Genomic DNA, 72089 nt, shown 5'->3' on the forward strand with positions numbered 1-72089 from the left:
AACAAGGCTACTCAATTAAAATAAAATACAAAAAAAGAGGAGATAGTGGGACTTCTTCTGAAAAGCAGGTGAGGAAAAGAGTATGTACTCTTCAAACACTGGAAGGGTGTTCCTTCTGTGCCTTCATTTATATTTAGTATGTAATAAGCACAGATAAATGTTTCTTGCAATACAAAACTGCCACACATAATTCATGTTGGAAGAAGAGCCTGGGTACTCAGGAGACTGGCTGCCTTATATGAAAAATTGTATTTCTTCCTTGCTTTTGGAGATCAGTGTAATACATGTGCTTTTCAGTTATCTCCCCAAAACAGCAGTGATAGAAGGGTGATTCTTCCCCAGCAAGGAAAGAAATATGGGGCCAAGAGAACTTGTGGACACACAGGATTTCTGTCAGTCCCACCAGCTGGTTTAGTACCACTTTTATCTTTACAATCTTATTGGGATGTTTACAGCCTTACTACTACCACAAAGACAGCAAAAGCCATCCTGTTCTTACACTTCCATTGCCTCAGTAGCTGAATCTGAACCAAAATTACTTTCCTGTGCTAACAATGTGACAGTTACATATCTGTTAAATACACTTTTTAAAATGCTTAGTACAGTATTTTCCACATTAGATTCAAACCTTGTGTTTCACAGGATAGGATTCATAAAAATAATTAGGAAAAAGGGATGGACATATCGAGGTTCTAAACATTTTAGAAGAAACCTACATATGTTATGTCAGAGGAAAAAAAGAGGAAAGGCTAGGAAAAGCAAATAGAGTTTTATGGAAAACTCAAACATAGAAAACTTGGGAGCAGAAACATAAAATGAAGGGTGCAGAAGGATAAAGAAAAGCCCGAAGACAGCGATGAGGAGCACCTGGAAGGCAAGGAATAGGTCAAGAAAGATAAAACTAAGAAGTCAGGTAGGAAGGAGTGAAATTGATGTGTTTGGAGAGGTTGCAGTTACAGAAGAGGTTATGCTCTGCTATATTTAATCAGCATAATCAAAAAGTGGTAATTAAATTAATATATTAATACATCCCTATCAGATGAGCAGCTGCCTGAGCACTGTTCTGTGCTGAATAGAAGAGCACAAAAAAGAGGAGGAACAACGGCTTTGCAGTAACTGGGTCTTGTTCCACAGTTGCTGTATATTCACTGCTCTTCAAAGAGGAGTGATTAGAGTAGGAGCTTTAGTGATTGCTACTGAGAGCTCCTGGAGATAATTGCTCTGGCAAAGTCATGTAGTATCTCCCGTCTCAAGGGTCCACGTTACATAGTTTATGTGCAATGGGACCTTTTAACATCTGAACCCAAAGCAAGGGTTTGGCTGGATCTGCAGAGTGCTCATGAGCTAAGATGCCGCATTACAAAGGCAAACCCACAATAAAACTCCAGACCAAGGAGCAGGAGGAGGTGTGTTTTCTGTGGTGCGGAAGCTCTGTAGGACATAGCAACAACACAGACAAGTTACCCTGTGAGAGTCAAAATTTCGGGAATTTGGGCGGGGGGAAGGATGACGGCATTTCTGGGGTGGACTCAGTTTAAGCAGATGACGTTACAAAGCTGAACGGCTCGGGAACGAGAAAGGCAACCGAGCGAAACACCAGGAGGTGTCGGAGGACGAGGCCGCAGCAGCGCGGGGGTCACGGCAGACCCGCCCGCATGGGGACGGGCAGGCTAACCGCGGCCGTCTCTCAGAACGGATTAAAAAGGACTGAGCGCACGACCGCAGCCACCTCCTCCTCCTCCTCCCCCTCCCCGCGGGGCTCCGGGGCGGTGCGTCCATGAGCGGCGGGGCGGAGCGAGGGGCGCGGATCCGCTCCCCACTCGCCGGCAGCACCGCCCCCGCCCCCACGTGTCCGGCCGGGCGGAGCGGGCAGCGGCGCCGGCGGCGGCGGAGCGAGTTTCGGCCGCCCCCTCGCCCCGTTACTACGAGCCCGCCGGCTGCGGCTCCGCCCCGTGGCCTCCGGGCCCTGCCAGGGGGTGGGGGAAGCTCTTCGCTGAGCACCGCCCCCCTCGGCTCGGCTCGGCTCAGGTCCCCTCCCCTCCAGCGCGGCGCCCCGGCCCTGGCGGGGACTATGCGGAGATGGCAGTCCCGAGCCGAGGAAGGAACAAAGAGTCGCCGCCACTCAAGCCCGGGCAGCAGCAGCACCAGCAGCAATCACCGGGCGCCAGCCCCAGCCGCGGCCGCCGGCCGCACTCGCCCGGCCGGCAGGGCTCTGGCGGGGCCCGCGCCATGCGGAAGGGAGGCGGCGGCCGGCGGGGAGCCAGAGGCGACCCCCGGGGACCCTACCGGGAGGGGCCCACGGCGGACGGGGAGCGGGACGTGCTGGGCCGCGGCCCCCTGAGTCTCTTGCGTGTATACGGAGACCGGCTCCGAGGTGAGGTTCCACCCCCGAACCCTGTCCCCTCCCCGCTCCCTCTGCCCCCGCTGGGATAGGAGCCAGCCCTTCCGCCCGGGGGAAGTGCGGTGGGGCTGAGCGCCGCTTCCCGTCCCTCTTTCCGGCAAGTGGCCATGTCCTTGCCCCGTGGCACGGGGTGGCTGTTGCCGGGAATGGGAGTGCCAGGACGTCTTTCCCCAGCGGCGATCGGGGTCCGGCAGGCGGGCAGGAGGAAGGGAGGCGGCAGGCGGGCAGGAGGAAGGGAGGCGGCGGGCGGTGTCTGACACTGCCTAGGGCAGCGGCGGCGGGGTCGCGCTCCCGCTCTGCTCGGGCCCGTGCTCCAGCCTGGCACAGCGCGGGGACGGTGAAAAGAGGGAAGAGCTGACAAAACCCACACAAGAGTTCGGCGAGAAACGGGGGCGAGGGAAAAGGAGAGGGCTTTTTACCACTTCATCATCCTTTGGGGGAGAAGTGGGGAAACGAGCTGTTTGTGTAGCTAACTCTAGTTAAAACTGTCTGGTGGTGTTGACTGTCGTAGCTTGCAGTGCTGGCATGACCAGCTTATTTCTGCTGGAAAGCACGGAAGGTGGTGTGTTCTTTAGAAGTCTGATTTTCTGCTTGAGCAAATTTGCCAGTAACATAGCTATGTAGAAATTCCTTTTTGACAAGTTATTCTGTAAAAGTTATTTCAGAAATTAAAATTCTATCTTAGTAGTGTATCTGTGATATTTAAAGCTTTTATGTGTAGTCATGAACTTGCTGTATGAAGTTTCTTTCATAATTTTTGAGGTCTAGTCAAGATTTTTATGTAAAACTAATGTTGCATAGTTCACATATCCATTTATAGACGCTGTGCTTAAGTGATGCTTAAGGTGCTTCTGTTCCTTTGGCAGTATTTGTTGTCGATAGAAAGTCCTTCATCACAAAAGCTGATAGCAAGATATGGCTCACATTCGTTCTGGGTAAGTAGAAAGACTAAAACCGGGGGGAAGGGAAATACTGATCTTTTTACCTTTCTTTCTCTGGAATTGTAAATTGTGTTAAAATATATTTGGAAACACAACTTAGAAAAAAAACAAACATAGCTGATGTTGAAAAAGGACAGGAAATAACTTCCTACCTGGTAACTTTTGTAAAGCTGTTACTGTAGCGGTTAATGTGGTATCACAACGTTTATAGAAAAAATATATCCTAGATATTTATGGATTTGTCCTATCCAAGCATTAATTTCTAGGAAAATAAATAAAAAGGCAGCAACTCTTATTAAGTAATGTAATCGCAACAGCTTGTTTGGGAAGAATTATGAGTGGATGTTCGTACAGTTGGAGAGGGATGTAAATTTGGATGTTATTATGTTTCGGAATATTTTTAAGTAGATAAATGGCTAATGACCAAAGTCTTGAAAAAAAACCACGTTAAGTATTTGCAAAGAGATGGATTCCTAAAGTTAACAAATGTTAAGTAATAGCATATTTTTCAGATCCACCATTAGATATACCCTGAAAGGTAGTGAAGACTGTCAGGAGATTCCAAAGATGTTGGTACTGTTAATCACATCAGCAATAGTCCTGGTTGCCGAAGGGAGTTTCTTCAGTTTGATAAATTACATTGCAAAGTAGTAGCAGGAAAACGGCCCTTAGCTTATAAACTAATTAATGAATAAAGTGTTCCTGAATTGCTTTACTTACATCTGTTTATTCAGCATTTCCTAGACTTACAGTTACTTAAATGATATAGAAGCACTAAAATGATGGCCAGAATTGAAATTTGACAGCAGATTAGGGAGAGAGTTTTATAATTTCTGGAATTTGAATTCATCTGTGAATCCCAGATAACCTATTCAATATTTCAGGGAGGTCTTTTTTCAATTGGAGTAAAACCTTAATAGCAAAGTATGTACCTAGTGTAGAGTATTTGCAGTAGCAAAGAATGTACTTATACTAAATATAATAATGTGTTTTGATTAGGTTTAGTGGAATTTGAATTTTTGTTGTTTCTTTGCTTAAGATTTAAGGCCCATATTTTAAAAACAGAGGCTCCCACAGCTGGAGCTAGTTTAATTATAGGGTGTGAATATTTTTTTCTTACGAATTATCTCCAATTTATGTGAAGCAGTAAAGTTGTCAGACTTTCAAGGATATTCTTATACAACACTTCTCCCTATTATGTTGTTCAGTTTTTTTTCATAATGACCATTGACTTGATGCCTTATTCCTGAAGACATCCGTATTACATTACACAGAATCTCAAAATGCAACAACTTGACTAAGCTGCCAAAGTTGTCAATGCTTGCAGATTCCTCATTTTTTCCAGTTCTGCCAGAAACAGAATCTCTTACCTGGTCACTTTGTGGATATTTGCAAAATATGAACCAGTTTATTATACCCTTCACATCCTGCTGGATTATAGTGTCTCAGCATTTGTTGTTCTCTTGGTAAATAAAGCCAAAGAATGGCTGTATTCTTCAGCATTTAATTTCCAGAATTAGAATCCTTTTTATATGCCATTCATATTGCTTTCCTTAGAATAACACACAGGCAAAAATAGGAAATCTGTCAGATTTTACATAATAGCCCTAGTGTGCAAAAATCTTATCGTATGCTTTGCTTTTAGGGCTTCTTAGGCTGGTTGAGAAAATGGGATCTGCAAGTTCAAGTACATAGTAGCTGTGTAAGTGTCTATAGCATTAGGACTATAGTATTCCCTTCCTGTCCCCTCCTTCAATCCCTCTCCACTAAGGACATTAATGAGATCAAAGGGTGGTAATTTAACAGAGCTGATCTGCGTGTTTTCCATTGGAAACTGGCTTAATGCAATCTGTTGGAAAATGCTAATTGGGACTTAGAGTGAAAGTCTAAGAATTAAGCCTATTGTCTCTTGAAATATGAGTAATTAACATTAATTGCGGTGTGATTATGAAAGGTCTTCACTTTGTAATTATGGTAGAACGATACTGCAAAAATGTAGTATAACTGTGAATGTATTTACCCTTACTGCATTGACTTTTAATAAAACATTTACTGATGAGAAGAATCAGATTTAAAGACATTGTTTCCTTTATGAAATAAGTGGTATGTCTGGATGTGAAGTGTAATTTCCATAATAATAGATAATTTATTTGCATCAATAAAACACTGCATATGTGCCTTATTTGGAACCACATGAATTTGAGTTAATGAGCAGTACTGGTAACTAAAATGCATTGGACTTTACTGTATATTCTTACCTCACGTGTGATCTGTTGTAAAATTGTTATTTTATAATAGCTGGTGTATATGTATAAGTGAGTGTATTTCAGCATCTGATCTTACTGGGAATCTTGGGAAAGTTGCTGAGAAATGAAATAATGCCTTGTGAACATGTGTAACTATTACCCAATAAGTAATAACTAAGAAAGGTATGGGCTGCTCTGTTTCTTTCCATACAGTTGCTGAAAAACTTGGTTTTTATATGGAATGTGATTTGCTGCATTGCTGTTAGAGCTAATGCGCTTACCTGGAGTTCCATATCATACGTACCTGCTCTTCTGAAAAATATATTTGCAGCTTTCCATGACAACTAATGTAAATGCCCCTAGTATAAAAATAACTCCTCCATCTTCTGAGTCTTTCCTAAAACATTAAGTTCTGCTCACACCAAGCAATTTTGGTGATTTTTTTTTTCTAAAGTATATAAAAAGGTGAAGTTTTAGGTGAAAGATTGAGATCTTCATTTTCTAACTGGTACCCAGGCTTGTCTTTGAAAAACCTACTTCAGTGATGGAAGTGGAGCTGTACAAGTCTGAGGGAAGTTTCATTGTCGTATAGTACCACCTCACCTGCTGTGCAAAGCATTTAGCATGAGGTAAATGTTGTTAATTGTACCAGCAGCTAGTTCAGAAATTTTTTGTAGGTAATTTTTTTTGTGTGTTTTTCTTTTTTTGTGGTGGTAATTTGAATTGTTTTGCTTTTGGATTTTTTAAATTTTATTTTTTGTCTTACCCAGCTTCACCTTGGATCTCCTTGCATACAAAACTTAAATTTTAAAATTAGGTCATAATGCAGCACACTACATTTAGGAGCCTTGTTTGTGACCATGATAACAAGTACTGTCAGCAGCAGCACTTCCAGGCTCTGTGTTGGAGGAATATGTGGAATATATATGTGAAATATATATATATATATATTGGGTATATATTCTATGGCATGAAGTGTACATTAAGTCCACTCCCATTCCACATAAATTTAGTGGGTTTGCAAAGGTGTTATTCTTTCTCTTATCCCTGCTGCTTTCCAGAAACAGACAACCCTAGTCTTGTAGTATGCAGCCTGGACAAATGTACATTCACTAACTCTCAGACTATATTCTGCATCAGCATGCAGGCATTGCTGTGTGTTTTACCAATGTCCAAGCAACTTGACTCTTTCCATGTCTTCAGAGAGGCAGCAGCAGTGTCCAGGTGCCAAAATGAGGGAAGGTGCGTGCCAGTCAGCACCCTGGAGAGGGACACGGTACTCGGCACCTTTCTGGCCACAGCTGGGTATAAGCAAGGAGGGTGGTTGTTCTCTCCACTTTCTCTCTGCTCCCCACAGCTTATGTGAATAAGAGGGCTCTTCATTAACCATAAGGATTTTCATGGATTAAAGACAGCTAGTCTGCCAGATCTTTCTAGAAAGCTTAGAGGACAACTGAGACACCTCTAGTCTAGGAAGAGCATTGTGGTCCCTTTAAATGTCTTCCTATTATCTTCACCTGTACAGGCTTTGCTTCCATGGTAAGGTGCATTTGTTGTTAGCACTGCCCAAGTGAAATGGAGTGGCTCCTGCTCTCTCTGGATCTTATCATGCTCAAGAGGTCAGAGACCTAGACTGTTAACTCACTGTTTTACCAGCATTTGTCTCTTCCCTTTGTCCCTCATATTACCTCCCGTGCTCTGTACCTACATGGCAGCATTGCAGATAGTCTTCAAATGGGCAAATGGAACCTGTCTGAGTGCAGAGTCTATCATTTTTTTAGCAATTAAAGTCTCAATTGGATTTGTGTTGGTTGTCATGGTCCATTTGGATTTCTCATATTTACAGAACAGTGTAAATTAAAATTTATTTTATGAGTCCATTAGGAAAGGAAAAAAACCAAACACGACAAACAAGGGCCAGTCCACTTTGTACAGGCTACTCTAACATAGCAATTCACTAAATTATCATTTAAGGCATGAGGTTCTGAACTCACAAGTTCTCTAGTTCATAGCTCAACTTGAAACTTCTGACTTGTGCACCTCTCAGCAAAATAATCACCTAGATGATGTTGGTAGTGTTCATCCTTCCTTTTTCATCATGGTGCTGTATTACCTGTATCACACCGAGAAGCATTGAAAGTCTCAGGGGTCCAGCTGCTGCTGGATCTGCTTCAGAAGCTTTTTGGCTTAGCTGCTGTGCCTTAAAGCCTGAAATTTTGGTCTGTCGTGTTTCCATGAGTTAGCAGTTTCTGAAGAAGCTGCCAGACAGTCAATGCACCAAGAGGTGCAGGAGATGGCTGCAGGAGACACAGCAGGCTGCAGAGTGACCTTAAGCCCTTTCAGGCTGCCAGGTCCTGCCTGTTGATTGTCCTTGTTTTGACCTAGCAGTGCTGCTTGTAGTGTGCTTCAGGCCTTTTACCATGAGTTAGTGAAAATCTGAGCAGGAGTTGAGTAACCAGTCACAGTAGGTGTCATAAAAATTCTAAAAATATTTATGCTTATTTAAAAAAACCCACTTGTAATTCAGTTTAGTTGTTGATAACTGAAATGTGTGTATTAGATGCTGTTGGGTCAGATTGAGTGAAGCAGGATGTAGGTGGAAATGTTGCCTAGTGCTGAATACCACAGAAAATTTTCAGAGACTTGGCTATGGAGGTTAATCCAGATGTTCCTATTCTTCTGTTTGCTGAGGTCTTGAGTACCTTCTCTGCATCTCTGAAGTAGTACTGCAATTACTGCAGTGAACACGATTTCATGTTCATTTATATAAATATTTGAGTAACTTTGCACCTTTTGTTTGCTTTACAGCTGTTTTTGCAGGAGTCCTACATTGGTAAGGTTAAATTTATTGCTTCAGAGTAATATGTTATTTTAAAACAATAAAAATATAATTTTTGGTTATTTTTAGAGAAGGTGTTGGGGTAATTTATGTTTAGAACTTTCCTCTCAAGACTAAATTTTCTTTGAGCTGAATAATTCTGTTGTTGTGAAGCTGACATGGAAGGTTGCTTAAGCCTGTTCAGAGAAGAGTGAAGCCTGCTTTTCAGGTGAAAAATTGCTGCTTAATCCTTAAGTGTCTGCACTTAAATTAAAATACATTACAATTTTATATATAATATATAGCATTATAGTATTATTACTAGTCTCATAATAGAATTTAATAAATTCTCTGTGTTCATATATTTTCAATTTAAAATTATCTGAATAGATGAGGATATTGGTATACTATGTGAGTAAACTACAATAGCAGTTTGTAAGTAAACTTTGGGTATTAATTGAATGTTCTTCAGCATCTGTGACTTAATACATATTCTAAACCTCTTTATTCCATTTTAATTGTTATTATTTTTTGGCAGGTGTCACATAACAACTCTTTTTGAAAATGACCGTCATTTTTCTCACCTGTCAACACTAGAAAGAGAAATGGCTTTTCGCACAGAAATGGTTAGATTATGTTTCAGTGTTTGGAAAACTTCTGTCTGTAATCTGACCATGGGCTTTCCAAAATTTCTTAATATATTCTGCATAAATATACATATTGATCTCTTATAACTACTGTGCATTACACTTTTACATGCAGGGTAATTGTGTGACTTGCAGCTGATTCCTATGAATTTATCACTTCACAGTTCACTTAAAATATAATCTAAAAGTGTGGTTCTGGAGGGCCCAAAATACAAAACTGCAAGTACCTTATACCTTGTTTTTGGTTATAGTCTTCTTATGCAGCCTTTTTTTCTAAATATTTTGTCAATTAATATATATTGGCGCACACACACACACATCCCCTTTTGTCTGCTTTTATTTTGAGAATTGTGAAACACTATGTAATGCTTAGTTACCAGCCCAAATGAGAGATTGGCAGGTATGCTATGAAACAAGGTGGAAGGAAACCCACATTGCTTATTTCAGTGGCAGTAATAGAAGAGATTTGAAAAACTGGGTAGTCATCTTCAGTAAGTCTGTCCTGTTTGTTATGTTCCAAAATTTGTTTTAAAATGAAGCTTGTATGTAGTGGTTCCTGAAACAGAAGTGACATCTCTAATTGTAAATAATAAATCTGTTCTCCTGTAGGGTCTTTATTATTCCTACTTCAAGATCATTATTGAAGCACCATCATTTTGGAGTGGAGTATGCGCAATTATGAGTGACAAACTAACTGAATATCCTTTAGTGATTAACACCTTACAGAGGTTCAATCTTTACCCAGAGGTGAGCTGTGTTTTAAATACAATACCTTCTGCAAATCTTTGGTTGTTTGTTTGACAACAAATTTTTAAGAAAAGTTACTCTGGAAAATGTGGTTGAAAAGATACAGTGACTAATGAAGTGTTGCTTAAATACTATATTTCAGTTTCAGATTTCAAATGTGTAAGTTAATTCATACATTGTGATCAATTTCGAAACTTCAAGTATTTTCAATCAAGAGTGAAAACTTTCTGTATATTAGTATTTTCTGCCCAAAAATTCCAGACCAGTTCTATCCTACTTGCCTTTTTTTGTTTTTTTCCCTGAAAGCAAGTAGGTTACTGACATTATGTACTTCAGGAAATAAGATGTATGAAGTATCAGTAGTATGTGGAAATAATGACTGCAGTGATACAGGTTGCAAGAGATTATTCTGTTTTCCGTTTTGTGTAGGACACAGAAAATTGACAGAACTAAGCACAGATCACAGTGGCTGTGAAGTCCATGAGTGGTAATAGTTTCCTTAGATGTTGCAGAGGAAATTCCTCTCTGGTGGACTGACTGCTGTTGTTTTGTACATACTTAGTGTTGGACTTGTTACCTGGTTAGATCACATTCCTACTCTACTTTTTGTCAGTAAAAAGAACTTGTATTTAAAGTAAAGAAATGTTGAGGTATCTGTCTCTTAAGGTTTTGCCAGTGTGTCTCAAACATTTTGCAAAGGGAAGATTCCTTTGGTTAATGTACATTTCTGTAATTTCACGTGTCAGCAGCAGTTTATTTTTATGAGAGCCAACTAATAATGGCTGTGATTGTTCGATACTAGCTTTTATACTCATTCTCCTGCTCTGTTGGAGCAGAGCTGCATTCAGAAACTGTGTGTGTAAGAGTTCTTGGTGTGCATGTATTTATACAAGTTACATGTAGTGGTTTCATTTACTTCTGAAGTCCTTGCTCTTTAAGAAGTAAATGCTATATAGATTAGCACATTTTGTTGCCCTCTCACTTGTTTAGAGTTTGCTTGAAATTTTTTTTCTAACTCCAGAGGGATTGTAGTTCAGTTCTAGAAATTCTCCATTGTGAACACCATTTGAATACCAAAGAGTTACTTCTTATTGCTGACAAATATTTATTGACTTCAGCTCAAAGATTCCAGGTCAAAGAACTTGTTCTTAGAGACTTACCAGTATCATCCTGAAAGATGACTAAGTAAATTAGAGGATGAAATCAAAACAAGAGCAATCAGATGTAGTGGCTGATATTCTGTAAGAACACTAGGTTGATTGCAGTGCAAAATGTGTAGGTTTGACTGTTCATTCAGTTTTCTAGGATTATACTGGCTCTCAAAAATTTGTGATAAGGTATGAATTCATTTATCTTTTCTGTGCCTGTGTGGGCATGCAAAGCAGACAAATAGTCTCCTGCTTCCAGTCATTTACTGCCTAATGTCTAACCTTCCTATAAATAGTACTTTGGGACTTTTTTATTATATTTCTTGAGTACTCCTGTTTCCACATAACTGTATTTATAAAACTGTCAGTAGGTGCAACTTGACATTTGAAATACATTTTCTGAATTTATAAAATTTTCTTATAATTATAATGGGGCTGGTGAGAAGATGCTTATGGATTTATTTGTTGGCAGTAAAATTTTTCTTTCAGATGCTTAGTATCCAGTCAGGCTTTCTGAGTGTTTCATTTCCTGTTTGATATTTTGGGATCTTTCCAGGTCTTTCAGCCCATTAGTAGCACTAAGACTGAATTAAAAAAAAAGGTTTGTTTGTTTAGTGGATATTAAAATTAAATTTATGAAAACCAGTCTGTTAATCCCTTTGCTAAATAGGCTGTTAAATAAATTAAGATAAACAATTCACTTGCATGTACAGCCAGTATTAGAATTAAAAAATTTTTAAGAAGGAAAAAAAAGTAAAATTAGTCTGTAGCAATCAATACATCATTTATGCAAATTATACATATAAGCAGTAAAAAAACTATTGAAAACAACAAGGAGTCCTTGTAGCTGTACAATGTTATAATCCAAATGAAGTTATTTTACAAGTATTTGCTCCATAGTCAGGTTGTTCTAGTAATTGTGGTGTTTTCATTTCTGATGAAAAATGGCAGAGAGATAATGTGTTTGTTTCTGTGGTGGAGAGATAATGTGTTAAGTTTGCTCTCTCGATGCTCATTGTTATGGAATAGTTGATATTTCTGTGTGTGGTGGTGATAATGAAAATGTGAGTTGAAATGAGTTATGTTCCAGGTATCCACGTAGTTGGCTTCAAAATGCACACTCAAAGGCAGCTAGTGAGAGGGCTTGAGTTTTATACATGTTCTTTTACAGCAGGGGACTAGCCTTGTCCACAGAGCTCTCCCTGGTCTGAAAGCTAGTCTTTTGTTTTCTGGGTTCTATGCCTTATTTGATAGAGAGCAGTAGAAATTCCAGAGACAACACTGTGCTCCACTACCCTAGCAATATTGTACTGCTTACTGATTTGCTTCCATTTTTATACCCATGTTAACTGTTTCATGTAAAGTAGGTTTTGGCAAAAAATGGGGTTTTTTACATGAAGTACCTGGCCTAATACATTTTTAGGGAGTTTTCACTTGTAAAGTCTGCAGCAGACACAGGCACTTGTGGCATTAACAAGTTAAATGGGTAACTTGATGAATTAATAATTGGATTTTTTTTTTTTTTTTGGCGCAACATTGGTTTGGCAAGAATGTTTTATATGCTTGGGTAATGTCAGCTTCAGGACTGGTGATGCAAATATGCCATACAGATACCCCTAACAAAGCACAATTGGTTGATTAAAAGAAAGACACTGATTTGGTTCTCCATGCCTATTGATGTCTGACTGGAGATGGGGCAGGTGTTTGGCACAGATGTTTAGAAAGCTTCCAGGTATTCAGGATACTGTACTTTCTAAGGCACAATTTTGAGGCAAGGAGTCTTAGTCTAGGGAGGTGTAGTCATATTTGAAATATACAGGGTTTACATTGCGAGGGTATGAAGGTCATGGATGAAGTGAACCATGATGGTTGGAGCCTTGGTATTAAAAATTAATAAATTTTAGAATCCCAGAACAGTTGAGGTTGGACAGGCTGTCTGAAGTTCGTCTAGTCTCAACACTGCTCAAGCCAGGGTGAAGTAGAGCAGGTTGCTCAGGGTCATCTCCAGTTTCTATTTGAATATACTCCATGTATGTACAGGTTGCTAGTGTTTGACCACTCCCAAATTTTTTTCTTGTTTATAAGTGGAATTTCCTGTATTTGAATATGTGCTCCTTGTCTCATCTCTTATCAACCAAAAGAGTCTGTCTCGGTCATTTTTATTCTATATCCTTCTTGTCTTGGGCAGCCCAGAACTGGGCTCAGCACTGCAAATACAGTCTTAGCAGTGCTAAGTAGAGGGGAAGAGTCTCCGCTCTTGTCCTGGTGACATACAGCTGATATATATTTGTCATTTCTGCATCAAGGGCTTGTTACTGGCTCAAGTATAAATTGTCCACCAGGACTCATAGGTTGTTTTCTGCAAAACTGCTTTCTAGGTGTCAGCTTCCAACTTTATTGGTGCACAGTGGTGTTCATCTTCAGTGCAGGACTTTGCATTTCCCTGTTGGGAAGATTCCTATTGGCCATTTCATTAGGAATTTCAGATTCCTGATGTGTCTCCAAATGGCAGCACAAGGATCAGTCACTCCTTCCAGTATTTATCCTGCAGACTTGCTGAGGACATTTCCTTGTGCCATTATCTAGTCTTAATATGTAGAACAGATTGGCACCAGATTCAGAAAATATCGACAGCTCTTTATCTATCAAGACAGTCATCCCAGAAGGTTATAAAGCCGGGCAGGTGTAATTTCAACTTTGTAAATCCATGCTGATTGCTTCAAATCACTTTTTTGTCCTTTGTATATTTGGAAGTGGTTTCCAGGAGGATTTATTCCATCACATTCTCACACGTGTTGTTTGTTTTCCCTTCTTGCCCTTCTTGAAGTGACATAAAGAGTTTTATTAATTGTATGGGGAACGAGAAGAGAGAATTCTCTTTATGTGTGTTCTCTGTGACACAGGGCAGAGGCAGCTAATACTACAGTGGTGAAACGGGTTATAACTTTCAAAGCAGCTCTACTGGAATGGCCCTATTACTCATTTATGAACTCTATAAACTCTATAAAGTCAGTTATATCCTGACAGAGTAGCTTAGTAATGTTATTAACTAATGACTTGGCCATGAGGTGATGTGTCATTTTTGCTGTGTGTAAAGTACTGATGTTTTCTGTGTAACGTGTTGAGATTTGAGTTGTTGTTATAAGAAAAACCTTTGGATGGAAAATGGAAATCCTCTCTTACATTGCATCTGGAAGCTCTTTGTGATACATACTTAAAATTAACCAGTCAAAATTTACCAGGCTAAAAGTCCTGAAGATTTGGTCTGCTAATATGCTTATGAGGTGGAAAAAAATTAATTTGCTTCAATGGGTTAGATTTGGCCAACTGTCCTCTGTCAACAACACGTGTGATTTTATTGTCTGATAAATGAAAATACTCAAATGAGGAACCTTCCAGACAATATGTAGGGATTTTTTTTTTCTGAATGTAGCAGGTTGGTGCATGGACTGATTTCCATTATAAAGCATCTAAATATCAATAGGCATATTTTAGTCTGTTAATGACCACTTTGTCTGTTAAATGCCTCTAGGAAATTGTCATCAAAAGTGCTAAGTTGCTAAAATAAATCCTGAGTTTGAAAATTATCCTGGATGAGGGCCAGCTGTCATGAGAGGTTACTCTGGGCAGGAACTTCTAATCCTGTTTTCGCTCTAGGTGGTCCTTGCGAGCTGGTACCGCATATATACCACCGTTATGGATTTCCTTGGTGTGCCAACAAAGACGTGTTGGACTGTGAACAGAGGAAAAGGACTTAGTCCTGTTGAAAGCTGTGAAGGTAAATGCTGGTTTATCATGGTTTTTCCTTGGAAGCGTACAATTGTGGCTTTATGAATTTCAAAAATAATAAATATTCCTGTGTTACCAAGGGTGAAAAATGTGGGGTTTGTTTATTAGATAAGTCCTCTTGCCTAGATTGAATTCCTATCCTGGACTTCAAAACTTCACAGTTATGGTCTGAGCCTTCCTAATGTTGGATTGTTACAAAGAATAAGATGTCCTAAATGTGATTGGAAACCTACTGCACATTATTTTTTGTAACTTCTGAAGGATCCCAAATGCATTCTAAGTTCCTGCAGTTCAAAATTTCCTCCCTCAATTTTGGGGATTTTTTTTTTTAGAGAAATCTTACTTAGTGATGCTGCTGAGAAAAATCCTCTTCCTCTCATGAACTACTATTCAGCATAAGAATTTCAACCTTATACCTTGATTTTAACACCAAAGCAAGGACTCTGCCCCTTTTTTTTTTTTCCTCAACGTTTGAAATATTGGCTTGTCAAGTAAGTATTAAAGTACCTTACCAAGTAGTGCTTTTGAGATGTTCTACAGTCAGTTCAAGCTGAATAATCGATGATAGTTTGTGAAGTTGTTTCATTATATCATTTAGAATGCCTTTGTGTGATGACAGGGTAGTATTTTTCCTTTGCACAAAGGCTGTAAGAACTTCGGAGCTTGAATGGTTCACTTTCTCTAATTTTCTAAGAAGTAATAGACTGTGTATAACCTTTCATTCCTGTTTTTCGTAAAAACAAAACCAACAGAAGCACCAGCTATTCAGACCTACTCTGTTTGGTGAGCATATCATCATCTTACTTTAGAAAACTGTCTTGCTGTATTTTCAGCAGTGGGGAATAATCAGTTCTGCATATGAAACTGAAGTTTGCTGCTATTCACTTTCATGAATAAGGCTTTTTATGCTTTAGTGTTGGAATTATTAGAGCCAGGAGCGTTTAAAAAATAGTGGAAAGAGAATAACAGCAGAAAAGTGAGCGAAGAAGTGTCTGTTAATGAATAAATTGAAAGACTTGCATTACTGGAAAATACCTTGGCTTATAATGAAATAAGAAAGCAAAGAGACCTGTGTGTGATATGTTTAAAGATGGATTTACTCCTGCAAGAGATGGGAAGTGAGAGTAGGATTAACAAACCTGTTCTAAAAAGCTCTATGAAGTCAAAATGTAGTCTAGAGAATATTCTTAGCAGTATTTCTACCTTCTAAACCTCACAGGTTTTTCTCTGTAGTTAATGCATCCCTCTTGGATTATTCTGTCACTGACTGCTCCAATGTTATGTCTACCCCTACTCTTCCTGTTTGTTTTCAAAGCAGCAGTCTCCTGATTGAATCTTCACAATAGTCATAATGATATCTACATTTTTTTAAATTGTCTCTTTCTGCAGATACGCTGAGATACCATACTGATATATATAATACAGGTATACTACGACAGTATACTTATTGTATGGTTCTTTATAAGCAATATGGCCTTCTATATTTGACAACATATTAATTGGTTTTTGTTAGGGTTGGGAGACCCTGCTTCCTTTTACGTCGCTGTGATTTTTCTATTGAATGGATTCATGATGTCACTGTTCTTCATATATGGTACATACCTCAGGTAAGTCAGTGGAGACTATGTTATTTAGTTGGTATAAGCTGTCAGTTTTTTGATAAAAATTGAAAAAGTGAACATAAAAATATTTTTATGGGATATTGATTATTTGTTTGTACAGCAGTGATTTTTTTTTTACATTTATATTGTTACTAAAAATTACTGAAGTAGAGAATCTTTTTGCTTAAAATAATGATGATGCTGAAAAAAATTGTGGAAAATGTCATTAGGTGGCATCTATCTCATTGATACAGCATCTAGTTTTATCCATGAGGTGGTATGTGTTTTAAATAGCTTTTGACATATTTCTGCTCTCAAAATTATCACTGTAACTAATTTTTAAATGCAAGTTGAATGACGGTGTACTTTTAACCAAGATTGGGATTTTCCCAGTGCTTTGCTTCAAGTCACATTTACATGTATTTCCATTTTAACTTAACTGAGAAGGCAAAATATTTTTTGACATAATGCTTTCTTTTGGACAAATTTTTTGCACTTTCCTTTTTCTCTAAATGTGTGTTTTCAGTATCTGTGCTTACATTTCAGGAGCTGTAATACACTTTCGTACAAAAGTAGATTCCACGTTCAGTAGAAAAGCAGAAGTGGAAATATATTTTCTGTTTTCATGTGTTGGTTTTGCCAAAAAGTGAAAGGCATCTATATTTTCCTCTGAGAGATGTGATTAGTTTTCCCCCTCATTAATTTTCTGGCTTCATTGTCATGGGTTTTCTTTTTCTCTCTCAAGCATGTGCTGATAGTTAAAATAAGGAATAGCCCAGGGCACACACTGTCTGTAAAAACAGGAGGTTGCCTAGTGCATGTTTTGAGGAAGTAGGTAAACTTTGAATATTTGTATCATTATCTTGTAATATTTCTCTTAAGGGAGTTATACAGAAGTTCACATTTTATATATGAATGTCATTGAAAAATCAGTGAGCTCTTTAATTCTCATTACTTTCTTTAGAAAGCATAGAACTTGAATTTTGTTTGTGGTTTGGGGTATTTTTTGGCACTTTTTGTTTTGTTTCTAGGAATAACATTTTTAATGTTAAGCACCTTCTTTTTGTCATTTTGCATTTTAGTATTGAAGCTTTTTGAATTTTTCGATGTAAGGTTGAGTTTTATGTGCAGGAATGCACAATACATAGAGATTGTTTTAGCACTCAGTATCTTTAATCCTCAGATTTTGTACCCAGTACCTACTGATTTTGTTTGACTTGTGGCTTCTGTTTTGACTTGACTTAGCAATGCGTGAAGGATCTGAGAGGATTTGAAGGAGTTTTTTGGTTGTTTTTTTTTTTAGGGGGGGAGGGAGGTGGGTTGATTTTTTTTGTTGTTTTTGTTTGGTTTGGGGTTTTTTTAAAGAATCGTAGGATCTTACTGCTGCTTTTGTTTAGTACCAAAAATGGAATCATCTGTCATTGAGAGTAGTAGTGAACTTGTGTGTACAAAAATGTTCTTTGCTCTATATCACATAATTTGAGTAATTACAAATCTGTTCAAACAAATAAAAGCCTTATCTACTGCTCTTTTGAAATGGGAAAAATCTAAGTAATATCTTTGGGTTTACTTTTGCTATTTATTCAACGGTGAATTTTATATGGACATGTGAAAAATACTGAAGTCAAAGGCTTGAAAAGCTTCCTCATGTTAACATTGCAGTATTTCACATAAAAATTAAATTGTATCTTGCACTGACTATATAATGACTTAATTTTTAAGTATGTTTTTTGAATGTGTTTGATTTGATTACCCTCAATTAATCTTTAGATCCAGACTGAAGTTTCTTGTTGGGTGATTGAGCATGCAGATTCTGAAATTTACTACTCAACATCTTAGCGAAGTACTGCATTTGTATTGCCTGGTTTTTAAAAGCACCAGATGTAATTATCTAAACCGAAATTTGTGAGCAGTGGAATAACTGTTTTCCAAGTTATTAACATTAAAATTGGTGTTCTGCGAAAGAGAGTTGATGTATGAAGGACTGGTTTGCTGTGAAATAAACACTGTCTGATTTAACTAGTATTTTAATATTGTATGTACTCTGTTGATTACCTTCCCTTGATGCTTGAAAGCTTTCCTCCCTTTCCCCCAATAAACTTACCTGTACACAAGTGCTTCTTCACATTTTTTAAGCAACATTGACCATTATAAGATTTTTTTCTATCTATTTTTCTTCTTTTAACACAGTGGGAGTCGTCTGGGAGGCCTTGTTACTGTGTTATGCTTCTTTTTCAATCATGGAGAGGTAGGTTTCCCTCTCCCATCACTCCTTTTTAAAAAGTTATTCTTGAAGTTTAAGCTAATTCTCATTTCATTAAATGTAGTGATGTTGCTAATTTATTTGAAATTGAATTTAAATTAACTTAAATTCAATTAAAATAAGTGAAGACAATTGAAAGCAAAATAAACTGTGACTGGAAAATATATAGCATAGTCCAACATCACTTTAGTGCTTAAAATAAAAAATCAGAAAAGAAATATATTGTAAATTTGGCCTGAGATTGAAACTTAATAGCACAATGACTTCAAGTTTCAAAACATCAGAATATTCTATTTTTGTGCCAGTACCAGACATAACTGGGCTACAAGTACTATATGAGTAAGCTTTGGAAGCTTCTCTAAACTACTGCATATTTTACTGGAAATTCATCAATACAAAGAAAAGTGCAAATAAAACCTCTGCATTACTATATACTATACTCAAGATACACAGAATTTAGAAATAGTGTATGTGTATAAAGGATTCCAATGCTAAACTCAAATAAACTGCATTGCAGGAAAGAAGAACAAAAGAAACTGTCACTTAAAGCATCTCCTGGTTTTACCAGTTAATGCTGCTCATGTCATTGTTTCATATTTTGGAAGAAAATTCTTAGCTTTCATTCTGATTCCCTTGGGCTGTTTTATTGTTTTGGTTTTTTTTCTTAGTGCACATTTTATGAATGGAAATTTGTAAAGATCTAAATGGAAACTAACTACCTTATAATTTAGTTTTGGGTTGAATTTATGTTTTGTTTTTTTATTTTACTGAGCTGAACTTGGTAGAGAACACTGAGTTGTAAGAAACGTATTGTACATAACAGAATTAGAGATGCTTCCATTCACAGTAAGCTTTGACAGTTTTCTTGTAAAACAAAAATCTTGTGTGTGATGAAAAAGCTATTTTATTTTCAAGTTTCATTTGAAATATCTTTAAATACCCCACATGCATGGGGGATGTTTTAAGAATTTAAGCATGTTAAAACATTGTCATCCATAGATATTGAACTGCCAGATTGGGAACATTAGAGTTGCTAAACTTTTTTTGTGCTTTTCAAGTGTAAATACAGCATTTACAGTAGGAGAGTTCCTCCCTGTGAATGACTTGACTTTGGCAAAAAAGCACAGACACTGTATTTTGGAGAATGGTGTGAAATCAGATCTGCACAGCTCTACACAGATGTAGTCTGGGCTTAGGTAGGGCTTAAGGAAGGCAACCCTGATTCAGGCTCAACTGTATGGATTTCTGCAGAACAATAGGAAGTGCTTGCAAAGGTGCAGCATTGGATCTCAGCTGGCACTTTGTGTTTGGATTGTAGCTAAATGAAGTAACTCAGACTTATTTGATATTTTTGTGTATAAAGTTATGGCAGGTGCGCAGGGATTCTCTTCTCACTGGGTCTCTATTGAACCCCATGCTGTGGGTGTGCCTGTGTGTGTGAAAGAAATGCCCAGCTCTTCAGTATGCTTGTGATTATGTGCAAATCATCTTGTGTGAGTCGACAGTGCGTGCAGTCAAGCTAGACCAGCTGCTAAAAATTTCCTTTCCTATTTGGGAAGAATAGAACATAGCTACAAGAGTAAGCCTGATCTGCAAGCCTTGGTATCTCGGCTCTAATGCTATATAAAAGTGTATGTAAAAATTCTCTCTGGCTTTCAGCTAGTGACCTAAGGCTGTATGTTTTTGTTTTTTCTGTGCTACTGTGTTTTGATTTCATATTATTTCAATGATTTCAAACTTAGGCAAATCTGATATTTCTACCTGCAGCAGAGTGAGCTTACAGCCTTGATAAGTCATCCACATATGCTTGAGTTTAGTGTTACATTCCAAATATAGAAAAGTAGCATAGCCCACATTAGTCAATCCACTTGTAATATAATGCTTCCTTTATGATTGTATATGCTCATCATTTTTTTTCCACTTACCTTCTCCTGTATCATAAGATTTGGTAAACCAAATGTTGCTGTAGTCTTAAGAAGTATTCAAAATTACTACACTGCTTTAAAATAATCAGATTATATTAATTAGATTATATTTATTGCTTATTTTAAAAAATGCACTCATCTGTGCAGTCAGCTGAGGACAGCACATTAATAGATCTATTTATGAAAGGTTTTGATAATTAGTGCAGCTTTTACAAAGAGTGTCCTAGACTTCAGGGACTGTGATTATTGTGATGGGTTTCTGTACTTTGCATTTACTTTACACTATTAATTTAACATACTTGGGAAATAGCAAGACAATAACCAAGGAGTTACATGTTGATTTTAGTGACTTGTGTAGTAAAACGATATTTTAAAAAATGGCTTAAAGATTCTAGGAAGCAAAGGAGAAGGAACATCCTGGAACAGTATCCTACAAGCTTTTCATAGATTCGTTATGGTCCATGTTAAGATGAATTATATTTTTCTCCTGGAGTTGTAAAGAATCTACTTTTAATATTTAATGCAAATCTCTTGATAGCAAATTTGAACCTGTTTTTTGTATGTCAAAGTACTCCTGTAAAGTTGTATTTGTTCTTCTTCTATGATCAGTGCAGGCACTTTATAATGAGCTGAATATAAACATTGCAGACGACAGTTGTAGCTGTGTCATTTGCCATGAAGCCATTATTTATTTGTCATGAACGCCATTAATTAAGAAATTAATGAAAAAACTACTGAGTTGACTTCACTGTATTATGTTTTGCTTTATTAGGGTTAAAGAGTGGAATGCATCAGTTATGTATAAGTAGTATAGGGTCTGTATGAACTTAATTTCATGAGTTTAGTGTACTGGCCTTATTTGGAGGGCAGCTTCTGATTTTATACTTAATGTGCTGTTACTAATAGAAATGTGAAGTGCTTGTAACCTAAAGAACTCTAGCTTTATGAGGAATGTATTGGTTTATCCTTCAGATTATCTCACACACTGTCTCAGTATGGCAAGTCACTGCATGAATTTGAGAATGATTTACCTGGAAGAGTTGATAATACCAGCAGAGCCAGGGACAAATAGCTGCTGTCCTGCTTTTTTCCTGAATATTTTCTATTTGCCTCATTTCATTTTGGAAGAGCAATGATCTATTTTAATTGCACAGTGTTTATGTTAGGCCTGAAGTGTCAAAGCTACTTCCTTTTCCTTCCTCTTTTCTGCTTCCTGGCTTGTTTTTTTAACTTTCTGACTAAAACTCTTATAGTTTGGTTTTTGATTGTCATTAATTTTGAAATACAAATGTGTGGTTTTATCGAAATACGTCAGTGAATGTAGCCATCTAACCCAGTTCTTATTTTTAGTGCACTCGCGTCATGTGGACTCCGCCTCTTCGTGAAAGTTTCTCGTACCCATTCCTTGTGATGCAGATGTTGCTTTTGACCTACATTCTCAGGTACCTTTCAGTTTATACTGGGTCTTTACGATACTTTTAAAAAATTGAATGTCACAGAACATTTATTTGTCTTTATTTAAATATTTATTTAATTGCCTCCATGTGCTGTAACAATGGTATCATTAACAGAGAAACTTTCCTGTGGCTGTTACATTGCAGACGCTGCACCAGTAGAACTGCAGTCATATTACTCACTTATTAAAAGGAAAAACTTTGCAACTTGAAGACATGATTAACATAAAAATCAGAATTACTGTCTTGGCAAATACGTATCTAAAGTAAAAATCAGAATTTTTGGTTGATGTCCCTTCCTTCCCATGAGAAACAAGCTGATACTTCATCAATTGGTTTTGTCCCTCTTGGAGAGTGGTATGTTGGCTGCACGTGGAGTAAGCCTATGCTTTGCGACAGAGGATGCTATAGGCACCCATAAGCTAGTATGTTCTTGCAGTTTTCTATGACTAATTAACTAGTTTCATTAACTAGTTCAACAATTTAGAGCAGTCTAATTACATTAATGCAGGGATGCCCTTGAGTTTATTAGCCCTGCTTTTCCATGATTATTTCTGGCTTGCAACGTGATTATGTTACTGTCTCGTCTCTGTTTTAGAAAATAAGCATGACCATTCATACTTAAGGGCTTCTCCACCAGCTCTATTGTATCAGATTTACAATGTATTTATAATTTAGCTGAACTTAGTGCTTATAACACCCAATTTTCCTTTATTAGGTCATATGGATTTATAGTTGTTGATGTTTGAAGCAAAAGTATTTCGTGCTTGTCACTAATTTGTGTTGTTTATATGAGGAAAAGATAGGTGCTCTCTAGAATTTAGTGAAATTTGAAACACAGCATGTTTTGGAATTGAACTTGAATCAACACAGGATTAAATATTTTAAATAGCATTTATTTCAGGACATGGAGAATAGACTGGGGTTTAAGTTACAGATGTGTTTCATGTACCCATTGTCTCCTTACCTGAAACATTACTCAGGATTGCTAGCAGAAAGTTGCAGAAAGTAAATATGGAAGAAATGTGAGAGAGAGGTTAAATCACTTTCAAATGCAGACCATTCTGAAACAATTGTGATTTCAGCTGAAATGGAAGTGGTTGTTACTTGACTGTAGAGTTGTCACAAGAAGGTGAAGCACTTGCAAATGGCATACTTTGGCCTGCTCTATTGCATACTGCTGGGAGAAGACTTGTTTCGTAGTCAGTGACTCATCAAATAGTTAAGAAGCATGGAGCATCAGAATTGATGTCATGGAAACTCAAGAAAAAAAATATTAAATTTACTTAAACAGTGTTATTTGTAGTTGATCAGTATTGCTAGCTATCTTCCAAGGTCACTGTGTTTTTATTGCATTTTCTGTTGTAGTTTTCAATTATATGCAAACACCTGGGTAATTGTACTTACTGATGCCTATTCTGTCTCTTTTTCCCAAGGATTCCGAGTATTAATACAGGAAGCTTGATTGCACTGTGTGTTTCTAATATCTTTTTCATGCTTCCCTGGCAGTTTGCTCAGTTTGTTCTTCTAACTCAGGTAAGCCCATATTTACCTTTAAATAGCCTCTTTGTCTAACATGGAAAAATTAACTGCTTTGTATAGACAGCCATTGAATTCACAACTATACCAGCACTTTCCTTTTAGCCAGGTTTCATTCTTGCTGTCAGGAAAGAGTCTCACCATTTATTGCATCAGTATTTTTCTAGTCTTGTGTTTAAAATTTGAGCATTTACATCACTTACCATTCTGTCTCCAGGGCTAAAAATATTTGCTTTTACCATATAAGCAGCCTCTAGCCTGAGATCAGTTCATTAGAGCAAGGAAAAAACCTCTGTATTTTGAAGCACCAAAATAAATAAAGGCATTGATCTTGCATCTCTTCAGGCGGTTATAAATTTTTAAATGTACCACTGTTTGCATGGCATGTAATATTTGGCATGATCTTGCATGGTTCTCTATATAATTTTGATAAGTCTGTGAGTAGTGCTGAGATTTTGGGTAGTTGAGGTAACTGTAGTTAGCATTGAAGTCTAGTGAATGCTGATTGGAATAGTAGAATACTGTCACACAGCAACTTCCTTAGTGTTTGAGTTAGTTGAAATGTAGTCTCTTGACTGAAATCCATCTGTCTCCAGACCTTCACTTGTCTGCCTTACTTGAAGCAGATGTTGCCTGCTTTGAGTTGATAGCTTTAAACAATCAATAGAGGCTGTGGTCTGCAAGTTTTCTAACTGCATAGGAGGAAACCAATAAATTCTGTAAAATATTGTGAGAAACTTGTCACTATAACCTGTTTAAAATGCTGAGCCTGAAATTTGAAAATTCAGGTTCTCTTCATAATTTTATTAATTTCCCATATGACTTTTAAGAGGCTGACTAATCAATGTCAACAAGTCTTATTTTCTTCAGTGACAAATTGTGAATGTTTCCATACTTTGCTGAAAACTTAAAATTAATGAGTAATTCTTTTGTGGTTTTGACTGATACACTTTGAGGTTTTGATTTTGGTTGGTTTGGGGTTTTTTGTTTTGTTTGGTTTATTTTATTTGGGTTTTTGTTTGGCTGGTTTGTGGTTTTTGTGTTTTTTTTTTTTGTTTTTTTGTTTTTTTTTTTTTTTTTTGGTTTTTTTTTTTTATTTTGTTTTAAATTTAAAGGTGAAAGGTAATGTGTTAGTGCTGTATTTTGGTCACTTGCATTTTTATAAAGTTGAATACTTCTTTCTTAAATATTCAACTATATTTGATAATTCTTATTTAGAGCACCACAACAGGATTTTTGAAATAAATAATTATGAAATGCCTAAGTATCTAGCAAAAAGTAGCAATAGAAATTAATGATTGTTTGAATAATCTCTTCTTTTGCTTGAAGGAGTAGACCAGTGCAAATTGTATTAACTTTCCTTTCACTTTTGATTTTAGATAGCTTCATTATTTGCGGTGTGTATTATGGGTTATATTGACTCCAGCAAATTACAGAAGATACTATCTGCTCATATGGTAATGCTTTTTTAAAAAAACCTTAAATCCTCTCAAACAGGTCAAAGCATGAAAAGAGACTGTTTGTCTGAAGTGTTTTCGGTAGTTGCACAAAGGTTGAAAACTTGCAGTGGTGAGGGAGGGAGGAGTCTGTAAAATTGAGTTTTGAAAAATATTGTAGTCTTGACTATGCAGAGATCTTGTGGTTTAACTGTTTGGGAAGATACTTGGAACAGAGGACAAGAAAATAAACTGTTAAACTGAAAAGTAATATTTCTCTTTTTTTAAAACTGGGTGAGAAAGTCAAGAAAGAAGGGAATTTGTAAGTAAAAGGTATAAGTTTCTGCATAATATCTGAGTTTAATTTTTAAAGTTGAGATAATGACCAAGTTTTGCTTTTTGAAGTGACATTGCAGTTTAAAATGTAAAGGAATACGTAGACAAGTTTTTTTAAGAAATATGATGGTGTTTAAAATTTTTTTTTTGCTAAAATTCTTCTATGCTAACTCAGTGGACAAAAAGAGAATATTTCCCCAGAAAAGAAACTAAACTATATTTCATATGTTTTCAAACAATTTTTTGAAATACTGTTAATGATAAACTAGAGGCAATGGTAAGTTCTGTGCAACTCTTTTCAAATATAAAGCAGGGACAAAATAAGGTTTTTTTGGCAATTTTTTGACAGAACCAGGGTGACATACTTAAGCTTTCTAGCTTATGTCAATATCTATATCATAATTTAGGTGCTGAAGTGCCATAAATAGCCTATTTTCAGATAGATAAGCAGTCATGTTATATTACAGAGACAGCTTAGTGAGATTGGGTAAACTGCCAGTCTGTTATGTGGTGTTTTCAATTTTTGCCTCCCTCCTACTCTCCTCCTGTGGAAAATGAAAGTCTTAACTATGTGAAGAGGGGAATAGAAAAGTCTGCAAATTACTGTTATTTTTCCTTATTCCTGTGTATAAAAGAAGACAGTGCTTGCTTATTGATTTTTGCCCTCCAAGTTGGAAAATATAATTCAGATTGCTTTCTGTTACAAAAGAGAGCACAGGAGATAAGGATGGTGGATAGAAGTTGTATTTTAGCATTGACTTTCAAATTCGTATAATTGGGTGCATAAGATCAAACAGTCAGAGTTCTGCTTCCTTGACTTTGATGATGATGGTATTTTAAATATCTGTTTGTCAGTTAGGAAGAAAGAAGACCTCAAACATTCTATTCTTTTTTATATTTATCCAGAATTCTAAAAGGTAACAAACAGGATGGAGAAAACTCATACAGTAATTTAGAAAAAAATTAATATGTTAGAAATAACTTCAGAAATGTAGCTATTGTATTACATAAATTTGTCTTTTGACCAGGATTTGTTCTTGCATACTTTTAATAAATGAAAACATTAATCTACACTTGGCTACCAGCTGTGCCATTAAGTCCTTACAATCAGTATTTTCAGAACAAATCTGCAAGTGTGAGTATCAGGCTTGCACTTTGCTGTAAAGCAGGTGTTTTTAAATTTAAAGCTATTAACAGATTAGGTAATCCTTACTTTTTCTATTTTAAATTGAATAACTTTTATTTTCCTCTTTCAGGTATCTCTTCTGGTGTGTTTTATTCTGATGTTTGGTAATTCAATGTTACTGACGTCATATTATGCTGCATCTTTAGTAGTTATCTCGGTAGGTTGCTTAAGAAGAATCATGCTGTGCTAAGGCTTCACTGCTTTACTGTTGTACATTTATTGATGTAAAATGTGAAACTGCTGCGTTACCAGACAGATGAGAAACCTTTCACATGAGAAGCAGAATTAGACCATAAAGATACCTGGTGAAAGGGTAAATGCTAATTCAGGAAATCATGATTTACATCAAAACCTCTTCATAAGAGGAATTCAGTTAAGACTCAGCTCTTCTACTTTTACAGTTCTCTTCTTTTAATAAAAATGTAAAATTTACCATGTACGTAATTTTGACCAGAGTGAGTGTAAAATAAGAACATGAGCAAGGAGGAACTTCATTTAAATGCTTCTTATTGATAGTAAATCCACTAGTGCAGAACAAATGACTAAACCATATATAACAGTGGTTTAAGACTGTTTGAAACTGCTGCATCATACTGCTGTATTAGCAAAATTATTCACTGAAGATTCATCATCTCACCATTCATTATATTAATTTTTCTTTAAATAGGAAAAACTCCACAACCTCTTTCAGTTTTGTGTAGTTCCTCATAAAGGATTTTTGTATGTAAGAAATAGGAGATAAAGTGTTGTGAACAGATCCTATTTAGCTTACTGCAAATTATCTTAATTTCTGATTATTTTTTCTTCTTTGTTTATATTTTGTTGATCAGCAGGAGTGTGGCAAATTCTCACTTGAGCTAACAGTAAACTGCCTTGGCTGCATATTTGCTGTAGTATAGTTTGCTTGTTATGAATCTCTTCTTGTTTCTTATAGCAGCTTTTGTCATTATATATTAAGTATAGATTGAGTTGAGTTCTCAACCTGCTGAGTTCATTGCCTGTTTTCTGCTTTGAAAAAAGTGTTGTTTGTGTGCACATATGGACTGGATTTTTAGAAGCTTTTAATTACATTGTTCGTCAAATTAGCCTAAAATGGGTCTTCCTTGTGTCATAAAATGAACATATTGTGAAACAGAAAAGAGTGACTCCTACCGCCCTCCATGCTCTGTTGCCTTACTTGAAAATTGTTTGTATTATGCTGCTAGTAATATATTTATTGCTTCAGTCACTTGTTATTCACAGAAGCAGACAGAACTCAGTTTCCCATTGGTTTTGGTTTAAAGAAGCTTAGAACTGAAGAATACAGAATCTCCTTACTTGTTCAGGAGAAAAGTAGTCTTCCATTAATTGTACTCGAACTGCAGTAAGAGTTTTTATGTTGGCAAGTTTTGCCAGTGCAGGGTGAAATCATACTATATATAGTCATATCTCAGGTTGTATTAATTATGGAAGATTTTTTAATAAATAAATATGTGGTGCAATAGGCTTACCAAAAGGAAAAACCTCTCCTTCAGGGTACTGAAATGGCTTGATATTATTACATTACCTGAAAATGTGCAATAATTTTTTTTACTAGGGAATTCTTGAATGGAGTCCAAAAGTCTTGAGAAGACGCAAAAGAGAAGTCTATGTATGGGTAAGGAATTTAATATAATATTGAATTTCAGAGAAGAACTATGACTTTTTTTGGGGTTTTATTGTCAAATATAGAAACAACTTCTGGTTTCATTTCTAATAATTGAAAATCAACTGTCTTTAATAAATTATCAATGTTCCCAGCAATTAGTCTTAAATTCCCGAAGAAATAAAGAAGCATAAACACACATTTATATCAAAAAGCTGAAATAGCCTTTAAATGGCAACACAATTAATTTTAAATTGCCAGCTTTACATGTTTACAAGACATAAGATCTGTATGGAAATCCTTTTAAAGTAAAGGTCAATTTAGAAAAGGCAAGTAAAATGCTAACAGTGCATGCAGAAATGGAGATTAAGGTACTGCATTAGATACTCACTAACATGTGGATATCTACATAATTTTTAAGGATACTTTTATGACAGCAGCAAATGTCTTAAAATTATGTAGGGAAGCAAGTCAGAGTAAAACACTGTAGGGTGTGTGGGTGAGGTTGGATGGTAGTAGAAGTCATGTCCAAACAGGGAGAACTCTCCCAAAACTATTATGAATAAAATGTAACACTGTAGAGAACATGAGAAGTGACTTGCTGCTTAAGACGTTAATGTGTAAGAACACCTGAAATGGGAGCCTACCAAGACTTATGCCTGACTTAAGACAGGCATTCGTATTAAATGAAGGGTAAGCTGTTAGCAAAACTGGATGAAATTCATACAGGTATTATACAGGAATTAGAATAGAAAGGAGTTAAAATATTTATTGCAAACGGCAGTGCATGTATACATGCCTGACTGTAGTATCAGGGAAAATCAGTGTAGACAAATTTCATGTCAGTTTTCTGAAATGGAGATCCAAAGCACATGTGGATCAGCAAACTAATAAATTTTGTAAAAGAATAAGAACTTGTATGATGAGGAAGGTGTTAAGCTATATATATATATGCAGCATAATGAGAGACACCCAGTGCAGCCTTTGTGGAATGAAGTCAAGCCTTGCAGAAGTGTTTGACTCCTCTGAAGCATGTAGAGAAGGGTGTGTGGGTGAATGTAATGTACATAAATTTCAGGAACTTTTTTAAGAAGCTGTCTAACTGGAACTGTAAAATAAATTAAACTCCATGAGATAAGGTATGAATATTAGGTCAGAAACAAAGGGTGGGATTAAATGGTAAGTTTTCAAAAGACCGCCTCGACCCTAAAAGCATATATAAAATAATTGATCCCAAATAAGGTGCTACCATTCAGCAAAGAAACCTCAGTATTCCTACTCAGAGTTCACTGAACACACCAATTTATTACTGAACAGGCACCAAGAACGAAATGCTTGATGGAAATCACAGAGAAAGACCTGTAGAGAAAGTTTTGTTTTTTTTTTTTTTTTTATTTTGTAAATTCATGTGTGACATTGTAAATACTGCATATAGTCTCGGTCAATGTGTCTTGCTTAAAAAAAATTAAAATATTAGAATGGTTTACCCCACATCTATTATCATTATGTAGAGTATGAAGATAATTATTAATGTAGATTCACCAAATAGTTGAGATTTTAAAATACATTAGGATTTTACATCTTGTAAAATAAAGGTAAATATGACAAAGCCAGTGAATAAAAGTAGAACATAATTATAGTTTTTTTAGTGCCTCTTATGCTAGCAGCAATAAGTTGATAGGGAATAAGAAAGTTACTGTGGAAGAAAAAAACCCAGAGCCATTCAGTAAAGGATTAGGATGCCTCCTAGGTATTTAGGTTTCTTAGCAGTCATTAAATGAGACAGTTGAATACAGCCCATCGTCACTAAAAATCCTGGTTGCAGTAGGGCAAAGATCAGGTTTTTGTTGCATTCTCTCCTAAAGCATCTGCTGTGAGTCTGAAATAGAAGATACTGAGACAGGTTTTCCTATTCTGTTCCAGTTTTATAAAGAATAAACTAGATTAGGTTACACTGCCAAGAATTTAACCTTCTTGGTACAGGAACAAACTTGATACATAACTAAAAGTAGTAACTATACATGCTTTGTTTATATTTCCATCGACTTCTAACATCAGATCATCTTGAGACAGTGCTATAAACCATCAAATTCCTCCAAAGATTTGAATTAGGGCCAGCACAACCCAATAATACGGAGCAGTTCTTGTCCAGAAACAATCCCTACACACTAATATGTGCAAAACAGATGGAAAAGACAGTGAGGCTGCCCCTGTTTAAAGATCACTTTGCTATCCCCTCTGCTGCAATATTGTAGTGCCAGTTGATCAAAACTATTTCAGCTGTAACATAGGAGAGTTTGTAAGTAGTAGCTAAATTTAGGAAGCCTTTTAAAAAAGAAAAAAAAAATTATAAAAGTTAAAGACATCCATTTAATTCTAAATATATTTTTCAAGGTCATTGAAGGATGTGCATGGCTATTTGGGACAGTCGCCTTGAAATACCTGACTTCTCTTGTGTTTGGAATAGCTGATGATGTAAGTTCTCTTATTAAAGATTTGGTTGGTATATTTCAAAAATTTTATCACTCCTAATATTTGATTTTGACGTCTTACTGATACACTTTCCTGAATTTCCAGAATTTTTTTTGCAGAAGTGGAATAGAGATTGTATATTTGCTTTTTCTTTCATTGTGTGTTACCACTTTGAGATGTTACTACTAAAATTTGTGAAAACACAAATATCTTTACTCTTGTCTTAGTGAATGCTCTATGTGTTTGTTTATAATTGTGGACTTATAGGGCTTTATTTGTCTTGGCTTTCTTCTCCTACACCTTTATTTACTCAGTATGTCAGTTCACTATTTTCATAAACTAATTTTCATGACAGTTTTGAAATGCTTGTTGTAACAAGTACAGCCTTTGCTGTATTTCAGCCCCATTATTCTATTGTTAAAAACCTGTCTGCAGATGTGTATCAAGGGATAAAAGATAGGAAGGTCGCGTCTTAAAATATGACTATGCAAAAATATATTCTTGTTGAATACAGTCACAATGTCAACACCCTTTTTACTGCTGTTTTCTGCTTTTTATTTAACAATGTGCAGTCTGTGTTAGACTCAAAGATGTTATTTCATACCCTGGAAATGGATTTTTGGTGCTCTTGTAACAATACTGTAAGTGGTATAAACTTCTGTTCTAATTAAAAATATTTCTAAATACAATATAATTTCTTATATTTATACTACTTTGTTATGGAAAACAGGACAGTTTTTGCTTACTACACTTTGGTATTTCTTTCTTGTATGTCCTACCAGGCTCATATAGGAAATATATTGAAATCTAAATTTATTGGCTACAAGGATTTTGATACATTAATGTATACCTGCGCTGCGGAGTTTGACTTCATGGAAAAAGAGGTAATTTGGTCAAAATATGTGATTTTGGAAGAGGAAACTTCTTGCTTTATCTTTAATTGTAACTTAAAACATTTGAGAGCCACACTTCCTACTGCCATCATAAGTTCAAATACATATTTGTGAAAAGAGAAATTAATTAGGTAAAATTAATTTAATTGGGATTTTTGCATTTAAATGAACTTAAAGCAAAGCAGTGTTTTGATTTTAAATCTAAGAAATCTGCTTGCTTGAATGAAAGAAGTGCTTCCTCAGGAATAAATGAAAGGCTGCATTTCTGCAAACAAGATTTTATGGGGCTCTCAGTACCTGGTTTTGAGTATATGGAAAATGTACTGAGAGCTGCAAGGGCCTTGTGTGGTAGGTTTAGACTACAGAACCGCATTGAAGCTTCATAATGTGGCATTAATAGACTTCTTTTAATTTATTAGCACCTAGATATGCATTTGGAATGTTTATAGCTTAGTCAGCCGATAGTACTCAAATTAAGATGAGATACAATCCACTTCTCATCTTTGGATGGCTTGCCAAATAACTGGAAATAATTTACTGATGACCCTAGTATTGTGTCTTTAGTATGATTGCTGGGTGCAGTTTGTATTTACATTTTACTCCAGGAAGATCTCCTTATATTAATTTCTTTAAAATGGTGATTGAAGTAATTACAGATGAAGGAAAGTGATTAATGAACTTGATTTCCATTTTAGACTCCAGTAAGATACACAAAGACTCTGCTATTACCGGTTGTTCTGGTGGTTTTTGGGGTAATCATCAAAAGGGTAAGTGATTGATTTAGTGAGTTACCTTTACCTTGAACTTACGTTTCAGTTTTTTTGAAGGGATAACTATTTAATTATTTATTTGAGATGGGAAGAAATTGATGTGGTGGGTTAACCTTTGCTGACTACCAGGTGCGTGCCAAGCCATGCTTGCCATTTCTTGCTCTCAGTATGATGGGGAAATAAGAACAGAAAAATCTCATGGGTCAAGATAACTGTGGGGGCCTCACTTTCTGATTCACTATCATGAGCTTGAACTGAGGAAGATCAAATTAATTTTTTGTGAATTGAAAAGAAAATGGAAGAAGCAAACCAAAAACTAAAACCATCTTTTCCTCATCCCCAGGCTTAGTGAGTCCCTTCCATAGGCTGTAGTTATTTTAAGAACTGGGTCAGGTCCTTTCCATGTGGTACAGTTCTTCAGAAACAGACTGCTCCAGCATGAGTCCCCCACAGACTGCAGCTCCTGCCAGAAAACCTTTGTAGGGTCTTGTCCCCAAGCAGCAGTTCCTGCCAGGAGCTTTTTCCTTTGGGGGTTCTCTGTGGGTTGCAGCATCCTTCAAGGCACATGCACCTGCTTAGGCATGGGGTCCTGCACAGGTCTCACAGGTGAATTTCTGTCTGCTCCATCTTAATCTTTCATGGGCCTCCGGAGGGAAAAAATCTTTCATGACTGTGGTGTTCTCCAAAAGCTGCAATCTCATGGTTCACATGGAGCATTTCCTCCCGATCCTTCACTGACCTCGGTGACTTCAGGGTCCTTTCACTCCCAGTTCTCCCGCTGCTCTCTCTTAAATCCGCAGTGTTACTTTTTTTGTAAAGATGTTATCAGTAGGGGCCCCACCAGTGTTGGTGATGAGTTCAGCTTTGGCCAGTGGTAAATCTTGTTTGAAGTTGTCTGAACTGTCTCTCTCTGACATGGGGTCTCTTCCCACAGAAGCCACCCCTGCTACGCTCCTGCTGGTGAAACCTTGGCATGTAAACCAAACACAGTCAGAAAAAATACGGATTTTCAAAAACATATATTTAAAATTCTTTGTTCCCTTTACAAAGATTTTTGCAAAGGTCCAGTCCTGAGTCCTGATAAAACTTAATTTGATGTTAAGCATCGAAAAAACTTCTATCATTTAGCTGATCAGTACTAAAACTGGAATTTGTAACTGTTTTTGTAAATTTGATTATGTATAATTTGTAAAAACAACTTAAACTTTGCTCAGGAACAAATGGGTTAACTGCTAACTGCCTGGCTAATTAAACATCCTCTAAAAGAACTTTCAGCTAAAACATTGCATGTCTTTTATCTTGGCATTATCTCGGAAAGAGATTACCCAGGTATAGTTTAATTGAGCAAATGTTAAAAATGCTTCAAAATGCTTTTGATAGTTTGTTCATATGTTTTGTTGTCTCTTGTTTTCTTCAGGCAGTTAAATATATTTTGTGGTCCTTATCTCATACAGGCCGATATGAAAAGTAAGTATTTGTCCTGGTTTGAAAGACAGGTATTTGCCAAGAAAGGAGGAGCTACTCCCTGCGATGGGAGAGTGCAGACTTCCCTCCCTCCCTCCAGATTATAATTTTGGAATCAGAGGCTCTCAGGCAAAGATGTGGGAACAGGAATAGCAGGTCTTTACTAATATATCTAACAAGACAAGCAAAAATAACAACAGCTATGAAAATTAACAACAAAACAGAACAGTAACTCAGTTCCAGCCCTTTTTGGCTGCAGACACACTCTCCCTGCGCTCAGTTTCCAGTGTGGGGCAGGGCAGATCCCACGCAGCTGGGGAGGCCTGGGGTGATGGTGGCAGTGTCCCAGGTGTGAGAGGGATGGAGGAGGGACTCCTCGCTCACAGTGTTGGTCACAGTGCTCAGCAGGATGCCCAGAGGTAGCAGGCTGAAGCGAGAAGGCAGCAGCGCAGTGTCCGACAGCAGAGAGCGTGGCTCCCGGTGTTGGGATGGCAGGGAGGGGTGATAGGTAGCAGCACTGGTCGTCTTCCTGACTCCACCAGCGAGAGAGAGCAGCAGCTGTTTGATCTCAAAGAAATAATTAAAAGAACCTGCTGAAATCAAAATTCAAGATTTCCAAATAGATACAGGGATTGAGGAAGATAGTTGTGATTTGCAATATATTTCAAAACTTGCATAGAGGGGAAAAAATTTTTGACACTTGACTTAAACTTGCTGGATTAGTTGCATTGTCTAATGCTGTTAGAGATGATTTTAAAATAAAACTGGTGCTTCTGTAGTACATAAATAATGTTGAATTTTGGATTGTTATTTTTTTCAGAGAAGAACGCTTTAACCATGGTGAGGTAAGATTCTTTTTCTGCACAATTCTACTCCTGTATTAATGCAAATACTCAGTATTGAAATGCAGGTTGCAGTGGGCTGATGGTGATACACATGGTTTATTTGAAGCTAAGTATTTGCATTGTTATTTCCTTCATCTTAAATTAGGTCTGATATGTCACCAGAATAACTCTGGAATGTTGCACAAAGGAATATACTGGCTTATGGGGGTGACTGTGCAAGAGAAATCTTGGGCTTTTACTGTAGCTGCTCCAAAGGACATTAAAATTAGGCTGGACCTTCTATTTTCTTTTTAGTAAAACTGCAAAGCAGTGTAGTGTGTCCCCCTCTGGAGCGCTCTGCCCAGGAAGAACATGGACTGTTAGAGCAGGTCCAGAGGACATCCACAAAAACACAGGTGTAGAACACCTCTCCTATGAGGACAGACTGAGAGAGTTGGGGTTGTTCAGCCTGGAGAAGAGAAGGTTGCAGAGAGACTTGACTGGGGTCTTTTGTTACTTAAAGGGGACCTGTAAGAAGGATAAGGTATCCCTTGTACCTAAATCAGGTAGATTTAGGCTAGCTATAAGGAGGAAATCTTTCTGCAATGAGAATGGTGAAACACTGGACTCAGGTGGCCCATAAAGCTGGTAAATGTCTCACAGTTTAACCTCAAGTTGCTTTAGAGGAGATCTAGATTGGATGTTAGGAAAAATGCCCAAAAGTATTGTCAAGCAGTGGGATAGGCTGCCCAGGGAAGGAGTTGAGTCACTATCCCTGAAGGCATTTAAAGACGCTGTAGGTGTGGCACTGAGGTCATGGTTTAGCTGTGGACTTGACAGTGTTAGATTAATGAGTGGAATTAATCTTAGAGGTTTTTTCAAACCTATATGATTCTATGATAATCAATCAGATAAAAGCACTGATTGCAAAAATGCCTCTGATTTAGCTCAGCACTTTGACAAGTAACACAGGTTAATGTTAAAAGAGTAGTGAGTGACATCTGCTTTTTAGAATACTAAAGCAAGCTGCCTATGATTGCGTGATTATCGAGGATGATCTTTGCTTCTCTTATTCCATACTTGGATATTTTGGGCACTAAAAAGCAGGGTCTCTTAACTTATATAAAGGTTATACAAGAAATTTTGCATATATAATTGCCTGTTAATGTCTAAGGATTTTTTAAATAGCTAGCTGTTTTTCTAGCTCCTTTTTCCTTTATTGATAATGTTTCTTCTTCCTGGTATTCCATTCCTTAGGTGCACTACATGCACTTTAGATAGAAGATAATAGAAAGTTGATATCATCATCTGAAATACGAATATTTTTAGTTTGACTTGGAGTCTTTCAGACAAGTTAGTCATTTAAGCTATACTGAAAATGAAGTTGTGTATTTAAGGCAGAAATGAAAAGTATGCAAATTTGCTTCTGTGTCTTGTGGTTTCTTCTTTTCTTTTCAGCTGGTATTCCATGCATTGCAGCTGTTGGCATACAGTGTCCTAGCAATTTTAATCATGAGACTAAAACTGTTCTTAACACCACATCTGTGTATTATGGCTTCCTTGGTGTGTTCAAAACAGGTAAGGTCTCTTTTTTTCCTGTAGCTATCTCAGCACTTCAAGTATTACACAGATACATGTCCTAAAGCAGATTTCTCTGTGTGTAATTGCTGATTATGAGGGAGCCAGATAAAAATAAACCAGGTTATATTGCCTGTCAAAAAATGGTTCCCTTCTCCCCTCTTCCCAAATAAAGCAAAAGGCTTGCTTTATGCAGCTTGTCCAACTGCATTATTATACAAGTTAACATGCTGTGTATCGAGCTTGAGCACAGGGAGACAGATTTTACTATGTTTGCACACCTCTATGCCACTGCAAGTTTTTATTGACTGTTAATTTTATCCAGTGTTCATCATTGTTTACACTGTTTTTACAGCTCTTCAGAGCTTATTGCCTTGCATATTTCTTGTCTATTAATTCTTTCCAGAAGTCTCATTTGAAGTCTTGCATGTTGAAACATTTCAGTGTTAAAAATCAAACTCATATGCCTAACTCAGACTTAATCTTTCTACTTTGAAATAATTTATAACATCAAATGTTACTAGATTTTCTCCAAATATAAAAGGTCTTAGAATAGGCTTTAATTATCTGTGTTTTTGAGAAGTGGATGTGATTAAATCTCTATTTAAATAGTTGTTTTAGAAGCTTTTAACATGCAGCAAAAGTAGGGTAAGTGGTCCTTTGGGAAGCAGGCAGGGAGGTAGAATGAAAACTGTCTGAACGGCTGGGCCGAGAGGGATGATCAGTGGTGCAAAGTCTGGTTGAAGGCCAGTAACCTGAGGGGCCAATGCTGGGTCCAGGACTGTTCAATATCTTTATTAGTGGAATGAATGTGGGACAGAGTGCACTCTCAGCAAGTTTGCTGATGGTACAAAATTGGAAGGAATTGCAGGGTCTTTCACGTGGTGCCCAGTGACAGGACCAGAGGCAATGGACACACAATGAAATGCACGTTCCCTCTGAGCATGTGGAAACTTTCACTGTGAGGGTGGTCAGCACTGGCATAGGTTGCCTAGTGATGTGGTGAAGTGTCCATCCTTGGAGGTATTCAGAAGCTCTCTGGACATGGACCTGGGACACTTGGCTCTGGGTGACCATGCTCAAGCAGCAGGACTGGATCTTCAGAGGTTCCTGTCACTGTGCACTGCACTGTGATTTTGTAGAAAGTGTCCAAAGGGGAATTGGGTGGTATGGTGAATGCAGTTCCTGTCTGTGAAACAGCTGATACCCGTGTCAAACAACTGGAAGATGAGTGAATGAGATGGATTTATGCAAAGAGGCAAAAGCTATTTAGGCTAGCTGAACAAATAATTGTTCTTCAGAAAACTGAACTGCTTCCTAAGTAATCTTTAGGGAAGGGCAGTTCTTTGTAACACTGGACAGATTACACAGTATCAGTCTGCTTATATGTTGTGCTTATCCCTTTCTTGATGCCTGATGAACTTGGCATAGGTGAAAGTGCTGCAAGTTGGCCAACATCAAATGAACCTCTACAGTTAAAATATAAAACACCTTTCTTTAGCCACATCTTGAAATTGAGTATTGGGATTTAGGAATTTCCTCGACATGCTTGCTATTCTAGAAGATTACCAGGTGTTCAGTTTTGCAGCTCTTAGTTCTTGAAACTGGCATCCTTTTAGGTGGTGTAGTTGTTCAAGCAATAGCAGTTCCATTAGTTATTTTTCTAAGTGAACTTTCATAAGGTGTTTCTGAGTAATTTGAAATGAAGCTGCTTTTCAAAGTTCAGGAAAAATGAAAAATGTTCTTTTAACGTGCAGTTCCTAGATAACAATTATGATTTAAATTAATGCTGTCCAATGTTGATTTGTTCTTAGTTCTTTTTGTAACTGTGTGTTTCTTGATGGGCTTTTCTGCCCTGTTGGTAGTGGTGGTGGTAGTGGTAGTAGAGTTTTGTAGTGAAGTTCAGAACTTAAAGTATTTATGTATTTTGTGCCACAGTAAAATCTGTTCTGATTTTTTTTAGCTGCATGGTGACTTTTTTTTTTTTTTAAACACCTGAGTAATAGCATTTCAGTAATTCTTCCTGGATTGTTATAGGTGTTTAGTACTGCAGCTGGAGTCATCAGGCCCATTAGTGAATGGTGGTACTTTTCATGTTGCATGTTGGATCTTAGAAGATGCCAGAAGTCATAAGTGTGTAAATATTGGAAGGGAGGACAAATTCAGAGTATTTTGTCAGTATTTTTTATCTGCTGCTTCCAACTGCATTTTATCTCTTTGTTTGTTCTGCTGTTTTCTGTTGTAGAGTGAGAGTAAGCTTCTCAGGGAGCTGCAATTGCAGATGATAACCTGTTCTGGGAGCTGCCATAAGCCACCATTGAGCAGATCACTTCTAAGACTTAAGCAAACAATAAGAAAACTTTTTTTCATTTTTGTTTTGGTTGGTTTGCTTGCTTTTATAGGGCCAGGAAAATACTGAATGTTTTTTAATGAGCTTTTTCTATACTACCTGTGACTGGTGGGGCTTAGAGGTTTGTCCCAAGCTGCCACAGCAAGCCTGAATGAGAAGTTCTGTAAGGTGCTTCAGGCAGATTTCAGCCACAAGGTACTGGGTTGTAAGCAAGCCTAGAATACAGGCTAGTAGCTCTTTTGTGATCTTCGCTTGCCAAGTACCTTCTTAGCCAGCAAAGAGAAGGAGATTGAGAAAAAAATAATGTGAGGGTCTGCAAGAAGGGAGTTAGGTATTTCTAGCCTTAGTCATTCTAGGGAAGCAATTTCTTATCTAAGGGATGATTTTCCAGGGAGGCTGTGTCAGGTTTTCTGCCTCTTCCACACTACTGGCTGCTGAGGAGAAGTAGTTTCTTGAGGCTGAAAAATCTGTCTGTATGTGCAACACTGATCCAGAATTTCTTGGATGGAGGAAGATGGGACTTATGACCAAATTGTTGATTAACACTCAGTACAAGTTTATTATTGGATAAAGTTTTAGGTGTTTGAATGAACATAAGTTAATAAGTGACAATTTGGTTTTACAGATGCAAGAAGAATTTAAGCAAATTTAAGATAGGCAGTTACCTTATTGTAATTGAGGTCAACACTATCCTTTCATCTAACAGACTATGAAAGTTTATCTGCAGTGGTATGTTAGTATATCTAATTTGTTTTGAGGCTAAAGATTACTATTTGCACATGGAAAAGAAATTGTGTATGTTGTGTTCTTTCAGCCCATTGCATGAATCCCTGCACTTTCCATTTTTCCATTATCAGCAGCTTGTGGCAATAAAAATGATAATGTTCTTTTTCTAATAAAGAATATTTTCATTGTCTGGAGTGCTTTCTGATGAAAAGAAGTGCCCTAATGTTGATTTTCATGTGAAAGTAATTCACTTCATAACACATTTTCAAGAAAGGATTTTTAATGAAATAAAAATATAAAGTAGCTGCATGTTTGCAAAGGGAGTAACTCCCTTCCTCTCTACAGGTGTAAGAAACCTGTGATTAGAATCTTTACTTCTCAAGTTGAGCCAAGAGGAGTAATTAAATTAAATATCAGTTCATTTTTGTCATTGAGTTTACTGTTTGTGCTTCAAGTTAGACTCATATCTGCTGTTGTTTCTGTTCAGACTTTTGACAATTTACATCCACACATTTCCTCTTTCTGTTAGGGGAAGTGATACTATCCTGAGTGGAAATTTTGAAAACAAAATATCTGGAGAAAGACTTGAAGTATTCATTTGGGGATTAAAAACAAAACAAAAAACAACCCAAAACACTGAATTGATAAAAAACCACCACATAAGGAGCAGCATCCCATGAAAGAAATGCTGCTTTTGCATTGCATATATATTCAATCATCCTAAGCTCCTTGCGTAAGCAAAATAATGCTTAATTCAGAGACTTTGAACATTAATGAGGTTTTATAAAAGCATGGCAGTAATGTAATTTTCTATGATTTTAAAAACTGTGAATTGTCAAAGGTTCTAACATGTCCATGAAGTGACATTTTTGCAGCTGTTGGTGAAAAGAGGTTTGCTCATGTAGAGCAGCCTACAAACGCTTCATCCTTCCAGATTCACACAGTGGTCAGGCCTGTTTGGGCTATTAACTTTCCCTGGATAGTATTGCTGTTCTTCTCAGAGTGTTTAGTGAGTCTTTGGAGGTGAGAGCAGAGTACACTGTATTTTTGGAGAGGTGACTGGAGAATTTTAATATTCTGAGGTAGTTTGTGGTTAGTTTATAAGAAAGATAACACACACTACCTAATTGGTGTAGTCAGCCTAGTGGGAGTTTCTGCTGAGAGACATTCTTTTATTGTTTCATGCTTTAGTTAAAAAAAACACAGGTAATGGTACTATGAATGAAATTTATTTGTTTAGTGTGGGTTTGATATTTTTAATGTGTGGAGCCTTCTAATTGGGAAAAATGTAGTTTATACTTTCTTATTTAAGGTTTAGTTCAAATATGAATGTGATAAACTGTTACTGCGTAAACTAAGCTTCAACACAGCAAATTTAGTACTACTTATTTAACTACCCATTTTCACGTGTTTATGAATATTCGCTTAGAGCCTCAAGCAAATTGTCTTTAGGAAACAGTGCAAGCCCCAGTTCAAGAAAGGAAAGATTGGGATATAAAACAGCATTAAACTTACTATCCTCTGTTTTTCTAATATGTTTCGAAAGTTTGCAGTACCATCTCTAATCTGTATACTACATATAAAAACTCTAGATGTAAACAGATGATAAAATACTGTAAAAGTCTAGTTAGCTTTATTGAATCATCTTTACTTGCATACATATGTATTATATTTAATATACTATTATGTTCTGTACTAGTGAAGAAGAAATAGCTGAGATGTTTTGTAGTGCAATATATGTCAGGTTCCTCATAGAGAAATAAAAATTAATTGTTCTGCATACAACATTACAGAATTGTTGTCTAGGAATTAATTGATTCTTGCATTTCAGTTGTTTGGATGGCTCTTCTATAAAATCCAGCCCAAAACATTGGTCTTTGCTATTTTAGCATTGATGACAATAGAGGGATCTGCAAACCTTCGAACTCAGTGGAACATCATGGGAGAATTTAGCAATTTGCCACAGGAAGAACTTTTAGAGTGGATAAAAGTCAATACCAGACAAGGTAAACTATTTAATAATGTAGGATGTCCCCAGTGACTGTGAGGCTGAACCACAGAACCTGTCACAAATGACTGCAGAGGTGTTGCTACTATCTGTGGCTCTGGCATGTCTACTTGTCCACGTAATAGGTATCTCCAATGAAAAAAACAGCAGAAGTTAACTTTGTTAGACTCCAGGCTACTGATCTGGAGGTTCTAACCCCACTGTATTATTTTAAACAAAAACATCTTTGCCAAAGTCCAATTAAAACAGATTTTTCGTAAATGACACTGGTCCTGTATGTGGGTATGTGATCAGCATTTTGCTAGAAGAGAATTAAAAATGACTATGTGTGTTGTGGTTGCACCCCTCCTTTTCCTAAAATCTGTCAGAAAACTGGTTGGAAACAAAGTAGTTGCCTTTCTAGAAGGAAATATGTTAAAGCCAAAGTGGACTGAGATTTTATTGCTCATTTAACACTGATGAAAGTGACAAATAAAAGTGTGTTGTTATAATGAGTATGTTATTCTACCAATTCAAGAAAAATAAGGGGCATTATATCTCCATTCTTTGATGCTTAGTTATCTAATGGCTTATATTCAAGGTTAAAAAAACCCCAAACGAAAACTGATTTTTTGCATTTCCTGTTGATGTAACATATGGCCATTTAAAAAGGAGTACCCTACCCTCTTCTTGGCTTTTCTACAGGATTACTGTTCAGATATTTGAATTGCTTCTCCATCTGTTTGATTTCTTGTTTCAAAAATGCCTTTGATTGTGTATTTCAGATGCAGTTTTTGCAGGAGCAATGCCTACAATGGCAAGTGTTAAATTGTCTACACTTCGTCCTATTGTAAATCATCCTCACTATGAAGATGCAGGTTTAAGGTAAATTTTGTAGTTGAGGTTTCATTTGCTTCTGCTATTGATTCTTGTAATGTTTGTAATACACAGTAGGAATGGCATCATGTTAACTTGTAAAATTTGTTAAAATCTCGCAGAACTGGATTTGTTATTTCAGTCATATTGCAATCACATGCATTATTTCTTCAGGGTTTGTGGTCATCAGAAAGGATACATTCTAGGGACAGATATGGCTTGAAACGTACGTACAAGAAAATCAGAATTAAGTTCAGGAATTGGATTTCATCTGTACAATTATATCCTTTCTTCATTCTGGTTACTCCTGACTTTGTAGACAGATAATTTTTTTTTTCCCTAGAGATAGCCAGCGTGTTTATTTCTACTAGCTTTCTGTGTTTGGCTGCCATTTTTTGTGATAATTGGTTAATTATTGAAGCTGAAATTTTGTAGTGGAGTTACTAAGATTGGTACTCCTGTTGTTTCCAAAATCAGGATATTTGCCTAAATTGGAATTGATTTAACTGAAAAGGTAATTAATTTCTTTTACTAAATTTAATCCTGTAGCATCATGTTTTTGTTAATTTGGTGAAACTGCTTAAAAGAAATCCGCAACAAGAAAGAAGCAAGATAGAGAGGGATAAAAGAGAAAGGACAGGGATTCATTTTACGTGCCTTATGTCTTTAGTTCTCTGCCTGGCCTTAACTGGCTTTAACTTTTGGTCAGCCCTGAATTGGTCAGACAGTGGGACTTGGATGATCACTGTAGGTCCCTTTCAATTGAAATATTTTGTCCTAGTTACAAAATTGTGGGACCAGGGCATGTTTGGGCAAAATAAGGTAAAGGCAGAACCCATATTAAGTATCAGAAAATGAATGGGCTTTAACAGCATCATGCTTTGCACATTCAGAGGAGGATTTTGCTGGATGTGATATGGACTGGCCTGGTTTGGAGGGACCTTAAAGGTCATCTAGTTCTGAAACAGGATCGTGGTGTCCAAGGGCTGAATTTGCTTCATTACTGTAGGCAGACTCCAGGTCTTGTGCTCTGCATTTCAAAATGTCCCAGCAAGGGCAGTGTAACCATAGTGACACACAGTGACAGGGATCTGGAGAGACTTGGCTGAGGATTGCTTCCTCCTGATCACCCCAGTCCAAGGAAGGTCATTTCTGGCCTTCAGTATTACATGGTGAATGCATTGCTTTGACATCTTTACACTTTCAGTTCACAGTAACCATGGATCTTGTTACAGAGTTGTCTTCTGCTACAGAAAAGTTCTTGGAAGTACTATGTATTCGTGAAGACGTAATCATACTTAAGCAAATGGCACTATTAATGTAAACTTTGCTTTAGCAAATATTTGTCAAATAAAAAAGCCTTTCTCTGTAGTCTAAGGTTAAAGCTTACATTTTCGTGTTCTATTGCAGCTAACCCTTAGATTTTTATTTTTGAAGGGCCAGAACTAAAGTAGTGTATTCCATGTACAGTCGAAAACCTGCAAGCCAAGTAAAAAGAGATTTGATAAAACTAGGAGTGAATTACTACATCCTTGAAGAGTCATTGTGTGTAAGCAGAAAAAAGTAAGTAATCTCCCTCATTCTCACAAGAATGATAACACCCCTCAAATATGTAGTCTAAGATTCATATCAAGTTTTGGAATGCTAATTTGTGCTTTATTTATTAAAAGTGTTTAAAATAAATTTTTGTCCAGCATCTGTAGATAGTAATCAGTATAACTGACTTTACCATCATTAGCAACCTTGTGTTTTTTGTGTGAACTTGGAAAGCTGTGTGGTATGGGTTTTTAAACTTCGCTGTAAAACAGTGAAGGAAAGAAGGAAAGAAGTCATTACAAAGGAAAGAAGTAATTATCCTCTGATGGCAAGAACAGATGTGTGTATAATGAAAGCCTAGTATGAATAAAAGGTGCAAATTAAAAGATAGTTGGAGGACCAAATCTGTGACCACTAATAGTCACTAAAAAATTCTATCACATTTAAGATGTTTTTTGGAAAGAGCTATGCTTTTTTTGCCCCCTCCTCCTCCCTTGGTTTCTCTTTCTGGCCTCCAAAACACAGTTTGGATTTTTTATTTTCTTTTCATTTAGAATAAGATTAAATGTATCTGTTCAATTTCTTTGCTATTTTCTTTGTTGAAATTAGAAAATTCTCAGTTATAATAACTTTGAAAGGCAGCTGTACAAGGAATTGATGTTAGCTATGATCTTTTATAAAAAGCAAGGAGTTACTACTTTTTAAAGGTGTTTTATTCCCTGAATTTTCTTTAGAAATGTTAGCAATATGTATATCACTGTCCATTTTATCAAAAGATTTAAGGGTCCCTGGTAATGTATAATGTATTACATAATTTGCATTGTTTTATATGCTTCCTCCTCCAAATTAATTCTTTATTAATTACATAACCACAAAAGCCAGATGCATTTTACACATTCTCAATACTATTTCGAAATTACTACTATATTTATTGATTTTGTAATCCGTTTGTTTTTCTGGTATAAAGACAGACTTAAAAAAATACAGATGGCACAGTCAAGTATTCATGGGGCTCTATGAAGCAAGCTTCATGTTTTTTTTTATGGCATTTCTTCATTTTTCTTTTCATATTCCTATTTTTTAGGCCTGGCTGCAGTATGCCTGAAATTTGGGATGTCGAAGATCCTGCTAATAGAGGAAAAATTCCTTTATGTACCCTTATGAGCAAGGATTCCAGGCCATATTTCATCACAGTATTTGAAAATAGCAATTACAGAGTCTTGAAGATTCCGAAGGAATAATATTTCAATGCAATGAAGCATTCAGTTTTTCAAATCTTTAAACTAGTTACTGTAAGAATTCTAAATTGGAATACTTTTTTTACTAGACTTAAAATGGAAAAATGTGTATTTTATTTTTTACCATTTTAAGTGAATTCTGATTGTAGAAATATCTTAAACCTAGCAGTTGGATTTCTATTTCAGGGTCAGTCCCTTGAGATTTGCTATGCAAATGATTATAAATTTGCACATTTTATTTAACACTGATCCAAAAAGAGCTAAAAGTAGCTATGGAAAAGTTCGTAGGTGGACCTGAAACTTCATTTTTTTTGGTGCATGTTATTGGAATCCTATTGATATTAAAAAAGAAGATTAATAACGGTAATATTTGCAGTAAGCAATATTTAGCTTCTAAGTGTCCAAGAGTTTTTAGCATTTTCTTATGCTTTCAGAATAAGCTGGCATAATATACATGAAATTTTTAAGGGAAAATGCTTTATTCAGGAAAAATCTGTCATAGCCTTAGGAAGATACTCAAACAAATCCTTCACTGCCTTAACTAGACCTTCAGCGCCTAACTTGATAGGAAATTACTTTCAAAATGTAATGCCCTTTTTCCTTTCCCCATATATTAGATCCTGCCTGGACTTTTTCGTCAGCATTAAAGAAAAACTAAATTTATCCCAGTTGTGCTATGGGTGTAGTCAGTTGTGTTGGTATAATTGCTCCAGCATTACTAGACTGGTTCTGCTGTTTTTCTGTCATCTTGATGTCACACCAGTATTATAATTAGATAATAGAGAACTCACCTTCCGAGATACCCAGTGCGAGGATACCCTTTAGTCATTTAACTGACTTGGTAGAATTTTTGTATGTTTATTGCCATTGGGAGCTATGACAGCTTCCTGTGATTCTACAGCATCATAAGACTTCTAAGGTCTGAAGTTCACCATGTATCATTAATGGTTTGGATTTGTTTCAGCTCAGCTTTTTTGTTCACATCAGTCTATTGGTATGACTGGTCTTTTTAGCCCTAATAGCATCTGGTGATCCTGGATGTTTTAGGGACACCATCCATCACGCCTGTAACAGTGTCAATTAAATGGGAACCTGTGATAAAGTAGTAGTGTAACAACTGATCAGTATTCTAAAACATCTTATTTTTTTATAGTCTGTTTTATTGAGAGGGTGAGGGAGAATGGCTGAAAATGCATTAGCTTTTTAACTTTTACAGAATAGATTTTGGAAAAATTTCTATAAAGAAACACAAAAAAAGGGCTTTTGGGAAGTCACTTTTTAAAATGTTAATGTTAAGCAGGAAAAACGTCTTTATATAAACATTGACTAGTGTTTCGGCACAAAAACGTATTTTTATGAAGTTTATGCCAACTGTTGACATGTACTTATGTGGTTAAATAAAAAAGAGAAAGATGGAAATTGTTCTTTTTTTTTCTAGTAGGTGTTACGCTTCCCTTATGTCTGTTAAACTGAAGTTTAACAGAATTACCACAGCAGATATGATTGAAGCTGAACTTTCAACTAAAAAAATGCACCAGAAGGGCTGCAGATGATTAAACCAAACTCATACACCTCTTTCTGGCTTCCTTTTTATTCAAAATATCAGTGCAGAAATATGCGAAAAGACTGGTGGAATGAAGAAACACTTGAAAATTAAGGTTCAAAGATGTGCTTTAGTAAAAATGTTCATCATTTGTTGATGAGGTGACTGTTACTCAGTACATGGCCAGACACTGCACATTTCCATCTCCAGGGATATTATGCTGTCCCTTTTTTTGAACTGCTCTGAAACCCAAAGAATGATTTTCATCTGTTTGATACTAATGTGATAAAATTTAGTAATGAAAAAATACTGAGTAAAAAATGCAACATATCATTGTGAGGAAGAAAATGTGAACTCTTGTCAGGTGTCTTTTATTACAAATTTCTTGTCAACTCAGCTCTCAGTTCCAAAGGAAAGAATTTTTGTTTAAATAACATATTTAACACGCAGAAGCACCATGTTAACATTATACTTATCACTGCAGCAACCAGAAAAAACAAGTTGGAGGCTTCTTAGCACTCATTGAAATTGCTTCTCTCTTTGCAAGATCTTAATCGATAAATGTGTAACACAAGTAAGTTCAGCTTTAAATACATGAAGGCCTTGAAGTAATTTAGGCATGAGACTGGAATACTTCCATACTTGAAGACAGTTTCCATTATATTTTAGTAGTATTGGATCGTTGTACTGGTTTTGGCTATGGGCTGTGTTTTGGCAGAACAAAGGTGTACTGCCACTGGCCAGGAAGTTGAGGATGCATGGGAGGTTGGGAGGAGACACAGCCAGGACAGGTGACCCAAACTGACCTAAGGGACATTCCTGACTGTGGCATCATGCTCAGTGTATAACCAAGTGGGGAGAGAGAGGAGGAAGGGAGGGATGTTTGGAGTGATGGTGTTTATATTCCCAAGTCACTGCTGTGGATGATGAGGTCCTAGTCTCCCAGAGATGGCTGAGCACTTGCCCGCCCATGGGAAGCACTAAATTAATTCCTTGTTTTTTTGCCTTGGGTGTTTGCTTTCTCTCTTAAAATGCCTGTGTATCACCCACAAGTTTTCTGGCTTTTGCTCTCCCGATTCTCTTCCCAATCCTGCAGATTGGAGAGGAGTAGCAGGTAGAGGAGTGAGCAAGTGCTTGTGTGGGGCTTGGCTGCTTGCTTAGGTTAAACTATGACAATCTGCCTGATTTGTCTGTTGGAATCTGAAATACTGCTTGCTTTGCATTCAATTTCTTCAGTACAATGAGCACAATTATGATTTGGTATGAAACGTCTGATAATTGTACAAGCTTAAGGTTCAGTATGGAATCCAAATGAAGCACCTTTGTGAAATGAAGGTGCTAAATCCGATTCAGTACTGCCCTGCACTTCATTCTATTCATATACCATTAAAAACTGCTCTTTTGCCTTTTTTTTGCAGTTCAATTGAAACAGTGAACTTGTATCAATCTCTTGAATTTTTATGATTAAGACATGGAGTTCCAAAGCACAGGACTCACTCTAAGCGAAGAAAACTCCTTTAGCAAAAGCAGATATGTAAGGAAGAGTATAAACATAGGGTTGTCAGAAATAAGCATTGTTTTTCTGCATGGCATGCAGAAATTCTAAACATGAGAGCTGGTCAGCTGTGCAGAATTTGCTTGGGTAGTGAAATCTTTCAGTGCTACAGTAAATTCTCAGTTGTAGCTGTGCAATATAAGCACTTCTATTTCAGTGCAAAATCAAAGTCAAGTGTTGTGATGAACTATTTGTAGTGGAGCTTTAAGCTGACCTTTTAGGTTGGAACAGAGTAATGGGAGGATTTACAGGATTAGGCAGAATTTCCTCAGCACACTAGCTTGTTCCTGATTTCATGCTGTAATTCTCTGTCTTGACGTGCAGAGCAGGATGTAACCAAAAATATGTATTCTATCACCATATGTTGAAACCGGGTGGGGCAGTGATCTTTATCTTTTCCACAACCCATCCTTCCTCCAAGGAAATGTCTTCTGTTAATGGGCCACTGAGTCCCACTGCATGACTGATAAAATTACATCATCCCATTTCGAGATGCTCCACCCAGAGGGAGCAGCCAAGCATTTCCTGCCCAGATGAAATCTGAGATTTGGAAATTTAAGGGCAACCTTTTTCCACTGGATTCCAGAGGAAAACCAGATCCTTCTAAATCATCACTGGGCCTTTGGAGGAAAACTGCACCCTTCTACAGGACCACTGCTTCAACTGAATCACATCAGTCACTGCAGGAGGATTCAGCCACCATTTAATGGGACTGCTACCAACACCCTGACTGATGGGGTGTCAGGTTGTATTCTGACTCTGTCAGTGTTTTGGGTTTGTTCTTTGTAATATTGTATTTCTATTTTAATTTTCCTAGTAAAGAACTGTTATTCCTATTCCCATATCTTTGCCTGAGAGCTCTAAATTTCAAAGTAATAATAATTTAGAGGGAGGAAGGTTACATTTTCCATTTCAAGAGAGGCTCCTGCCCTTCTTAGCAAACACCTGTCTTTCAAACCAAGACATTCTCCATTATGTATAATTCTTATAATGTCTGAAAGCATCAGTTGTTTGAGTTCATCACATAATAGTTCAACAACTTTATTACTTCCTGTTACAGCATATATAGAACATTTCAAATAGATCATGAGATATGGATAGAAAACAGAGTGAACAAATAATATTGATTTCATATCTGGATGAGGACTCAGAGAGGATCCCTGTGGCCAGTCTTCCACCCTATCAAGGTTATTAATGTTTAAATTGAGTCTTGAGTGCAAGTGGCATTTATTTTGCCTATTTGGTAGGAAGGATGACGTCCAGTTTTTAGCCTGAAGAATACGAAAACACTGACTAGATTTCATTTAAAGGTGATACTGAGCTTGCAACAGGAAAACCTCTCTCCTTTAAATGTTTACCTGAAAGGAAACAATCACTCTGGTTCTTTAGACTTGACCAAGCTTATTTTCAAAGCCAATGCAACAAATTCATACTTCCATTACTAATAATCCCTGTGTTCAAGCACCTGAACAGTATCATCTTCATGTTACTGAGCAACCAGTTGCTCAGCTTCTCTGACTACAAGTCCCCCTCGAGACGCTGTTAACAAACATTATTTGCAGGCAGTTAGTGTTTTGGTGTAGATACCTGCCTGAGCTCTGCAAAAAAAAATCCTAGCCTCTTCTGAAGTATTGGCTTTTATAGTTCAACTATTTCTGAAAGTCCTGGTTTTTTCTTGGCTTAAGCAAGGTAGCAAAGCCTGAAAATAGCCCAGAATATGATGCCTCCTATTTTTTTTCCTAAATTAGCTTTATGATGGTGTATAAATTGCTGTCTTGCATTTATTTGGAATGTTAAAATGTAATGGATCTATAGTTGGAGAATTAAAGTTGCTTATTAAAATTTTTTTTAAAAAGCTAAAGTTACAGTCAAGCTTACTAAATGTGCTGAGTAGAAATTTTTACATTCCTGGAGTATTTCAAAGGCCATTCTACTCAGAACACAAGTTGTATAAAAGCACTAGGTGTAGATGTTTTCCTTAACTTTAATTTTCTTTGTTCTATATCTTTGCTGGATTTATCTGCTTTTATCATGCTACTGGCTGCTGCATAAAGAATCTTTGATTTGATACACTTTGGCTATTTTTGTGTTACTACATAATTTAATCATAAAATGATTTGGTTTAATCATAAAATATCATCCAATTGCAACCCGTGGCAATGAGAAGGGATACTTCCCACTATTCCAGCTTGCTCAAAGCCTTATCCAGCCTGACCTTGAAAAATAGAAGGAACAATTATTTTGAGAAAGACTAAATGGCAACAAGATGATCAGAAGAAGTTGCATTCCACAACTTCTTTATTCAGAACTTTAATTTTAGAATTACCTTCAATGCTTAAAACCAATGAAACTTCACTTAGCAAGTGGCGCTTACAGGATCTGTAACTAATTTTTAAGCTGATGAGGTTTTGGCTATTTACTTTGAGAACCACAGGTTTGTTTTATCCATTAGGTTTTGCCTGAAATAAAAAGATATTGTAAAAAAGCTGTTGAATTAGGAGCTTGTAACATGTATTGTCTCACTGCGTTCCTTTAAACTCTTGATGTACAACTGAATTCATATTTGAATTTAGAAAGAAACCTGTCTGATTGCTTGTTTTGTAAGCTTGTCCTTACACATAAGGAAGTAATGAAGCAATAAAGTTCCAATTGAAATAAATTGAAATGCACAAGTATTTGCAGTGTCGAGGGGCAGCTGGACTGTGGAAAGGAAACATGGTTTCAGTAAAGACAGACTTCATGTGGAATGTCTCTGGGTTTTTTTGTTGCTGGTTTTTTTTCCCCCTCGTGTTCCATTTTGTTTTATTCTGTTTCTTTTTGGTGCTAGGAAAAAGGATAGAACTGAACAGAATAGACTTGAGAAAAATTGTATAGCTGACACTGAGAAGATGTGTCTTCCACAAATACCTGGTTTTAGTAGATCTTGTCAAAATGCTTGGCTTACTCCGATGATCAGAGCATGTGGTCTTCATGTGGTCTCAAACTGGTGAGTTAGTAGGAGCTGGATATGTTCTTCGGGAGGACTACGTTGCTGCTACCCTAAGCAGCACATCCATATGTGGGCTTTACTGAAGAATTTCTTAAGGCTGCTAGAAATCTGAACGACATCTTTTTTTAGGTCATAGTGGCTAGTGGTTTGACAAAGTTTTTCAAGGACTTTGCATCTTAAGCAAAGTTTTTCAAGGACTTTGCATCTTAAGAGCACTTTGGACAAATGTTGTACTGTGTCATGGTACAGTCCTTTGAAAGGAGTATAACTTGGTCTGATTAACGAATGTGACGGAGTTGACATACAGAGGAGGCACTCTGGACAAAATGAGGGATTGTTGGGATTCTTAATCACTGAGAACATAATGAACAAAGCTTAGTACAAAAGAAGTGAAGGAATTGCTTTTTCAAGGCCGTGAACTATTTTGTGTGCCTTCATTCTAGGTTGTGCAGTCCTGGCCCAACTTCCAGAAAAAAGTATTGGTCAAGTCAGTCACTGAGAACTGGCTACGTAAACTGAAACTTTCACCCCAAGAGGAAGGAGAGAAACTGATATCCTACAAGTAGCTTACTCTGGGCTATGTGTATAATTGTTATAAAGAGTAGTAATTGAAGAAATAACAGTAAATCTTGAAAGCATTTCAAGAAAGACATTTTTATTTTTAAAAGACTGCCTGATCCTCAATGATCACTGCTTCAAGCTGCCCTTTTGATTTGGATGTAGGACTAGAGTTTGTTCATTCCTTTTTGCTGCTACGTGAAGAGTTGCACAGTCCTTCCACTCCGAGGCGCCTTTTTTTGTTCTCTTTTCAATACTGATGTCAAAGCACATTAAGACAAGCAGCAGGAGGATGTTGCTCTGCTGTGCTGAGCAGTTGAGTTGGAAAGCTTTCATGAGGAGCTGCGCTTAATGAACATGTGACTTATGCAATGCCCACTCCTGTTGTCAGAGTTTTTGAAACAGAAGAGGACATGTCTAGTGTGTTTAAAACCACAAAATTGGAGTGGTCTGTGGTTGGTGATGTCACTTCATAGCACTGTTGTTTACCAGCTTAGCTGCTTGGTTTATCTTTGTATAGGTGTGTTTTCTGAATTGTTTCAAATCATGTAGACCCTCTTAGCACATGGTTGCTGTCACCTTTGCTGTCAGTGAGGTGAGGTTCAGGACCTCTGTTGCCTCACACTGTTTTTTCCCCTCCTTCCCCCACCTTTTTTCATCCCCTTATTACCAATGTGCTTCACAGAATGCCTTTGTGATAAAAGTAATATTCCACTCTGTGACTAAAGGGACTTAAATGCTGTCTATGCAAAGCAGGCAACTACGATGGAGAACTATCTGTTCTGTGCTCTCTTATTTAAATTCCACAAATAAGTAACAACAGTGAAGAACCTTTTGCTGTTGCTACCACCTCTAAATGCCTACAGTTCCTTATGGAACTTTCTTCTGTAAATTTGTGACAGGAAATTACAGAAAATACACATGAAAATTTTACTGTACATTTCATAAATCAGGGCAATTTCCTTTGATAAAGTGGGCAAAATGTCAGAAGATGTTCTCTAGCACTGTTTCAGATCACAGTGATCTGTTTTGGCGGGTCAGATTACATTTGTTAAGAACCAAGAATGAAGGAAGGACACAATTTTGAAATAGAATTGAGGATGAACAGTACAGTCACATTTCTGGTCTGATAGCCTTTCATACTTTCTTATGTAAGGTGGCTGCATGACTGTGGGCTGCCCTTCTCTGTTGCCATCTGAACTGATAGCAGAGGGTTATGTGACCAGAGAGACAATTTCAAGGTAAAAAGCAAAGGAATCTCTTCCTGGCTCAGGTTATTCAGTTATCTCTATCTGTTGTTTCTGCACAGTCAGTGGCAGAGACCCATTGCAGGGAATCTTTCTGAACGTTACTTGCACCCTTGGATGCAGACCCCGTAAATGAGTTTCACTGACTCCTTTGTGACTGCCTAAATCACAGCTGTGAGAACAAGATGGGTGGCAGTGAGTGATCAGCAAGGTCCATGTAGGAGACACACTCTTCTGTGTAGGAAGTCACATTCTGTGCTGTGGGCTGCCACCACGGAGCGTGCTGACCTGCAGAGCTGGCATGCCAGAGTTCAGGCAGGTATCATCTACAGCAGATATCTCTGCCAGGTGAGATGCCCTTCAAATGCTACTGCAGAACTTTAGGGATGTTACCCTTGTCTTTGGTCTACATTTCCAGTATCCTGGAAACCATTTACTCAGGCTTTGCTTCATGAGTGGTTGGGTTCAGTCTCATCACTGGATGAAACTTCTCTATCCATTTACTAGGATGTGTGTTTGATTTTGGAAGGATTTAGAGGAAGATAAACTTTCCCTGAGGTAGAGATTTCCTACTTCCTCGGGATTACTGAAGTCTAAACACACAATTTGTACAAGCTATAATACCACCTCCCAGAGCTATTCAGTGACTGAGAAAGATTGAAAGACTGAGGGGAGACACAGCAATCACATGCAATTAGAGAAAAACATCAATAAATTATTCTTTTTCATTGAAATAAAAATAAAATGAAGGATGAACATTTGAAGAAATGAAAAGCTGATTTGAGATAATGGCTAATGCAAAATACAGATGAGAATGCTAAATACAATCTTTCTCTAAAGCCTTTCTAAGGTAAGCAACATTAAAATGGTGGAAAGATTTAGCCTGGCTAAAGCTGTATTTGGTGATAAAGCTGTATTATGTGATAGCATAAACATGAGTCCCTGTTTGGGGTTGGTTTTTCCTCTTTGCCTGTGAAATTTTTTTCTCATTGACATGCTAAGAAGCACTGATGGCTAGATCCTTGAGACAGGGAGAGAGGGCACCTCCCTATTTTTTTTGGAGTTTCTCTCAGAGGGAGAGGGGAACCGCAAGATTAGAAGCAGGTAAAAGGAGAGTGGGGGCAGTTGCTGTCTCTTGCTCGCTCTTGGCTTCGGAGGAGGAAGGTCACTGCTACCACAGCCGTCCCAACTCCAGGAGCCACCTCTTCTTCCACTGTTTGACCCCTCACCCCGACCTGCTAGGACACCTGCCCACTTCAGCTTGCTGTTTCCAAGCATCCTGTTGGAACACCGGGACTGGCACTGCCTCAGGGCTCGTGAGCAAGGCCTCTCTCCTGCATCCTCTTCTATCTCAGACACAGCTGCCATGACCCCAGCGGCCCCTGCCCTACGGGAGCCTGACAGTGTTCACTGCCAGCTGGGATGGTAACTGCACCAAAGAGGAAAGTGCCTGCAGCTGAGGAGTGCTACTGGGTTCCTGTTCTGTTTGTTGTTAATTCCGTAGTACTTGTTTTGTTTGCCTTGTTATATATGTGAGTAAAGAACTGTTATTCCTATCTCCCATATCTTTGCCTGAAAACATCTTAATTTCAAAATTATATTAATTCAGAGGGAGAGGATTTACTTTCTCCATTTCAAGGGAGGGCCCTCCTTTCTCTAGCAGACACCTGTCTTTCAAACCGGGACAGATTTTGCTGCCCAGTGTGGCGCCTGAGAGCATCAGGAGACAAGCATGGAAAAGGAATAACAGTTCTTGAGTGTCCTAATCTTTTGTGTTAGGTTACACCATGTGGTCTAGCTTATCCTGGTTTGGATGGCACGTGGTCACAGCTATATCTCTCCTATTTGCAGCCCATTATCTAAACATGGGTCCTATAACTAAGGCTATTGTGGGTGTTATCCAGTTTATTTTGTGGGTTGATTTCTGTGAGGAATTAGTGGATTTTTAACTTCCTCTGGAAGGTGGATACGTAGATTCAGAGCTATCGCACACTTAACTGTATGTTTTTGGGGTTACTTCAATAATGATACTTACTGTGAGGAAGTGACAGCAGGGGAAATTTTCTCCCAACCCTTCACCCAAATTTTTAGGTCCACCCCACCAGTTTTCAAAGGGTTCAAATCTTCTCTAAATGCTAGTGATATCTTACAATGGCTGGTGTTGCTGATTTGCCTGTTCTATTTAGCATTCAGATATAACGGGAGATTGGCTTGGATAACCACCCTGATACCTACCCCAGAAAATAAGGTAAGGTTGCTGCTCCACAGCCTGACCCTGCCCCACAGCCCACCTCAGAAATGAACCACGCAGATTGGGTGGGGGTTCTAATGAAGGAGATATTTTAGATGGGCCAGATTGAGATGGGCTGAAGGAGTACATCTCCCCAGCTAGTGAGAAATTTTCCCCCTGCCCTAAAGAGGGAGAGTCTGATTGTGCTGCAGTGGAACCCACAGATGTTACAACCATCCAGGTTCCAGCTGAACCACAAGGGCAGTCACAGCCAGCAGCAGTTGCCCCTGTGGAAACAAAGAAGTCTAAGACGAAATCAAAACACCTAGTTAATAAGGATAAGAAAGGCGGGTCCTCACAACCAGCAGGGGAGACAGAGGTTGAAATCATCACTGAGTCCCCGTTATCTGTAATCTGCAAAAAGACATTGTTATGAAGGGGGCCTGAGGCTTACAGTACCTGGCTACTTCGGGTCTGGGACCTTATGGGCAGACGTGCAACTGGATGGTAATGAGGCAAGGAATTTGGGACCCTTGACCCAGGACTCAGGCATGAATCAGGTATTCATAAGGGAGCCAAGGCCCCTATCCCTCTGGGAGCAGCTTTTAATGAGTGTAAGAGAGAGGTTTGTCCACAGAGAGAGAATGCAGAGTACAATCATAGAATACACTGGAAGACCCTTGAGGAAGGGATCCAACAGCTGAGAGAAGTGGCAGTATTAGAGGTACTCTTTGGAAGAGATGGACAGCACGACAATGACCCTCACAAGGTCAGGTGCACAGGGCGGATGTTGTGGAATCTGGCATACCTGGGACCATCTCAATACACCACCTTCATTGCAACAATTAATGCTGATAACAACCGAGAGACAGTGCGTTCTGTCACCAACAAGCTTAGGAATTATGAGATTATGATCAATAGCCTGGTGCAGGCTCATATCTCTGCTGTAATTAAGAGCCTCCAAGAGGAGATGAGGGAGGAGGTGAGGAGGAACAGTTCCTATATGGCATCTGTGCAAGTCACAGGCCCCAAAGTCAGAGCCCAATGTCCCCCAACTAGGGAGAGAGGGTACACCCCACGAGCTGACACCACCTGTGGTTCTTCCTGTGAGACCATGGGGAAGACATGAGAAGGTGTGATGGGAAACCCACTTCTGTCCTGGCAGCATGGGTATGTCAACACAGGGAGGGAAACGCTAACTGAGAGAGTTCCACTAAAGTGAGGGTAGCTTCAACCTCCCATGTCCAAGCTGTTGGGTATTACAGAAGGGAGGATGATCTGTCAAATCCCCTTGAAGGAACCTCTAGTATGTGTGCCCAGGAAAGAAATAATAATCAGGGCTAGAGGGGCCCTGTCTCTAGCCAGGGAGAGGCATGGGAAAACCGGGTCTTTTGGACGGTGTGGATCCAATGGCCTGGCACCTCAGAGCCACAGAAACATGAGGCATTAGTGGATACTGGTTCGCAGTGTACCCTAATACCATCAGGACATGTGGGGACATAACCTGTTTCCATTGCTGGGGTGACGGGGGGATTGCAGGAATTGACTCTGCTGGAGGCTGAGGTGAGTCTGACGGGGAAGGGGTGGCAGAAACATCCAATTGTAACTGGCCCAGACGCACCATGTATTCTAGGCACAGACTTTGTACTGAACGGCTATTACAAAGACCCAAAGGGACTCAGGTGGGCTTTTGGAATAGCTGCTGTAGCAGCAGAGAGCATTAAGCAGATGAACATCTTGCTTGGACTGTCAGAAAACCCAACTGCAGTAAGACTCCTGAAAATTGAAGAGCAAAAAGTGACAATTGCCACCTCAACTGTGCACTGCCGGCAGTACCGGACTAATTGAGATGCCGTGATCCCCATCCACACAATCTGCAATACATTGATGATATCATTGTGTGGGTGGAACACAGCAATGGAAGTATTTGAGGAGGGAGAGAAGATCATACAGATTCTGCTGGGAGCCAGCTTCGCCATCAAGAAGAGCAAAGTCAAGGGACCTGCTCGAGAAATCCAATTCCTGGGGGTAAAGTGGAAGACAGATGGTGTCAGATTCTCACTGAGGTCATCAACAAGATGTCTCACAATGTCTCCACCAACAAGCAAGAAGGAAACACAAGCTTTCTTAGGTGCCATAGGCTTTTGGAGAATGCACATCCCTGAGCACAGCCAGATTGTGAGCCCTCTCTACCTGGTCACCCGCAAGAAGAACAATTTCCACTGGGGCCCTGAGCAGCAGCAAGCCTTTGCCCAGATCAAACAGGAGATCGCTCATGCAGTAGCCCTTGGCCCAGTCAGGACAGGACCAGAGGTAAAAAATGTGCTTTACTCTGCAGCTGGGAACCATGGTCTGTCCTGAAGCCTTTGGCAGAAGGTGCCTGGTGAGACTGGAGGCCGACCTCTGGGATACTGGAGCAGAAGTTACAAAGGGTCTGAAGCCAATTACACTCCCACAGAGAAGGAAATCTTGGCTGCCTATGAAGGAGTTCAAGCTGCCTCAGAGGTGTCTGGCACAGAAGCACAACTCCTCCTGGCACCCTTACTGCCCATGCTGGGGTGGATGTTCAAAGGAAAGGTTCCCTCTACCCACCACTCCACCGACACCACATGGAGCAAGTAGCTTGCTCTCACCACACAGTGCACCTATATTGGAAACCTGAATTTTCCTGGGATTTTGGAAATAATTACAAAACTTTGGTTTCACTAATGAAGAGGAGATGGATGATGAAGAGTAGCAGGAACAAGTGACTTGTGCTGAAGAAGCCCCACCATACAACTAACTGCCAGCACATGAAATGCGCTACACTCTTTTCTGTTTCCAAGCATCCTGTTGAAGCACCAGCACCAACACTGCCCCAGAGTTCATGAACAAAGCTTCTCTCCTCCATCCTTTCCCATCTCAGACACAGCCACCATCACCCCAGCATCCCCTGCACCCACAGGGGAATCATCATGCCTGCCCTGTCCACCGGGAGCCTGACAGTGTTCACTGTCAGCTGTGACAGTAACTGCACCAAAGAGGAAAGTGCCTGTGGCTGAGGAGTTACTGGGTTCCTGTTCTGTTTGTTGTTAATTCCATAGTAGTTGTTGTTTTGTTTACCTTGTTATATATACTAGTAAAGAACTGTTATTCCTAACTCCATATCTTTGCCTGAAAGCTTCTTAATTTCAAAATTATATTAATTCAGAGGGATTTCAAGGGAGGGCTCTGCTTTCCATAGCAGAAACCTGTCTTTCAAACTAGACAATCCTACTAATGAATTCATTGTCCCCAAGCCAGCTCACAAGCCAGCATGAAATTTCATGCAGTCAGGGTCATAAACCAGATCAGGAATTGGTCCAGATGAAACTCGTCTGGGAAAATATATATATATTTTTTTTTTATATCAGCTGAGTTTGTTGTCTCATTCATCACACAGCTACAGGAACTTTAAACGACCAAGGAGAAAAGGCATGGAGAAATACACAGTCAAACAGCTTTTTTCAGTGGCTGGGTCAAACAAGACTGATAGAAGCCTGGGATGCTGGACCTTCAGAACAGCCCTGCTGTGTCAGGCCCTACCAAAAAACTTCTGAGCTCTTACCTAAGTTCAATAAAATTTGATGGGGAGGTAGAACTCTAATAGGATATTTAATACAGGTTTTGGTGAAACTGGTAGACAAGAGGAAGGCAAGAGAGGTCAGCGTTTCCTTCTGAACTGCAAAAGCAGCAGAACCCAGCTGCCTGAATACCTCTTCCCTAAAACACTGTTGTATCTGTGTAGGTGTAGTGAGGACATGGTAAAAAGGGGTTATTATCAAAAGGAGAGAAAGCTAAGGAGAGCAGGCTTTACAGTTCATAGGGCTATTTATTTTTTTTTCCTTTAGAAAGTGCTTATATTTCAGAGCTTTTTCCCACATAAGAAGCAGAGAGATATCTTTCACTGGAATGATCAAGATGCCTAAAAGGTATCTAAAAGGCATGTTGCATCTACCTGATTTTAAGATTTTATTTCCATCCTCATACTCCAGACAGAAAAGCCCCTCTCCTGCCTCATATCTGCAGGTTGTGCTCACCGAGTGTATGCACATCCCTGTCCCTTTTGTGGCACCCCCACAGCTCAAGGGCTTGGAAGTAATGGCTCCAGCTGCCACCCTTGTGGAGCACTCCAGCCCTTTCCAAGTCAGCACAGGTGGGACCAGCACCTGCTGCAGGGAGGACCCAGAAAAGGAGGCTTCATGAATGTTGTTTGAAGAGCTGTGGATACTCTAGCAAATCACCTTGTGGCCTGCAGGGACTACAGTCCTGCTTCCAAGGGCACAACAAAAAGCCACAGGAGGCTGCATGTAGGTCCAGCCCAAGGTCCTATAGGCTTGCAGGCATAAGCATCAGCACAGGTTTGGAAGGCAAGCTATGGAGCTGAGGTATTTCTGTGGGTCTTGTGAGGTGCACAGGTTCAAGGGGACTGGCTTGGGGACAGCAAGGATGTGGAGTGTGTGATGGTGTCTGCATTTGACCTGCAGACTCCCACAGCTCTGGAGGAGACAGTGATGTGTGCTTCTCTAATATAGTGGGTTATTTCCTAAGGTGTGGTTGAGTCATATTAATCCCCTTTATTATCTGCTGATAGTTTAACTAAGTCAACCAAATTTAAGGGTGAACAAGGCTTCCTAGTTTGGGCCCTTCACCAATGCAAGTGGAATCTGCTGCAAAGGGCTGAACTTGCAGCTGTCCATGAAGCCACTATGAAATTTGACTGGAAAGTATCAGATTAGACCAGCTGATGCAAGGCTCATCTTCTGTGTCCATAGAGAGGGAAGGATGGGCTTCCTCACAAGGGTGTTGGGGACCTAATTTCATTGATGTGTCTAATGCAAACTTGTGTTGTGATAATGGGTATGAAATAGGAATCTGAGGCAGCACATCTGAAAAGCCTGGAGTAAAGAAGGTGTGTGACCCCATAGTGAACATTTGGGATAAGGTAAACTAATAGAATTAATCAGGATAGCCTATTTCATGTGCTGTATAAATCAAATATATTTTATGGTAGTAATTCTGTTCTCTAACATATGTCCACATGTAGAAAGAATGAATAAATTAGCTGTTACACCCAACCTTAATTTTGGTTTATGCTAGTTTTAGAGGGATTAACTTTGACACATCTGTGGGCATGCACATGTGTGCTGTGTGGTCCAAGGGCATGCAAATAGTGGATTTCTGTTAGGCACAAGGCTGGATCAGAATCATCCATGGTACTCTTACAGTGCTTTGTCATCAGAGCACATTTTACCAGGCAATTGTTTTGGAAAGCTTTGGCATCTCAAAAGACTGCCTGCTTTCTCAGTACAAAGCCACAAACTGCTGTTGCTGCCAGAAAGCAGAGTCTGCTGGCTCTCCACCTCCACCCTCTCCTTTGTTTAGCTGAGGCATTCCTGCAGCTTTATGGGGAACAGGATATAGGAAACAGGTCAAGGTAATATTTGGTGTTGCTGAAATTAAAGCTAATTTAAAGTGCTTGTGCAAATTATATATAGACATGTGCAGCCAAAAGCCAAGAGATGAAGGAAATATGCACACTGGAAAACCTCTATCAAGTCCTCTGTGACACTTGCTGTATGTTGCAAAGTCACACCCTAAAGCCTGAAATTGTGAAAAGTGGGGACTGGTTTTATGTCAAAGTTGAGTATCTGTGAAGATAAGCATTGTGAGGTTGTGAATGTGTAGAGACCTGACCACAGCTGAATACCTCACCAGCTCTACTTGAGAGCTCTCCTGTTTCAAGGAGAGAAACTCTATATTAAAGCTGCAGATAGTTTTTTCCGTCATTTATAAAATGTTGGAGGTTTCATTATAATTGTTCAAGCTTATATTCAGATTGTTTTGATTAACAGGGGACAGAGAGGTGCATGATAAATAAGGTGCATAGCAGTCACCAGCCTGAGTGTGCATGCACAAGTGGAGGGCATGAGCCTTAATTGTAGGGTGCAGCTGTATCTGAGATACCCTGTCTAAGGTAAACATTTTGTTCTGTTTATTTAGCATATCACCTACTCTTCCTCAGATCTAAAGAAAAGGAAATAACTGTGTGATATGTAAAGGAAAGCTTCAGACTGCAGAAATGGCTAAAAAGGGGAAGAACATTATGCCACCTCATGTGTTGTCAACAGCTAACACTGACATAGGTATGAAAATCCAGAACAAAATGTAAAGGGACTGAACTGTGCCAAGTATGAGAGGAGAAAATTTCTAGTCTTCAGCTCAAATAGCCAGAGATTTGAAGAGAAGTCAGGAGATAACTGCCAGGAAGTATGGGAATAATGTCTTTTGGTTATGGTATATGGTTGTGTTGAACAAAGCAAGCAGGCTTTGTAGTGCTGTAGGCAGGTGCCACCTGTATCTCCCAGAAGGACAGGTACTGGATACAGACTGTCCTCCCTGACACTGGTCAGCTGTGTCTATCCTGGGGCAAAAGTGTTTTAGAATCACAGAATTATTTTTGCGTTGAAAAAGAGCTTTAATATCATTGTGTCCAACCACTAATCTAGCACTGCCAAGTCCACCTCTAAAGCATGTCTTTAAGCACCACATCTATGCCTTTTCTAAATATTTTTGGGGATGGTGACCTGCGGGGGACTCCTGGATTCTTTGTATCAGGGTGGACGCGAGGAACAAGACTCAGACGCTCTGTAAATGCTAAAAGCTACAGTTGCAGTTTATTATAAGGGAGTCTGCAAGGAGCTGCCCGGCACAGCCACGTGCAGATTAAAGAGATAAAAAGGGGGAGAGAAAGAGAGAAGAAGGAGGGTAAAGAGAGGAAGAGAAGAGGAAAAGAAAAGAGAGGAAGAAGAGGAGAGGAGAAATGGGTTAAAAGGATATTGGGGTAAAGGGAGAGGAGAGCAGAAGTGGGAGAAGAAGAGCAAGGAGTAAAGATAGGAAGAGAAAGAGAGAAGAGAAGAGGAGAGGAGAGGAGAGAAGAGGACAGAAGAGAGTGACTTCCCGTTTGTAACACAATAAATCCACTTCCATCATGAATATTCTAATCCCTAAGAACCAATCTTATACAAAATACTAATTCTATAGCATTTACATATAACCTATAGGAAATCTTACATTAGCATAGCAAGTGACATTCTAAACTCTAAGATCTAATCTTTGGGTGCGGGTCAGTCTTTTGTGTCTTTTGGCCTTGCCCTCTGGCCAAAAGCATTGTTTAGTTAAGAGTGGATTAGCTTCGGTGAGCCATCCTATTGTGTTTATGGTAATTTAGTAACTAGGGCTTTCCTGTTCTACCTTCCCCAATAATTCCCAGAATCTGAGCATTCATATTTGCAAGATTCCTCAGTTTCATCTTCTCCAACAGTGACCCAACCATTTCCTTGGACAGTCTGTTCCAGCACTTGACAACCCTTTTGGTGGAGAAATTTTTCCTAGCCTCCAAGCTAAACCTCCCTAGTGCAGAACCGTAAGATTTTAGTAGTTGTCCCAGACACTGAAATGCTGAAAAAATAATGCCTGATGTGTTGAACATGACCCAGTACCCAGTAGCAGCCGATATGGAGTAGTACAGATCTGGTGCCTCCTGAAGGAATTTCTAGAATCTTGCACATCCAGGATACCAGGCACCTAGAAGACCTGAATTACCATTGTCTGGTTGCAAGACTCTTTATTTGCTAACTGAGATCTGTTTGTTACCTGGCAGCACAGTGTAGTGTCTGCTAACTGACTGGGAATGAAGCTCAGCTGGGAACCAGGAATTTGGAAACACTGAACTGAGGGAATGTGCATAATCAACTTCAATCCAAGGGTACTTAATCATGGTCCAAGGTGGCTGGCATTTGCTTTCAGTTCAGTGTTTCATATGCTCTTATCTGTATAAATTCAGTATGTCAGAGCTCTAGAAAATTGCTTTTCTTGCCTTTTCATATTCTCCGTATGTTTTTGCTCAGGTAAGAACAGAAATGTAGCTCATTTCAATGTAAAATTTCTTATGTTTAATCCTTTGTAAGCTGTATAACCAGATGAGATGCTAATATGTAACCCAGAAAATAATTCTCACTTTAAATGGAAATGCAAAAATAATGGGATTTTGCCATTCTGGAAATAGTTGTTTTCCTTTGGATTTAGGTTGATTTAAACACTCTCTTTTTCCAAGTGCTGACTTACCTCTAGGAACAAAGAGTGAGCCTGAAACCTGCAGCACTGATGCTCCTTGGCATGGTGTTGCTGCCTGTGTGCAAATAGGGACGGGACAGGTAAAGGGCTGGGAGCAGATCGACTCTGCAGGCAGGGATTTAAAGATTGTAGCTGGTATAAAAGCAGAGGCATGAAGCTTTCATCTCAATAGATCAAATGACAAAGGCAAATTAGCTACTGCAGCACTGGCCCTGAATGTTTAGGCAGACACTCCTCTGAGTTGCAGCGATCTTGGTACCCTGCCCAGTCAGATGAAAAACCACCTCGTGTGCATCTGTACAGCGGTATTTGTGTCCCTAACACTGCTCTGCCAGTGTGAGGGAGAGCAGAGAGATGCCCAGGTATCACTAAGGGGCCTTCACCTCCCGCAGCCCAGAGAATAGCTGATGACTTTGCAGGAGTGTGGGGCTCTTGTCTGAATTGTGAGGCGGCTGGGAGGTTCCTACTTTCAGACAAATGTATTTCAAAGAAGGTAAAGGCAGCCTCAGAGCCTTGCAACAAGCTCAGTGTGGTGTAAATTCTTGAGGCAATGCAAGTAAAGAGGAATTCAAAGTATAGTTAAACTTTGTGAACTTTGCTTTCAGTACCACAATAAAATAGAATTAAAAAGAGGCATATAAATAACAAGTGTGTGTCTTGATGAACATAATGGCATTTTGAAAAGAGCAAAGGATTCCCCTGAATAATATTTAAACTTTAATGTTGCAAATTGCTTGAATGAATAAAATTGACATTTTTAGAAGGTCAAAAATTGCTTCAGAAAGGTATCTAATCTTTAAAGTTCAGTAAAGCAATCTGCTTCTTACAGCCGTGCTTCTGCTCACGTTGCTCTGGACTCACTTCCAGCTGAGGAATTTGAGATGCAGTGGAACTGACCCTCTGTCTGTGGATTAAGGTGCATCAATCTGGACACTGGCCATTTCTGGATGCTTTTCATTAACACCAGTGACTGTGCAAGCTCAACAAATCTCTAGGTAATATCCATCCCCATCCCAAAGAAAGCTGAGGGGAAATTCTGAGCATTCTGTGCAAACTGCAGTCTACGTGGCAAAGCAAAAATAGCTACTGCAGCTGGCAGAGGAGGCTGATAGGATTTTCTGTAGATGTGTGGTTGGCACTATTTTCCTTTAGCCCTGTAAGGAGCCTCTTAGTGAGCTGCCTGAAGTGTCCCTGCTCTTGCTTTTGTGCTTCTGTTTTCAGATTAGCAAGATTAGAGGTTTCCTCACTTTCTGGGAGATGTTTAGCCACGGGTATAGAGTGTGCTGTAGATGGGGGGCTAGAAGGGTGCAGGAGAAGTAGGGGCTCCCCCAGTGCAGGCAACTCAGGGTCCAGTACCAGGAACCAATGGACTGAACTTGCATTTTTGTGCTCAGCATGTCTCCATTCAAATACACACCCAAATGTGGTTTTGGCATCAGTGGTGTCACAGTTAATTTCATGTCATCTTATCAAAGGAGTATCCCTGCTTTTAATGCAGTCAGCAAGGAGCAATATATGGAAGGACATTGTCTGGCTTACTTTGAAAAAATGCAGCCAGCAAGGAGCAATGTTGTCCTCTTGGAAATGTCCTCTTCCTCCTCTCCCTCCTTGTCTGGCAGATAAGGAGAGCAGGTGAGCAGGGGATAAACCACATTGCCATCACTTGTACTGGGTAAAACAAGCGTTGCAGGAGTTTTGAGCTGCCAAAATCAAACTCAGAGTTTCCCATCTGGGAGAGGAATGTGGCACAGATACAAATCTTCTGGGGTCTGACTTCCCCATGACAAATTCTCTTTCTTGGCCTGTCTTGTTAGTCTTTTACATAATAACTGATTGTGCCTCACCTGGAAACAGCAAGTGCTGCTGTGACTCTTTACTTGTTGTTTTTTCCTATCAATTTTGTGCAATTCCAAGGCATAGTTACAGTGTGGTCTGAGTAATTATGTTGCTGCTTTACATGCCTCTTATGTAATTATAGTTACAGAGACAATATCAGCTTACTTCTCTCTAAAGTTGCACCATGGTAAGGCTGTTCTATCACTGTTGCATTTTTGGTAGTTCATTTGGTCTGCTCAGACTAGGACTGACTTGTAAAAAAAAAGGGTTTTTCTGTGCTATCACCAAAGGGTAACATGCACATATTCTTGGAGAGTCCCAAGGGTGTAGGGGTGGATAGTACAAGCTACAGCAATATGTGTGGTAAGCACTAGATCAAGGAACAGAATGATTAAGAAGGCTTGGCCTGATCTCATCAGCAAATTAGATTAAATAGACTTTGCAGGCTGATTGAAGCTCTAGTTTTCAGAGTGTCAGTGAACCCTTGTTCGTGAGCTGATAGGAAAATTGCAATTTTCCTTCTGGTAACTATGAATGCCTTCCTTCCCTTCATCCTGCTGTTGTTTCACTCTGGTGTTTCAGAACTTTCTCATTGTGGTTGATATTTCCAAGTAAAACAAAGTCACGTTCAGCAGAAAAAGAAATATTGTTTGGAAATTTGCTGTAGGAGCAGTTGTGAGAATTGAGTTTTTCAGGTAAATGTGTAAATAACTGAAACTTGGAGCCTGACCATCTGCCTTCATCTTTTTCAGGCCAGTTTATTTGAGTACAGCTTTGGATGGATGCTGACATGCTGGGAAGGCAACTTCATCTATCCTGCTGCTCCAAGAAGTCAGCTCAAGGTCACTGTGTAATCTGGTAGTGTGGAGACCTTAAAATGGCATTCCCTAGTTGGGGAACACTAATGGCTCCTCTCAGCTGTCCTCTCAGAATAGCTAGCCCTGTTCTGTTCTCTGGCCAGCCCCGTGCTCCGTCTCCCTCAGTCTTTTGGTCACTCCCACCCTGTTTCCCTGTTGGCCCTCATGCCCTAAGCCCACCCCTTGTGACACCCCCATATCCCCTGGTAAATGGTCTCTGATACTTTTTCCCCCGCCCTGCTTATCCCATGTACTTAACCTGGACCCTCACAGTTTTTTTGCTTTTTGCCTCTGACACTGGACTGTCCACACACATGGCTGAAATAGACATCCCTGTGAAACTCCTGCAAAGGCCCTTCCTGCTTCTTTACCTGCATCTACCCCAATGACCACCCCAGACAGCAATATGGTAGGTCTGACTCCTTTCTTGCAATGGTGATAAGCTGCTGTTGTTGGACTACTGAAGATGTAGTATGGCAGTTACACAAGTCTTTGGACCAAACCTCCCCATCCTCAGTGTGGGTTTGTCAGCGGTGAATTGACTCTTCAGGAATTGAAGTGGGAAGTTATGGTTAGACCAGAGCAATACACCCACCAGCTGGTGTCTTAAGCACTGGTCTGGTCACAAGATGCATTCTGTGCAAAGAGGGAGGCTCACTTTGGGGAAGTCTGAAATAGCACTGGGGCCTGACTCTGCCTTTGTCTTGCAGGGTTAGAGAAATTTTGTCAGCAGGCTCTCATCTCCACTAGATACCTTTTTTTTTGCACAGAACAATTGCAGTCTCTGATAGCTTGAGCCAGATGCCTCTTTACAGGGACCCCAAACAAAGAAATCCTTGGCCAATTACACCTCAACAATTTGAACTCCTCATGCTTCATGTGATAGTATGGACAAACAGACAAATTACAGTGTAGAGTGATATCACTCTTTGTTGGTTCACTGTTTTGTTACCAACAGTTGTAATGTTGTTATCTTCATGCTTCCTTAGGTCAGATTTGGTAAAGGTTTCATCTGATTCTGTGGTCAATACTATAATGTGTCTATTATAGTTCATATACCATGACCTGGGGGCTCTCCACTCTACCTATTAATTTTTAAGTAATATTAAACTGCTAGCTTTGTCTATCCTAACCCTTACTAATGTTCAGACCGCTAGCTTCAGATTTCACTTCAATCCACCTTTGACTTCCACAACATAACCATAGAGTTGAGATAAAATACAACTTGCAGCCCAACAAATCTAGATATTTATGTCTACTTTCAAATAATATAAAAATGTCAACATGCAGGCTAGCCAGAGTCAGGTCTTACCTGCAGCACCCATATCTTTGTTCATTTGGTGTGTCTACAAGGTTAAGACTTTGGCAGAACCACGCTGTGTGGGAGGGAGGCAGAAATTCATGTAGTGTGAAGCATTTGCTACTGGTACCTCCAGTTTTCTGTTTGTTAAAGATGTCTCATCAGGCTTGACAGTGTGCAGGCAATTGTGCGTATGGATACGTGCACACTTTCAGTTATCCTGGTGCAGCTGACAGGGCCACTGTGCTTGGACTTCCCACTGTGCTCCACAAGCATGTCCCCACCACCTCCCAGCATTCTAGTGGTTCTCAGAAACGATCTGGCTAAAAACGACCCTAACAAGAATAAAGTTTTCTTTTGGACAGCCTGATGGACATGACACCTTAGATTCAGACTGGCTTCAACATCTGTGAGAAAAGCCATTGGGTTCAAACCCTGTGGACAGTTGCTGCCCAAAGGTCTAACAAGCTGTGAGCCTAAATGCTGTTACAGGATGCCCATGCCTTCTTTCTCAGCACCCCTGTCTGTAAATGCATGGAGATGTAGGTGGAACTGTCTGCCCTGTTGTTATCTTCTATGGAAATAATGAAGAAGAAACCAAAGGAAAACAAGAAACTGGGATTTATTCCATCAAAACCAAGGGTCCTGCTCATGCTTCTAAGATGTCTGCAGTTTGCAGAGACTATGGCCCAAAGAATTTTTAAGTGAATAAGTTGCTAAGAGTTTGTTGTGGTGTAGGGTGGAAAAGAAATTGAGATCAATTTTATCAGTCAGAGTTTAGGTGACATTTGAGAAATGCTAAATTAACCTTCAAAATGTCTCCAAACGTCTTGTTTAGGAAAAAAAAGAAGGACATTCAGTCTGGGTAAAACAGACAATGAATGAGTGCATGCAAACAAATTCCCTAAAGCATTCATAAATTCATTTCCACAGCCTCCGGTATTATGTCTGGTAATGAATTATTTTCATGTCTGTCTTACTGAACAAAAATTACCACCATCCGAATTTGAAGGTGAAGAGGGAGCAATATAGTTAAAATAAATCTGGATGCAGTTGAACACAGAGATATTTAAAAAACCCTGTATATTCACAATATTTCTTCCCTGTTCCAATTAGAAAAAAAGAAAACAGGCTTAATTCTGTACTTTGTTGATACTACAACTTAGCCATTAGTTTGTGTGATTCTAATTTCAGACCTTAAAAAATCTGAGATGAAATTGAATGAAATATTTATATATGCTAACTCTTGTAAAGATCATTACGAGGCTTGCCTGGTGCTTGTAGGCCTTGTGCTTGTACTCCCACACATGAGATGCTGACAGATATACATGTCCTTTCAAAGGCAGCCTGTCTTTTTAGGATAACTCAAGCCCTCTGGGGCTCCCGTATTGTTTCTGGAACCATGGACTGAATAGATTTTTCCTTGCTGCTCTAGGTGCCAGGGTTCTCTCAGGGAGAAGCCTGGCCCATTGCTGCTTGGCTACAAGCATCCTGACACTTAGACAAGGCCAGTTGTCAAGTTTTTCTGAGGCAGTACATCTCAATAGTCACAGTGGACCACGCTCCCCATGGGGATCAGCTGAATACACTGCCTTCAGGAAGGATTATTGCCCACTAATCTCCATTCAAGAGAAGACGACTCAGGTGTTCGTCAAGCACCAATGAGCCAGTTTAGTCCTTTCATCCCTCCCTGCATTTCTTTAAAAAAAAAAAAAAATCCTTCTTAAAATTACAAAAGCAGATCCAAGCAGTCACAGTGGCCCAGCTGTAGAGCCATGAGCAATCCACATTGCAGATTAAAATTGCAGTTGGTAATATCATTGTGCAGCACTGTGAAAATGTAAAATCACTCTTTTCCTACTTGCTACATGCAAAGTACCACATGCAAAGATTTATATCAAGTCAGAACAGTTGCAAGAAGAGGAAAAGGAAGAACTGACATCCTCAAAGGGGTTAGTAACCATCTCCCCCAATGACCTGTTTTACCAGTACTGTGGTCTTGACTGGGTTTATCTGAAAAGGAGAAAGGAGCCTTTTAAGATTAATGCTGCAGGGAGTGGTATTTAACCACTTTTCAGTGTTATTGTTTTATTTCCAGAGATAGCAATCATGGTATTTTTAATCTGAAATCCACTCAGAGCTACACTAACTGCAAGTGCTGCTCATTTCAGCCAAGCATTTAGGAGTTTACAAAGATTTAAACTGATTAAGTGTTAGAGAGAGTGATGAATTCCAGATACTGATATGCTAATTGCAATAATGCATTTGTAGTGATTGCTTACAAGTGTAATTGCCTTGCTCATTGAATCCAGTTCTCTTTGTTCCTTGGTCATAGGACAAAATAGATAGGAGTGTCACCAAATCTCTGAAAACTGGAATAAAACTCCTTAACAACAATTTATTGTAAATAAGGGCGTAATTTATTCAGGTACCTGGTTTCACAGTCTGTCCTTGATCTCTTTTTTATGTTATTCTTCTTCTCATAAGGCAACTGTCCCAACAGTGCACAGATTCTGGCTTTCTCCCAGATAAACTAAACAACGTTTGTGTTCCTTTTGATTTCAACAGCAGAATTTCCATTGACAACAATAGGAACAGAAATCTCCTCCATAATCCTGTGAGTTTCTTCCTGCTACCCAACCATGGTCTTGTTCATCCCTTCTGTTAAGATGGTCTGTATACTCTGTGTCCTGCTGGGATGAGGTTAGGAGTTTGCTTTACGCAGACTCCACACTGGTTTCCCTGTGCCACCTCAACATGTCCTAGAAGATACTGGAGCACTTGACTGATTTTGATTCTACATTAATAATCATTACTTTGTTTCTGTCCCAAAACAAGGTCGCAAAAATCATGTTGGAAGTTGGACAACAATTTTACCTTTGTTTCTTCCATTATCCATTATGCTATCTATTGCTAGAAGGGATGAGGCAAAGCCATGCAGTATATAACTCTGCTTTTCAAATACCATAAATTGAAGAAGGCTTTTTTTCATAAAAGAGAAGCTCTTCAGCTTTGATAAGAAAACAACCAAGATGAGGAACCCAGTATCTCTTCCTCATGGTAATTCCCTCCACTAGTTAAAAACACCCAAAATCTGTAAAAGCTTTTTGAAAATGGTGTGATTTTTATATCTGTCCTTCCCATTGTGTGTGGAAGAGTATTGAATTACCCCTTGTTTCTTTTCCCTGATCTCCTTTGTCCCCTGATAACACAGGGAGCTTATGCTTTGTTGTTCATTATTATTATTATCATCTCTAGTCCCTTTCCAGTCTATTCTCTCTTTGCATTCACAGCACCACTTTCTCTACATAGAGGGGACATTCTTTTCCCTTTGGTGCATAATTTGGTGCTTGATTATACTCATACACTTTTGTATAGGACTAATTTACTGAATGTCCTTGTCCTGCTTTTGTGAATGCTCAGCCCCCATCAGTGTTTATCTGTTTAACATCTGCATAGCTTAGCAGAAGTGATTTCCTTTGTATTTTCAAACCACTGATAAGTATACTGAATCAGATCAATGTGATATTTTTCCACTTTCTTTTATGATCTGCCTACAGGGTTCAGATTGCATAACACTTGGTAGCAAAGAAATTGCAAGAGCCCTGGGGAAAGGACCTTCAGTGCTAGGTGATTCCTCAATGCCCTCTTTGCCTGCACAGTGCTGGCAGAGGGACCTACAGCCTGTTTTCCTGTCCCTTTTCTGTATAGCAAGTGGAGCTGGAGGATTAGATGGAAAGGAGACCCCTGCCATAAGGGTTTGTGTAGGGAGTGCTCTGGATTTTAACACACTGCAACATGGTGACAGGAGAACTTCTGATGCACTGTAAGGGATTTTTGAAGCTGCAATGGGGTGACAGGAAAAAGCTCTAAATAGGGGGCTTGGTATGCCAAAATGTCATACTGCAGTTCTAATAATAGCTGTGGGTTGTAGTAAACAAACTTTCCTGATAGTCACTCTACTTGAAAAGTCATTTTTTCCCCCTCTGCTTTTTAGCAATGCTTTAAAGAACTTAAAAGCAGCTTTAGAGCAGAAGTGCCACTTCTGTCTCTGCTTGCAGGTATGCCACCTGAAATAGAATGAACCATAAATCACTTTAATAGATAGCAGCAGAAGCTTCACAAATCCTCGTGATTCAAACTTCAGAGGCAGCTAATGTAGCAATTCAGAAGAGGAAAACTGGGAAACTGCAGTCGTATTTTGTGCTGCTGGCTGAAAAGCTCATGAAATTAATTCAGCTAATCACGTAAAGATTGTCAGTCAATAGAGCAGTGATTCTGTGTTTAAGCAGTTTAATGACTTGACTGGTGGATGTCCTGTAGCTTGATAATCATTTGTCTTTGAGTTGATTATGTGAGTAATATTAGCTTTATGAAGCAGAAATGGGGTGGTGGGCAGCTTTTATTACACCATGAAAATAATAAAATCAGACTGCTATACTGTTAATCTCGAGCAAGAATGTCTTGGCAGAGGCAAGCACTTAAGGCACTTTTACCCTGAAGCTCGCCTTCTCCTTCAACAAACAGCAGAGCAATCAGGCATGCCAAGTCTTTTATCCAAAAGCTTTCACTTGACTAAAAAGACAGATGTCAGAGTTGGTGTGACAGTCTCCTAGACAGAAGGGTTGTATATATGCAGAGGTGGTGTCTAAGGATGCAGCTGGGTGCAGCAGCATACAGAGGTATCCAAACTGGCTCTGAATATGGAGTAGAATGACCAGGGTACTGTGGCCTTTGACATTTTGCCTGTAACCTCATGCATGCACAAGAGTGCCATATGGAAGGCTACTCAAAAGATGGGCTTGGACATGGCTTTTGACCATGACTAAATATTTCCAGGGCTTTTTCCTGTCTGATTCCTTCTCTCTGCAGACTGGGGTTCAGGCTGCAGGCACAAGTGCATAGTACAAGTTACCCCACAGAAACCAGGGTTCCCCAGGGTAAGAAGATGAGGAAGAAGATGAAAGAGAAGATGACAATGAATCCCCAAACTCTCCATGAAGAG

The 72089-nt window shown here is 38.7% G+C and overlaps 1 protein-coding gene across 3 annotated transcripts; it reads left to right on the forward strand.

Annotated features, from left to right (window-relative positions):
• Positions 1 to 1860: 1860 nt before the first annotated feature.
• Positions 1861 to 46234, forward strand: DPY19L1 (dpy-19 like C-mannosyltransferase 1). Of its 3 annotated transcripts, none has more exons than XM_056484462.1 (23): positions 1861 to 2374; positions 3268 to 3336; positions 8397 to 8421; positions 8945 to 9032; positions 9663 to 9800; positions 14606 to 14726; positions 16251 to 16344; positions 18529 to 18586; positions 21877 to 21968; positions 23417 to 23516; positions 24899 to 24976; positions 26548 to 26634; positions 28054 to 28113; positions 30496 to 30576; positions 31356 to 31457; positions 32162 to 32233; positions 33654 to 33703; positions 34521 to 34545; positions 35983 to 36102; positions 41010 to 41184; positions 41951 to 42050; positions 43479 to 43604; positions 44662 to 46234. In XM_056484462.1, exons 1-23 carry the CDS (start codon positions 2080 to 2082, stop codon positions 44816 to 44818), a joined length of 2313 nt encoding a protein of 770 aa, XP_056340437.1. In that variant the 5' UTR covers positions 1861 to 2079; the 3' UTR covers positions 44819 to 46234. The 3 variants fall into 3 exon arrangements, with proteins under 3 accessions (XP_056340437.1, XP_056340438.1, XP_056340439.1); XM_056484463.1 differs by lacking the exon at positions 1861 to 2374 and adding an exon at positions 2625 to 2960; XM_056484464.1 differs by lacking the exons at positions 1861 to 2374; positions 3268 to 3336 and adding an exon at positions 5026 to 5044.
• The last annotated feature ends 25855 nt before the right edge of the window (positions 46235 to 72089 follow it).

Source organism: Oenanthe melanoleuca, chromosome 2 (genome assembly GCF_029582105.1).
Source record: "Oenanthe melanoleuca isolate GR-GAL-2019-014 chromosome 2, OMel1.0, whole genome shotgun sequence".
NCBI classification, from domain to species: Eukaryota; Metazoa; Chordata; class Aves; order Passeriformes; family Muscicapidae; genus Oenanthe; species Oenanthe melanoleuca.

Coding starts and splice junctions, on each gene's coding strand:
- DPY19L1 (XM_056484462.1), top strand. CDS start 2,080: ATGGCAGTCCCGAGCCGAGGAAGGAACAAAGAGTCGCCGCCACTCAAG. Junction 9,801..14,605: donor GGTTCAATCTTTACCCAGAG/GTGAGCTGTGTT, acceptor TTTTCGCTCTAG/GTGGTCCTTGCGAGCTGGTA. Junction 36,103..41,009: donor CCTTGGTGTGTTCAAAACAG/GTAAGGTCTCTT, acceptor CTTGCATTTCAG/TTGTTTGGATGGCTCTTCTA.